This window comes from Sinohyriopsis cumingii, chromosome 3, assembly GCF_028554795.1.
Source record: "Sinohyriopsis cumingii isolate HCF-2022 chromosome 3, ASM2855479v2, whole genome shotgun sequence".
In the NCBI taxonomy this organism is placed as follows: domain Eukaryota; kingdom Metazoa; phylum Mollusca; class Bivalvia; order Unionida; family Unionidae; genus Sinohyriopsis; species Sinohyriopsis cumingii.
The window spans coordinates 112,049,812-112,121,900 of NC_142963.1; the positions used below are offsets into that span (position 1 = coordinate 112,049,812).

Genomic DNA, 72,089 nt, shown 5'->3' on the forward strand with positions numbered 1-72,089 from the left:
GTTGTCCCTTTACTGGTCAGGGTATGTGAAGGTCTACACCTATAAAAATAATAACCTAAAATGTTACTTTTGTAGAATCACGAAAGACATGGATGGTGTTAATATTTCCGACTCAAACTGCAGCCCAAGTAGTCTTCTCCCTTTTCTCGATGTCCATAGCAATATTTGTAACAAGACATAGGTTTAACGACATGAATTTTTGAGGGAGAGCTTTCGAGGATGCATATTCTGTTAGTGTGACAGTGTGTAAGCGATTGTGGAAACAAATGGAGAACAAGAGTGCATGGATATCTGAGAGCACATAAACTATCAGGCTGAGCTTGTTTTGTAGATTTTTGATAGTTTACCCATTCTCACAGCACGTGCTCTGACGAAAAGGAAGAAAAGTAATAACAAATACACCACTTGGTGAATTCAAGTTTAGCGTTCAACTGGTTAAGCTCAAGTCAGTAATTTATTTTTGATAAGAGTATTATTTGTTAATCAGGACAAACTATTGATATGATAAGCCTTATCGTTCAAAATCGATATGCTGGAGCGATGGTAAGGTGAAAAAGAGTAATTATAAGTGCGCTGGAGAAGGCGAACTGCAGAGATCGAAAGGTAAACTAAGGTAATCACAGGGTAAGCTGGTGTAATGGAAGGGTGAGCTTGTAAAAAATCGTAGGGTGAGCTGATGTAATCTTAGGGTGAGAGGAAGTAATCATGTGGTGAGCTGGAGTAATAGTTGGGTGATTAATGGTAGAGTGAGCTAGAGTATTCTAAGGAGAGCTTCATCGGATCGTACGATGAGTAATCATAAGGTGAGGAGGAGCAATCTTAATGAAAGCTGGAGAGATCAAAACAAACTTGAAAATGTGTTCCCTAGATAGAACAAATGGATAAATAATAACCAAATGCCATAGCTTTGGGTAGTTTGTTTTACTTTATTAAAAAGTACAGAGAGATTTGGTAAAGTTATGGACTGGTCAAAAAGTAAAAATGTAGAAAATTTTCATTTTAGCACCTATAATTTACATTTTATTATGATGAAGCCTTCTGAGATGATGGTGGTAGTTCACCTTGATAGACTTAATCAATGCCTATTACAAATGGAAAACTATGACCAAAAATGTGATTTTCTGCAGAACGTATTTAGACCGGTTTTATTCAAGTACTAATGCTATTAATGCTGTCCAGATATGTGCCCTTCTTAGCTGTCATTTCCAATATTGAATATTTTCATGATAAATTACTATATCCAGAAAAAGATAAAAGAAAAGAAAAACAGGTGCATATTTGTCATTTCGTGCATTTGTCATCATCTGTAATCCATTTTCTGTACAGACATGAAACGTTTATTACATGAACACAAGCCGAGGGTTACGTTACCAGCCTAATAATTTGGTTTGTGGTAACGTTTTCTGCTGGTCTTGTCGAGTGTGGAAAAACAGTATATAAAAGATTTATGTTGGTGCAAAAGAGAAGCAAGTTTCCGAAACACATTGCAGTAATAAAATAAATGGACTTCAAGTTCAAGACACCGGCCATTACGGACCTTACACTTGTCCAGTAGTTCACTTTAACGTGTTAAACTGGTTATCTCACCGTAAACATTTTAACAGAAAATATTAATTTAACTGGACATTTTTAAAACTGGACTCTGAAATGTGACTAATGAATCAATGAAAGTTTCCAAACCACAGCATGATTTAAAAAGTTTGGCAGAATTAACTAAACTGGCAATGTGGATGGCAACATATCGCTGCGGTTTTTTGTTCCAAAATGGCATTTGATAGACAAAACATGAAAGAGCTATAGAAATCAGAATGTAAGTATTTCGTTGACTTACAAAAGAGAAAATATTTGTCTGAATGTTAAATACTTTTGCCGGTGATGTTGCTTTTAAATCAAATAACGAGTACGTGTATTTCAAAACATTAACATTGGTCTGCAACATTTCAGATGTCCACCACGGTATGACTTTACATACTAAAGTAGAAACAAATACTTGATAGGTAATGGGAGCTTACAAACCAAATCTAAATATATGGCAGGTACTGTCGAATGCTGGATAATATTGCCAGCTAGTAAAAGGAAGTTTAATGCCTGACGGATGAAAGCATTTCAAGATGGGTTCAAAGAATAAGCTCATACGTAATCTGTATTTCAAAATCATCTCGGGTATTAATTTTAACATTGTGCGACATCATCTGGCAATGTGGTACAGTATATGGAGCTACTAATTCTAGTACATCAAGGTTACTACAGGGGTAAAAATATTATATTATTCAGGCAATACATAACAGGTTTGAAAGTGAAACTATACCTTGCCATCGGAGGTGTCGCTATAGTTTATACCGGGTGACATAATAATGAATGAGAGTTGTATAATTGTATACAACAAGTAAAAGAAATTCAGTAAGTCGTTTAAACTTCAGTTAAAGCTGATCCTTTGAGACTGAGAAAACAATTTGCAAAAAGATCGAAATACAAAATTTTACACACACAAACACAAGCAAGCAAGACAACAAGACAACAAGCCAACATTAGAGTGTATGTATAAAGATATAGTGAGTAACAATCATATAGAGAAGTTGGACTGTGATAGCCATCCTCTAAACTTTGATCATTTTAAGCAATAAATGGCCTGAAATAGGTGGCACTGTGGCTAGTACAGCGTGTGGAGCAGACTAAAACTTCTCAAGTCTAGTATGGAGAGAGAGCAACTGGTGTTACTCTCATAGCAATTGCTGTAGCAACTGCTGATATTGCTAATTCAATTTCTTTGAACAGATGTTGAAGCTTGTCACCTAATGGTAATTTTTAACTATCTCTTGAATTGATGTTTCCAATTCTTTCTCTTAAACTGCTCTCTCTAACAGTGTGATACGTTCATCTGATTAGGCTCATTTACTTGGAACATTTTTCCAGTATTTTTTGTTATTGGTAAAACAGTCATTTTGATTGCGTCGTTACGTTAATGAAGCGTTTCTTTAGCTCTTCAGTCTGTTTTAAGTTTAAAGATTAAATTTTATAAATTGTATTTTGGATTTTGACAACTTGTGAATCATTTCAATTTCCCATGAATTATCTTTCCTCTGCTGTATTAAATGATCTTTTCTCTGCATTTTCCTCAAGTAATAGGATTGGTGTTTTAATTCCAACTTTGCGCATCATTTTCTCTTTGACTCCAAGACAATTTAATATATCCCGAAATTAATCTGTTTTGTTGGAAGTAGGGAATATTGGATGTTGTCTCTAATTTTCATATGTCTCCTATGGACGTTGATGTACTAGAGGGAGACACCAGTTTATCACTACACTGACTTACACAGTTATAAATATGTGTTCTGAAAGTAGCCTAAAATGTAATTTATATAGCGTAACTAAAGATATGACGTCACACAAAATGGCGTTTAAATGTCCGAATCAAATCGCAGAATGTGTCTCTCTCACCTCTCTCTAAAGACCATTGAAACCACAACTTGTTTTTGCCAGTATCTTGCAGAAATATTGTGCTTTTATCCAATTAACCTGTAAAAAAAACTTTTAAAGCGATGCGGAGTTACATTTTCCCGTTTTCTATCGAATGCAAAAGATGTCTTCCCTGAAAGAGGTTAAACTGTAAATATATAAAATACTTGTACTGACAGACCTTTCAGTGGAATTTGGAATTTACCTACCATTTATGAGCCAAATTTCACTGAAAACGAACTCAATGACAACCCAAAATATACTGTCCCAGAGTCAAATGATATGTTCAGGCAGTATTGTTGTTACTGGTGTCAGTTGGGGAGAAGTTCACTACCGATTGTATATTGTGATTTACTGTGACAGAGACTATTCAAAGAAAACAATTTTATACAAATGTTATTTCTTTTATGCTAGTACGTGAATTAGTGGAAAATAGTAAAGATAATTATGTTATTACTTGTATTTTCTGTGAGAACTTACATAACGCACAGCAGTACATAATCCATTAACAGATAACATTATCACGCGTTCGAATAATAATGGGGTATCAAAAATGGATAAACTTTGACTTTTTTGCGCAGTGAATAACGTTCCCTCATAATTAATGCAACCATCAAGTTTCATGAGAGTCCTTGGAAGAATTAATAGAAATGAGCTTAAATTCAACAACTAAACGAAACTACAAGTAAACAAATTTCAAAATCATAAACCATATAAAACCTTATTGAAGTTGACTTACAAAAGGCGATTTTTCTAATTATCAGTCCCAAATAAAGGGCCACGCTGTCGCCCCGGATCCCTCCGATGTCCGGGGACCAGAGTGTTTATGTATTCCCCAGTCGATGTTACAGCATGTCCATTTCCAACTAACTTCGGAAGACGGCTGAATCTATTCGGTACAATAATAGGTAGCGCTACATCTCCTGTAATACGAAATGCTTCACAGCTGGGGCCTGTAAATAAAGATGTTCTGCCGGGAAAGGAATATAGAGAACCTGGTAGGCCATCTCTATCGCCAATTCCGGTTTCAAAAACATCATATCAAATTATAACCTTGGTTATTGACTGAAAACTCCGGTCACAGAAAGTTTTGGACGTTCTTAATTTGGCAAGCATTTCATATTGCATTCCCTTTTTGGCTGACCTTGTATTCCTTCTGAGGTTTTTATCCATTTCATTTTGTCCTAACGTTTGAATTTTCTTCTTCAAAATGAAATCAAAAGTTATATACGAACGAGTTTGAAATGAACCTACCTGGAACAGAAATGGTAATTATATTAAATCATTCTTTCTACAGAATTCCTTCCCAAATTATAAGGCAACTAATGTAATTTTGTAATGAAAGCCCACGTGGGGAGGTCTGAGCACACTGTCAGCTGAGATTAAATTTATAGAGACATCGTTGAACTAGTGTGCTGATGGTAGAGTTCTTTACATACTTTGTGGTATTTTGATTCTTTCTTTATATTTATTTTTCTCATTTACTTGTCCCTTAACTGTGCTTTTATTTCGAGTGCGTGATGTTACCATTTACCATCATTTTAATAATCATTTATAAATACACGTTTGTTTAACTTTGTTGCTGTCGTTGCTGTGTTTGCTTATTTTGGGTCTTCAACAATGTTAATCTGACAATTGGTATTACAATGTATGCATCATTTCCTCTCTATTTTTCTTCCAATAGTTCACAATATATTTTGTTCTTAAAATGTACACTGCCACTGTCTGTCTGATAATGGACCATTGTAAGTTTCCAGTGCTTTGCGCACGTATGGGAACTGTCTAATCGGCAGAGAAATGTTTCAGTTCTATTGCAATTGCCAATGCTGATGCGAAGAGTATAATCAATGATATATGTCAACCGCATCTACGCCAGTTGGCCATTTATCAGCTTTACATAACATTATCTCATAAATCTATTGTACGCTGAATATCTACAAGTTCTAAAATGACGACTGCATTCGAGGTCACGTGACGGTTACTAATTAAGCCCAAACCTTAACACGTGAATAAAACTATCAAGTGCTTCATAAAATAAAAACACGTCATATTTTTAGACGTTTCAAATGGACAGCTGAGTTTGATACTAAAATACATCCTACTACTCAGATAAATCGTGTAAGAAAAAGGGGTTAATTCTTCTTCTGAAAAGTCACAACACAAACTTATAAAAAATTCTTTGAACAGGATAAAAAACGAAGCATCAATACATTGTGAACAACTGAAACAGTTTTCAGATCTGATAGAGATTTTCACTGAGCATAAAATAAATCCAAGTCTATCGGTTTCAAGAGACAATGTGAACATGTTTTCATGTTTGGATTAAATTAAAGTGTGGACAAATTTTGGGTGATACAAACCGACATTTAATAGAATAGAAATGTTAATTTGACTATTTGAAACATCCTCAAAGATAAACTGGAATCTTTCAAGAACGATGCTGATTTACAGATAGTATTCGGCGATGTAAACACAGAGATAAGCAGCATCAACCCACATATCACGATGATGAAAACTGTGCAGTATGAAGATGAATTTAATTACATATTCGATGTAGAGAAATACGCAAAATTTGTTTTCGGCTACATTTTAACGGCACAGCTGCAGCTATCATCACATTTACCCTGTCAATATACAATTAAAAGCAGATATTTAATTTGTGGGGGGAAAAAGATTAGGTTCAAAACAACACATGGAGTCTCCGTGTATAAAGTAGGTACTTCTGAATCAACTATGGGAATTTTTACATTGGACATCAATCTGATATTGTACATAACTCTGAAAATAATGTTGCAATTCTTCAAAAGAAAAGTACCAGCTGTAGTTGTATGTTCTGTCGGCGGGTTGTCCATGACATATGACACTTGATCAAGCCGAAAGTACACTCTTTGTATGTTTGTGCCTTTTAAGTGGTGGACGTCTTATACTATGGACTTAACGTAATAGACATTAGACTGTGCTGAATTGAATTAATGGTTATCTGAACAATCTGCATACGCATTGCACAAACAAGCTAAAAAAAAGAATTCCCTACCAAGGGCATATGTTACTTAATGTATTACTATTGGCAACCAGACTAGATTGGCATATAAGCTTATCAAATATGCAAAGCTGGATGCATACTGATGTATTCGTCAAACGGCTCATTGCCTCATTGTGTACAAACTAAAACAGAAAAATGACACAATTTACGTCCATAGAAACATCTTTATATTGATAAATCATGACAGATATTGCTCGATTAGGGAAAGTGTTTTACAACATGAAAACCACAGCTTTGCCGGGCTGGGTTAAACATCGAGTACTTTTCAATTTCAAGCTAGAAAAGTAACGTAGCACAAAAAAATCGATCGTGGATGTATTTCACTCAAAGCGAAACGAGAAAATGGGATGACTTTTTACTAAAGATAATTTGAAGATACAATACAAATCATAATGCATGAATAACTCCAGTTGAAGCGAGCTAGAAAAACTAAAACCTTATTCAACTTTACATTATCGAATATAATGTATATGCATAAAATTGACAGGATATTGTCTACAATGCATAATATAAGGTGATGCAAATACATTTGAAGGAAGCCAATGAACATTATAGAACCTAAAATACTATAAGATGGTTTACTAGATTCCGAAGAAATGAACATTAACAACATTCGGTAATATAAATTTTGTCTGTGATCTTCTGAACAAGATCAAAGGCTGTAGACGTTCATGCAGTCAAAAGGACATTTCACCGTCTCTCAGATTTCATTCAAAACACGCTTAGGAACGGGTTGGACAACTACACAATCAAGTCTGTGTTGGTCTTTGACGAAAGTCTCGCATAAAACCTTTTTAGAAGATCTATAAAAACCAAAAATCACAAAGAATTGCCAAAACATTGATTTGGGACAAATTTTCCCACCATGAATTAGGAGACAGTAAACCTTTTGTAGTGTACGAAATACAAATTTTGAAGATATATTTATCGCTGACATCCAGTAGTATTTGAAAGTGAGCCATAAAAATAAACGGAGAAGTACTGTTGCCAGGGAAATTGGGCTCTAACAACAGTTTGATAATATCACATATATCAAAGAGAAAAGATGGTGGACGAAAAATAGGGACGATATACTATTCAATACGTGTTGCAGAGACTGCGTTAACAAACAAGATTAATACGGTATTACGATGAGATTAAATTAAAAATTAGAGAGCAAGAGATCGAAATCAGCAGAGAATTGCATACCATTGTGGAAAAGCAGTGTACTGAAGACCAATGGATGTGCACAAGACAAGCCAGTTTCTGAAACACGTTGCAGAACTAAACTATATGGACCTTAGGTTTTAAAAAATAACCTGTGCAACCCCTTACACATAGCAAATTAATTCAATGACACAAAACAATGTTAAACATCTTTACCCAGTGAAATTGCATTTAAATTAAATAACGACAATATTAATTTGAAAAGAGTAAGTTTTGGCTGCAACACTTCAGATATCCCTACATTATTATTTCAAATACCTCAAGGTAGAAAAAACACTTTAGAACATTATAGTAAAATTTCAGCAACACTTACCAGATTCTAAAGTGAAACTAGACTGCTGTTAGAGGCGACGGTATATATTTACCGGATAAAATGATAATGTAAATTAAGAAAATGTTTCGCATGATTGGCTAAACCGGCAAGCTGCAAAAAACTGGAAGCTCTTTCAAACTTCAGTAAAACCACATCTTTAAATACTCACACAACAAACGTTTTAAAACCAATCTGTAAGAGTTATGCACACATACACACAGAAGCAACCAAACAAAAAAAACAATAGAGAACAAACATGAAGAATAAAGTGGGCAGCAATTCTTTAGAGAAATAAGACTATGATGGCGATCTTATACATTTTTCAAGCCTGATTTAGTCACTTGAAACAATAAATGGCCTGAAAGAGGTGGAGCTTGGGTCCGTAGGGTGTGCTCTTACGATTCTGTTTTTGTATATAATATAAAAGAGCAAAAACCAACAAATTTTGAAAAATTCAACAAATAATTTATTTTCTCGACTTCAAACTGAAAATTTAAAAAAGAACTTCAGAACTGAATATCAAATTTCAGAAAATAATTTTTTGAATAAATAATTTCAGCCCAAATCAAATACTGAACACATCAATAACACTGACTGCTGCTAGAGATGTTTTTGCAGGAATAAAAAATAATTTTTCAAGTAAACAAGATACATTCTAGAAGATTATGTTACTAAACTTATAATATAGAATGTGGTAATCATAGGGTAGGCTAAATATTTTTTATGGGGGAATTCCAATAACCATAACACAGACAATAATAAATATGTTTACTTTTATTGATAATAATCCTGATACTTAACTGACCCTCATGGAGAGAATGTTAGCTGTGTATTATTTGTTTACAAAATAAAAATATAAGTATCTCTAGTCAGGAACAACATGAACTTGATTTAGGGTAAGGTCAAATCCAAAATACAATTATCCATCGCATATAATAACTTATTAAAACTAACAAGAATGCAAAAATTAGTTATACATAAAATCTCATCTCATAAGGAAAGAAAGATTCATGTCATAAGCTTTTTAACTGTTAGTCAATATACACGTAATTAAAAATTATGTACGATGCAATCTTGTGATTGACACATATTATACTTGAAGCAATATAATTCTTCAATACACGTGAAAGTGTATCTGCAATTAGATTATCTTCTCCCTTGATTCTCTAGTGTCAGTATTTTATTCCTGCAACATCAAACTCCACCTAAATAGTCTTTGATGTGTGTTTTCCATCTTGCTTAGGAAAGTAATGTAGTTGCGATCAGTGGATACAATAATAGAAGAAGGAGCTGAACTATTATACACTACAAAGTGTTGCATAGCCAATATCAAAGTCAAACATTCCTTCTCGATTGTGGAATAATTTCTTGGGTGCTTGCTTAACTTCTTAGAAAATTAGCACACTGGATGATCTGTAACAATTTTGTCTTTCTGAATCAACACTGCACCAACACCGACATCTCTTGCATCAAGAGACAGTTTCAAAGATTGTGTGAAATTTGGAGCAGAAAGAACTAGTTCACTCTTAAGTATGGCCTTTAACTTATCAAAAGCCTCCTGACATTTGTTCAGACCAATGAAACTTGGTTTTCTTGCTAAACAAATTAGTAAAATGCTCACCAGTTATGTAAAATTGAAGCCAAATTTCCGATAATATCCAATCACACCCCAAAATCGCATCAATTGCTTTTTCCTGATATGTACAGGGAATTTGAGAATGTCTTGATCTGGCACCTATTGGTTTACCTTATCCGTGTTCTACGATATGTCCTAGAAATGTAACACAAGCACGGCAAAACACCTTAATTGTCAAATGTATTATCTGGTTTCTGTACAAGAATACATGGTGAACTTTTATCGGTTTTATGAAATCGTTCTCCTCAAATACTGATTTTTTTTTTCAAACAATCCTGTTTTATAGGGTCATAATGTACGAGTGCTGTTTCACGTATGTGGAATCAACAATTCCATCGTCATGATAGATTTTAGTTGTTTGTGTTGGCACATCTGGAAATAAGTGCTCATGTTCACGTAGTAGCAATCTTAGTTCATTTTTCTTGTTGCTGCAGATGTGAAAGTTACTGGTCCAGATTATTCATTATCCCTGAATTCAGAAGATTGGTTACACAAAGTCACTACATCGCTGATAAGATTGTGGACAGATTTGGAAAGGCCAAATGGTCTTGATAATTTATCAAAGATTTTACCATGGTTATAGTTTTAATATACCTCAAAGGAATTGCCTCTGGGAATCTTGTGGACGCACACACTGTGGTCAACAAGTATTGGCTACCTGACTTGGTCTTAGGTATGGCACCGACACAGTCTACAATTTATCTGCCAAATGGTTCGTCAATTGAAGGAATATGCTGCAAACGAGTCTAATGTATCTTCTGATTGGGTTTTGCTACTGTTTGACAGGTACTTCTGTGGCTCAATGTTGCTAATATCCCTCTGAAATAAACAAGAGATCTCAGGATATTGTTCCTGTTCGACAACAAATGATAGTCGTTTGTGACCCTGATTATAATAAAGTGAGTGAGTAGTAAAATGAGCAACACCGTGATTAATACCTTTTGATTGATTCATACCAGGAGTAAAAGTGACATAATAAAAAACCTAGTAAATGCATGTGTCAGCTAAATAAAAATTTACTGAACAACTTCATTGATTTGACACAGGTGTAGTTACTGCACAAGCTGGTTCTAAATCAGACATTTCGTTTTCAATAGGAGCGACATTTTGATCCAAACAAAGCTTGTCAGTTACAAGTGTATTAATCACAACCTTATCTCCTTAACTGCTTAGACCTCCGTCTCTTTTCTGCAGCTTCATATAATTTGAACATGTGGAACGCGTCGAATGCTTTAATGAAAATATGAATGGATATGTAGAGGTGCGCCCATTATAATGGATTGTCAATGGTTGTTTTCGCATTAAATTAAGCAACTTGTAGATTTGACCTGGCATGAAGGACATTGTCTCTGATTGGTAAAAATGAAAAATGAAGTGAAACCCCTGAGATACCTGTCCTTGCAGAAAGGACGATGACTCTGATAGGTAAAAAGCAAAGAAACGAATTGGATCCTATTGTATTCTGTACTATAATGGGGAACGCTTTTAAAAGAAATTACAAGAACTGGTGAGGTATGGACACAAAAAGTCAGAGTCTGATGAGTTTTTAAATTATTTCAATAAAAACCCAGAAACTGGTGACTAAATTAAAATTGATAACTTTCTCAGTAACTGGTGAATGATTTCAACGGAGTGGACTTTTTGTAGAAACTGGTGGGGTTGGGGAATCATTTTAATAAAACGACAAAGTCCAACTTTATATTTTAAATAAAACGTCGTCTATCCTTCTCTTAAAAAATGACAAAGTCCTACTTTTACTAAATTCACTATGACTTGGAGAAAATACAACCATTTTATCAGGGTCTATAAGTAATGTGTTGCAGAAACAGGTGAGTGATTTCAAAAGAGGTAGCTTTTACCAACTTTTTATTGATTTGTATGATAAATGATTTCTTAATGGTGACAGGGATATTTGTTTTGCCTCTTTGACATGTGCCTTGATATTGCGACAATCGGGGTATAATTCATACGTAAAAGTCAGTAAATTAATTCAGTCTAAACATTTAGACTGACCAATATGACGAATCCGAAACTAAAAGTTCAACTTCACATATTCAAACATTCCGCTGGAAATGACATTCGTTAGAACATTTTTATTGCGTTAGAAAAACTTGAGGACGAGATACAGACTTTAATTAAATATTAAAATAGAACTTTATAAAGCACGGTGTTATGGTTGCAATAGTAAATAAAGCACTTACGCACAAGCAAATGAATTAATTTAATAATTTCGAAATACAATATTTTCTATCGTAGCAATGAGATCATTGAATACTTTTTAAGTTTCTGAAGTAAACATTTATTACTATATGACGTCACCTTTGCTGATCTGCTGTACTAAGTGTTAGTGTTTGCCTTTCTATTGTACCTTGGCTACTTCATTCGTATACATGGTGTTTCATTCGGCCTTGTGTTTTTTATTTGCCATTGTCTCAGGAGGTTCCCATGTCATGTATTTATCACAAATCATCTCCTCCCTAGTGTCGCTATGACTTTAAAGATTGCTTGAAAGCGTTGATAGCAACATATTTGTTTCTTATTGTTTTTGAAAGTTAAAGCTATCAACTTGTGCTTTTCATCTGTGGGAAACCTAAAGGATCATCGTTTCCTTATACATTGTTCTCGTCACCGTTCTTTTTTTACTAAAATGGTGTTTCGTTTGCTGAAAATATTTTAAAGGTGCTCTTCTGAGATTGTTTCAAACAAAGTGGATGCAACTAAATACGTCGTCTCAGTATTTTTCAAAGCTTTCTTACTTGTGTCTTTTCTATGATCTTAATACAACTAGCAAGGGAAAACACTCATGCAGACATAACCTATATAGTACAGTTTAGCTCGCCTGACCTTTTATGCAATTTTGCAGTACCACAATTTTAACATTTATCTTGGTAGAAAGATTTCATTTAAATCAACTAGATCGTTATATATGCCACATTTGTTCCAAGTACAAGGCTCACTTGCTTGTTTTTGGTTGGTGGGCAACATCATTGTCTATCCAATTACTTTGGCAACCATTTTTCTATCCTGCTTTTAATCTATTTTGATGTGCTTCTTCAGTTGTTGGTAAATGGTTTTATGTGTTACATCTTTCTTAGTAATATTTGCAGAACTATGTTTGAAGAATTTTCTCTAATCCATTTTTCTCAATAGTAAGATTTCAATAGTAGGTTGTGTTTCACTACGGGGACTCTGTCCATGTAATAAGGTCTACCCATGTGATGCTTTGAGGCTTAATGCAGTATATTTGTTTTGTTTCTATGCGGTTGTTAGTAAGTGTTTAAATGTTGTTCTCATGTCTAGTATAGGGTTAATGATTTTATTGCACTTGAATTATTCCGTTAATTACCTTTAGCTGTATTTGTTTGTGACACAAAGCGAGGCTATTTTGATAGAATTGAAATACTTCGATATACTATTTGGTCTAAATATCGAAAACAAAGATCCTGCCGCAGGAGCGATAGGTTGTGTGTCTTTTGTAAAGAATTGTATTTATATTTGTAAGTATCAGTCAATCTGATTCAGTTACATCATTTGGTTTAAAGTTGAGAAAACTGGTATTTATTTTATGGTCGTATATGTTCCTCCAACAGGTAATAGATTTTCACTAAAGATGAAACTGACATTTTCACGTCCGAAATTACTAACAGATGTACAACAAATGTTTATAATGAAAGACTTAATGGATACATAGCTTTACATAAATGATTATTTGCAATCGGATGATTACCTTCTCACTTTTATTTGTTTTGTTGCAGATTAGGCTCAGTTTTTCAATGAGAGCACTAAATTTCTCAGTGAATATAAATTGCTAAGAAACAAGTAACACTTGTAAGGGAAATTTAAATTGTTTGTAAAATACTGAGGGACATAAGACGAAATAACAATCTTATTATATTAAATGAAAATTTTGGCGACAATATTTTAGAATCAACAACTTTCAAAATACTTCTGCTATTGAATATTATATTGTCTCTGTCGTGGCTCTGATATATGTTAATAATTTCAGCATACAATAACTTGACCAGCTTTATACAGACGGTCACTAATTGTTAATTATTAGCTCTAGTTTTCGCCCCAAAACTAAACATCTTGTACTTAATGATAATAAAACATCATCACAAGACCAAGGTGTTAAAAGAACAAAAGGATGGTTATACTAAAAGTATCGATACCGGTAAACTTCAAGGGATATTAAATAAGCCCCGGGAAGTAGAGAATATTATTGAATACATAGATAATATATCTGTTGTTGACTAAACTAGCTTCCAATATTAGCTATGCAGCACGACTTTGCCGCTTTGCAACCGAAAACGATGCAATTCGTGTGTCTATGGATCTCATCCTTGCACTCACCAATCGATCGGGACACCACAATCTCGTCGACAATATCAAATCAAAGGAGAATACAAATTTCCAGTGCTTTTTCCTAGTCATTGTGATTTTACCAGCAGCTTTCATACACTAAAACGGAAATGACAAGTCTATCTCGAACGAACTGTAATGTATATTTATATTTTTATAACTCTTGGTTCATGATTGTGTCTAAATTGTGTGTAGTTTTAATTAATGACTAGAACTTTTGATGATTATCTATAGTCGGGATATTAGATAGTAAACATTTTACACTGATACATAATTCTGTTTGAGCATTATAAGAGTATAGATTGCGTAGGATATATAATAGTTGTTGACGTAGGTGTTTACGGTTATTAATAATAATAATATTAGAAGTAAATATGTTGACAAGTTTGGGGTTGAATCCCATTGAACAGGTCGGTCAGGTGGGTTCTTAGAAGAATTAAATAACTTTCCATTGCATGTGTTCGTTCAGGTGGATTCTTTTACGATGCGGAATATGTGCACGTAGGAGTAGCAACTAATGCGTTTCCACCTCTTATGCTTGTATATATGTGAGTGAAGCTAAACAATTTTAGTCAGACATTTTTGTTGTAACATCAGTCTTCAGAGATATTTGATGGGCTTTTTTATTTTTGAGAGGAACGTTTGTTTATATTATTCATTTGTACTACAAAGTGCTCATTGAACCAAATTGTTATTCTGAAAATATTGTGAATTATTTAAAGCAGTTTAGGACTATGCCATTTTGACACATCAGGACTGTTGGCATTTGAGGACCTGAAATTCATTCGGAACATTCTATTCTTTGGACATGGATAAAACTTTTAAGAATTATTTTGGATTCAACTGTAATACTTGTAAACATGTATATTATGTAATTAAAGTTTTACAAAACTTGTCGGTTTTTCTTCCTTCTGTCACTTATTTTATGATGATAGAGTCGTAACAAAACCCACTCATAACTGAGAGAGCCGGATTTGTCTACTTGGGTGACGGAGGTGAAGTATAATTTATCATTTGTGGTGTGATATCCACCAATCAGATTATAATTATTCAGCTTCCCCTGAACATTCCAGATAATATCCGTTCTGTCACTATCTTTCATTGCATCCTGTACGTCTTTTCATCACTTGCATCTGAATGCTATAAAAAGGCAGATTAATTTGAAAATGTTCCCATATTCAGACAAACTGCTAGCATATAAGACTTGCCATGCCACAATTCATGTCACTGTGTCACACCAAATTCAGTGATATGAAGACAACATGTATATGTTAGTAACTACATTTCCTGGATTCGATTACCTGCAAATTTGTCAAAGTGGATTCAAAGATGGGAGAGCGAAAACTTTTCTGTGCATGAAAGTCTCAATGTGTTAAAGGTGGAACAATTACTGATGAATGCAGCCTCTCTGCCTCGCGTAGTAATGACATTTGTCGCATTGTATCTACTCTTCATAATTACCGTGAACTGTCCATATCTAGTTGGATGTTTCAATATATTTAGGAATGGAGGGATGCACGTGCCTGGAACAGTCTTGGAGTCGACGCTTGGAAACAACAGGTATCTGGCTATTTCAAAATAGTTGTTTGTGACAGATGAAACAAATTTTACATAAAGTTTGTTTTTCCCTCCCTGAAAAATTTAACACATGTAAAATATCTTGTGTTCCTTGTGATTGCTTCAGAATTTTCCGAACTAATCTAGGGTTAAGTCTACATCATTCTTTCTTAGTGATTGACGAAAGGTCAGCTCGTCAAAGTTGATAGCCACTGCGATATTGTTACTTTGAACATGTTATTTCTGGTCCGTGCGGTTCAGGTAAACCCGAATTTCAAAAATGTATGATGGTAAGGAAATCATTTTTTGTTTCGAGAATGCTCCAAAACATATCATGTAGTGTGGCAATCCATATTCCACGTTACTCAGGTAAAGTCAAGGATAATCCATTTTATTTCTGTAAGGAATTCCTCACAAAGACGATGGGATAGTGTAAGACCCTACTCAAATGCATCTCGTAATTTTCATTGAAATGTTAGACGAAGACGAAGAAGAAATTCAACGTTCTTTACACGAAAATGACATCATCGCAATGTCAATATTATTTTCGTTACTTAAAATTTATTTCAACAAGGTAAAGCGTATTGCACCATCGCTCTCAATGCTGTCACAAAATCCAAGAGATAATTTTTTCAAGTTTAAGTGTTCACAAAAAATTAAGAACAATCTGACTGAATTATGCTTATGACGATGCCACTCTATTGCTACATGGGTGTATATTGATCAGGTTAAAACCTACCACTGCAGATCATTTTACATTTTGTACAGACTTGTTGCACCATTCACTTCTCTCAGTAATCAGGATGACACCCTTTTCATCCCATCCTTCCTCCTAAGTGATTTGCGCGAGGTATGCCATCAGTCGCTAAAAGATGCATAAGTGTATTCGAATTTGCTTCATACCATGCTCAAAGAGGTGTTACAATGGTTTACCTTGACAACACGTCAGTTACTACAAGCAATATTCACATTCCCATCAAGCACGACGTTATTGTTTTAAAAAAAACATCGGGTAGCTTTGAATAAACTGACTGATCTAAGAAAAACCAGAATAATTTTTTTTTTAAATTATCTTGTAACCATATTGGAGTAAATCTCTGGAAGGTACCATTTTTCCTTGATCGCTAATACCAATGTTGAAAAAAATCAAAACCTAAACAGACAGCCAGACAAAAAATAGTGGTAGTGACTTCGCACTCTAAATCTAGCTTTTCTATAAAATATGGAAACTAAAATGGAAATTAATCCCTTCTAGAAAGAGGTAGTGCAGTTAAAATGCATACATATTTACGAATCTCTCGATCTGAGACCGCCCCCCTCCCCGTCCTACTACTCATCAGTTATTGATGATTCCAGTAAACCTGATCAAGAAAGATTTTCTTCATCTCATGATAAAATGGAAACCCATCTCTTAAAGGACATCTACTTCTCCATCCACGTATCCTACTACTATTCTTGCTCCTGCTTCAGCTAAACTATAGCATCTCCTAAGAAAAAGGTGCAAAAGAGAACAACCATGTTAAAAAGTAGCCTGTTGTGATAGCCTTTTTATCCAGTGCTGTGTATCGTTAAGATGGTTCGTCGTTACTAGAACACGTGGAGACAAATCGCAGTTTAAAAGAACAATAAAATATGGGTTGGGTATTCTTCAGTTCAATTTCTCATAACAAAGATGTCTTCATCTCAAAGCTCACACCATCTTCGACATCCAAAAATGTCTTCCAAAACAGGAACAAAAAAGTGAAACCGGTTCATTCACAAACACACAAATAAATCATCGATACGGACTTTTACTCTGTGTTTGAACTTATTGATGGGAATGATTTTCTTTACTATGATACAGAAACAGTCATCAGGACAACAAGGTCATCTTCTTTGCCAAATGGTAAAAATGACAAGTCACGTGAACTAAAAGAACAAAGCGCTCATTGAACGCCTATGATCTTTACTTTCCATGATGATTGGTCTGTTGGTAGGTTCGACGATAGGATTTCGTTTACAAAATGAAAATGATCTACCTTTCTGGAAGAACACCAAGCATGTCCTCTCGGATCTTTTGGAAGGACAATAATCTTCGTTACTCACAATTAGTATATTTTACTCCATCGTTGGTACAAACAACGTATACAGCACTTACTTCCTAATCCTATTATCAAAGAGGTGTCACACGTACAAAAAGAAAGCTACAATAATTTCATGAAAAGAAAAGAAATGCAAAAAGCAGCAGTTGAGAAAACGAGGGAACCCATTTAGAAAGACTTAAACACCTTCTGCTCAGAATAAAAGAGAATTACCCTCAGGCAAGACCTATCGAGAGGCGGCATATACTTCTAGGCTCTCTTTCTCTGTCATCTTGTGAAATAACTTGGATCAAGAGTGGCATTGCTGTCCAATCCGGCTAGGAGAGTCTAGCTGCAGTGGATATCAGCAAGATCTTTTATCCATTTTAATAACTAAAGGCCACACAGTTCCCTTAGAAGTATAAGTACTCCTCAATCAAATCAAATTTCTGTATGTATTTCTTTTGCAAATAAAATCTAAACCCTCACTTCACGCTTATTTCTTGCGTGTTATAGTGTGTTTCTGCACGTCTAAGAACTCCTATTATAAAGGGATTATAAAAGGGAAAGACAGTGATGTTTTAAGGGTAAGTATTGAAATTATTGTTTTGTGTATAAAGAATGCCATCTTAATTCTTTAACATCATACGCTTTGTGTGATAGTATATCAGTGTGCTTGTTCATATAGTGCATGTATATTACTAATATCTTCTTGGGTTAAAAACTGTTGGCTTTGATAAAGAAACGGCGTATTGGTTAGTAAGTACGGGTGTTGGTCAATAGGTAAATTGTTATTGGTGAGTGAAATCGTGTATTATTTGGTATATGTGGTTGCTCGTCATTACATAATGGTAGTAGTCATTAAATGTGGGTGTTGGTCAGTGTAGTGGTGTATGTTTTACACGTTACATTTCCCATTAACGTCATACAGACCCATCATGTTAAGCCTATACACATGTTTAACATTAACTCCCCCCTGTCAATATACAGGTCCATTTTCTTAACACAAACATTAATGCCAATATTTACATGGCCCATATGTCGTCCAAATAATCGATAATACTGCTTCTTCACAAATACTTTATAATTTGTTTTTAACTTTTGGTTCTTTAGCTGTGTCGAACTGTCAGTACAAGCTACCACTGGATAAAAATAACAACAAAAATCATATAAATAATGCAACATCTACATTAATCCCGATATTTACTTTAGAATTAGGTTTTCACGGTTCCTGTTACTTTAACTGAGCTAAATTACAGAAAAGACTTGAAGTTTTCGATGATGTCTGCAGCATAAATGTGCGTTGTTCTCCAGACGAAAGGAAGATTGCTTCATATCTGGGTCACTCCAATTTAGGCAAATAACTCCAGCTGCATTGAAAAGGATTTGGATAGGAACCAGGTTTGCCTGTAAATATACACCAACATATTATTTTTTAGATGATCGAGGGTATGCTAATTAGTCGTGTTGTAAGGGGTCCAGTATTTCATGTCAGTCCCACTTTAAAGATTTGGAATTCCTACTCCAGAAATCATACATTGACGTTGTTCCTTATATTTCTGGTTTACATGTTTATTTTCAAATGCAGTATAAAAAGAATTAAGTTAATAACACCCTATGTCTGCTTATGAAATGTCATCTCACTGACACCAGGACATGGTCATCATCTTGACAACAGTACAAGGTCGTGATCTTGACAACAGTACAAGGTCGTGATCTTTTGAGCTTTTAATTCACCAATCAAATTTCAATTTTCATACTGACGAAAGTTTAAAACGAAATTAGGAACCCATCGTAACTAGCGATGACTCTCAGTAACTAACAATAAAATGCTTTATTTAACAGTGAATTGCAAAGCTCAGCAGAACATTAACTGTACTATATGCCTGTCAGATCTCCGTTTCGTTGGAGATCTAGACTTTAATTGGATTAGACGAACATTTAAACTACCGTTAAGTCATATTTAGCATATTTTCTAATCGATTTTATAAAAAGAACACTAATTTCAATAATTAAAAAAAAATGAGAACAAAAGTTAAAGTATTTTTTTAACTGGTTGAACCTTTTTCAGCTATGATGTAACATCCTACGAGCATTAATTCTCAAATATTTGGCTGGAAGGAGATATGAGAGAAGAGTTTTAAGTGGAAAATGGTGTCCTTGTTGTACAAATCAATATATGGTGATTACAGTAGAATTAACAGATTTAAATCCAGAATTACCTTTATTCTGATGGATCCTCTTTTAGCACAAAAGTGTACATGTGTTAGGATTCAGGTGTGAAATGTACTCTAACGAAATAGCCACGGCATAAAATGTTAGTGGGTAAGGTTATTTCCACGCTTTATCGAACTAAATCTTAAGGAAATAAACGGCTTAGTCGGTATGAAATGTAAGCTACGAAAAGCCATGTAGAGTTGAGCTTTATGCCACTTATCCAACATAATATGTTAAAAAAATCTCACAGCAAGCCACAAACGATCATGTATAATGTATAGGAAGGTTCTCCTAACATTCAGCAAGCGTATACTTTTTCGGGGGGGGGGGGAGGGGAGCATGGATGCTTCCTTTTGTTCGAGATTGCATGTAATCTTGTTATAGGTACTTCAGTAAGAAAACCCAAAAGCAATATATGATAAAGGGAAATAAAAATAGGTGTATATATCCTTCTTTTCTTATGTCGGTTATTATCGTATCCTATTATACCCAACACTGGTGAGCACTGTACCCCCAGTAGCAGTGCTCGGCTGCTATGATTGAATCTGATGATGATAAAGCACCGTGGGTCGACTTGGCCAATATAACAACCTTACATTTTTCCACAATGTGGGAGAAAACCTGACTAAAGATTGCTGAACGTTCTGTTCAGTATCAAAGTTTTCATAGAAACCTTGGAAAATAACTTCGTGTCCACTTTTAGACCTGCATTAGCTTCGCAGTTAAATCTTTGTTACACATGTACATTAGGTCATAGTAAGCAACAGGTAAGTTTTTACACTGATCCCTTTCCCGACAAAATGTGCTATAGTATGACATTTATTGAGTTATAGAGTATGTCAGCGAGACAGACAATCCAGCTGTGGCAGTAAGTCAACATTCAGACTGTTATATCCTTACAAGAACTTGACCTCTGTGTAGTGACGGATACATTCTTGCTGGATCAAAATTAAGTAACACCAACACGCTTTTAACGTCACCACATAATGAGTGCTTCAAGTGAATTGCTTCTATGCAGACCACTATGCGGATGCACAGTTTAAACCGGTTCTAATTTATTTGTCATTTGCACAGAATATCTTCTACCTTCATGACAAACCTAACAAACCAAAATTGTACAAAACCTTAAATAAATTAAATATTCAAACAGGGACTGTAAGTCGTTACTTGGCCCAAAGGTAAAACTTATGTCCAGTTTAAAAAGAACCAAACTCTTGAAAATTACGTATTATCTCTACATCAAAGGACATATTTACCTTCGCTCAAATATTTAACTAGTAATCACAGATGCCTGTTAGAGACAGCGAGGTGGGAAAATATCCCACATCATTGTGGAAAGTACAATCTTCGTCAGATAAATGATATTGATGATAAATACAACTAATAGTTCATCTAATAATTTCTAGTGAAATATCTCATATTTTGAAACCATATATTTATATTACATCAAAGGATTTGAAATTTAAAGAACTGCTTTTAACGGATAACAATATAACTATTTTACAGTTATTAAAACTTTTGAGACCCATAATGAAGATATATTCACAGTTAATATCATAACAATATCCATATTGTATGAGCTAAGAGCACTTTGTTTACCTACAAACGTTATTTGTTTGAGTTTATTATGTTAACGATCAGTCTTCATTTAAAGTCTACTAATGCGTTTTGTAGTGGCGACATTTTCTGCCCAGATATGCCTGAAGCCTGTTTTGTCTATTATCCGGTTGATTTTGTTGAAAAAGAAGAAATCAGTAAATCAGTACATAATAGAACAAAAGGTTTGTTCAGTTCATTAGGCATCCAGTCTTTGATGCATAACATTATAAACATAACACGATAAACAGTGTATAATATAAAAAGCGTCTCAAAGAGTATAGCAAAATACATTTGTTACGTGTTGATATTCAGTGTATAATATAAAACGCGTCTTAAAGAGTGTAGTAAAATACACTTGTTATGTGTTGATATTGATACTCAGTAGCTCATTTCTTACTTTATAAGCATAATAAAAAAACTTCTGAAACATTTGTAATAAGGCTTATTTTATGAGTGGACATCGACATTGCAAATTTATCTAATGAAGGGTTGATATAATTAATACATCCCGTTGAGATATTTCCGTCTCAGATCGATATAAGAAAGACATATACTTCAAAATGATATTCATCTTCTACACACTTGATATTCTCTTCAAGACATAATTTACAAACCCTTTGATCTCGTTCAGTTTCAGCGTGTCTTCCTCGTTAAATCATTAAATCATATTTAGCAAATGTAAATGCTTTTCTGAAAAAAAATGTAGACCTAATGTTAAATATTTTTCAGTATCCAATACCGTCTTGTACTGACTATAATAAACATATTTGGTTGAATCGCAAATTATGTTTGACCAGACCTGTAGCGAGGAAACAAATAGACATTGTCTGGACACAGTTAGAAAGATGCTTTTGTCATCAATTTCTTGAGCTGGCCATGCACAACCAAAATCCTAAGATATATATATATATATATATATATATATATATATATATATATATATATATATATATATATATATATATATATATATATATATATATATATATATATCCTGTTATTGTTAAGCGATAGTTTTACATGGGAGATAATATCTGCTTTTCAATGTGGCTTTGAATAAAAAATAGCTTAAATAATAGATTGGTCATTAATGAACTAGAAACCGTCAATCATTTCATTTTATTTATTGTATTCAGGCTCTAAATAGAAAATAACATATCAGTAGCGTCAATGCTATAAAAACGTATTCTTCCCCATCGATACTGTAAGGACAACTGCCACGGTCAGACCAGATCTATAGAAATACAACACTCTTAATCGTGAAGTAATTAACACGGTTCTTGAAATAAAACTGAAGTATATATTACCGCCACACAAATCAGTTGTGTTGTTTAGAAAGAATTATTTCGGTTTTCGTGTTGGTGTATGTATTTATAAGCTTCGATTATCAAGTGAATATCTTTTTCAACCTTAAAATCTGAGTAGAACGTTAACCGTTTCAAATAATACCTATTCGCTTTCTAAAATTAAGGAATAAAGGTGCTATACTGTAACCTTTATTCAAATAAGTTTAAATGGACAAGAGATTCACAAAGCACGCAATATCAGCAACGTTGTATACATATAATGCAAATAAAAGCTATGTAAAGATTCGGCAGGTTTTCTTTGTAAGATAGAGTCATTTGAAAGCCCATCATCTACTGGAAGCCTATCGATTTGTTCAGCACCGGAGATAAGGCAATTTTCCCAAATAATGTTATGACGAATCCACTAGGCTGGGGACATTTTGGGTTGTTTGCGTCACAGTCTCGTTCAACGGATTTGCATTTTTACAGCAGCATTCCTGTGCTGTTTCTTTTTCATTGTACCAAAGGTCCAGCTTGAATATATATTTGAATATATATATATATATATATATATATATATATATATATATATATATATATATATATATATATATATATATATATATATATATATATATATATATATATATATATATATATATATATATTAAAGGCGTCTTTACGTATTTTCACTTGCACACTCTCATAGCCACAGAATCGCATTTATCATGTATGTACCTGTGTGAAAAGACCAGCACCCAGCTATCATTTGAAACTTTGAGCACATCTTTACATTTCTTTTTTAAATGTATACAAAAACAAGATCTAAAGGGCTGTTACAGTTGTAAACATCAAAAGAAGACCCGCTTTATGTTGTAATTATTGAAAACACCTGTATAATATTGTAATGAGCTCGAACTATTTTACAAGTATGAAACACCACATATATACATTACGAAAACCTATACGATGCCTTGTAGTGTGGCCACCTAGGAAAATAATAAAATGGTGGTTGCAAAGCACACACCCTGCCAAAAGAGGAAAATCAGGACTCGTATTCGTCTATTGCGGTTATTAACGTATATTTAGTGGGATGAGACGATTTCAACGAAAAAAAAGTAACAACTTGCTCTGTTTCCTAAAGAGGACGGAGTTATTTAACTTCGACTGTATTTTGGGGGTTTAGAAAAGCAAGTTGTATGTCGCCTTTTACGACGTCTGATTGTTTGTGAGTGGGACTTTACAACCCGTATTTAATCTTTCCAAGTTCAGCAAATATAAATTATTAGTCAGTAAATCAAAAAGTGAATCGGTTTAATTGTCAGTTTTCCAACCCTAATTTTGACTGATCGTATCACGCTTACTGCTGAAACCATTGTGCACACGTAATTGAGTACCATCTTAGTATATAAAACTACCCGTATGACCATGCAGAACAAAATGCGTTTGTATTTGAAATAAAAACGTTTCCAAGTAAAATAAATTAAAACAGTACAGATAACGTATCATAAAGCATGACACTACTCTCGTGTTTGCAATAATAATAACAATAATAAGGCTAACATGTTTAAAGCATCGATCAAAATATCATATATGCCCAAAACTATATACTAAACCACGATAAAGCATGACACATGGACTCATGCGTGCCCCAGAACTACATACTGACACATCATAAAGTATGACACAAGACGAACGCTCTGGTGGCCTAGTGGTTAGATCGTCCGCCTCGGATGCGTGAGGTCGTGGGTTCGATCCACGGTCGAATCATACGAAAGACTTACAACAATGGTACTAACAGCTGCCTCGCTTGGCGCTCAGTATTAAGAGGTTAGTGTTAGGACTGGTCGGCCTGGTGTCAGGACAATGTGATTGGGTGGGACATCATGTTACATCTCTGCGGCATGATGCCCCAGAACTACATACTGAAACATCATAAAGTATGACACAAGACGACCGCTCCGGTGGCCTAGTGGTTAGAGCGTCCGCCTCTGTTGCGGGAGGTCGTGGGTTCGATCCCCGGTCGAATCATACCAAAGACTTACAAACATGATACTAACAGCTGCCTCGCTTGGCGCTCAGCATTAAGAGGTTAGTGTTAGGACTGGTTGGCCTGGTGTAAGGATAATGTGACTGGGTGAGACACCATGATACACGTCTGCGGCATGATGCCCCAGTGCTAGACATCACTATAAACTGTCACACTACAGACATCGTAGCGATATGACTGAAAACGTGTTAAAGCTACGTTAAAATTTAAATCACACACACACAAATTGTATGAAGTGCTCGAATAATTTTTTGATCTGTATTAAAATTACTAGAACATAAACGATCATGCAAACAACAGAAGAAAACAATAAATATACTGCCAGAAGTGGATCATGTCGTTAAATTAAAAAAATATTATCAAATGCAGATAAAGGTTCGTTTTGTTCTATGTGTAATTTTGGGAATATTGAGTTAGTAATCCCTTGAAAGAAGAACACCAGTGCTATAAACGAGGACTCCAATTCACCACCATGAGTTTCCTTCTCCCTCTATTCAGCCAAGCGTTACACAGGACAAGACTGCATAATTAGATTTTATGAATATCTGGATTAATTAAAGAAACTGTTTATGAGGAATAAAGTCTAATCAGTTCCACCAATATATATCCTCTCTATGAAAGATGATTTCAATTTCAAATGAAGTTATCGATGAAATTGATGAAGTTCAAGGAGATACCAGCACAATTAAGAGATAATGATGACTAAAGTGGAAAATGTAGAGGTGGTGCAAATTTCAAGTGTAATTTAATTTATAATATTTTGAATATATTCTACTAAATATTCGTAACTTATTTTAATGCGATTCATATCTGATTATCAAGACATCGGTAGGAAAGGCGTTCAAGATCAGAAACTATCAACAATATGTAAATGATGAAAACTATGTCACATAACGGATGGATTTTAAAGTTGACAAGTTTGAACAAAAGCAACGATAAAGAATGTTTTGTTAAAAGAGCAATAACATATGTAGATACAAACTGATTCATGTATCGATCACTATAAAAACTCATTGCACATCTAAGCGATGACAAATCCACATTGACATTTAAAACAAAAATGAGGACGTGGGATCCTCATGTTTCAGAAAAAATATATATTTATGCAAATATGTTGATTCATTTTAAAGATTTAATGAAACTGAATTGCCACCAATAGAAAGCTTTGTGTCAAACCTTAATGGATCACGTTTTACTATATAGGCTTCTTACGTAGTGGGCAATGTTATGAAATATTTCAATTCATTGGTATCTTCACGATTATTACGTAAAGAAGATACTTTAGTACTTACCGATATTTCTTAAGAATTTACATTTATGATATATCAAAGTCAAAGTCATATATTATGTAACTAGGGGTAAACACTCTATGGAGCTGACAAAGTACTGGACTATGCGCGTTAGTAACCTTAAATCGGCAGACGAAGAGAACATGAAACTAATGCAAGAAAATGTAATGTGTTCGAGTGATAATAATCAATTTGACTAAGCTTTATATATAGCTTTATAAGTATCAGCACATTATAAGATTATCCTTTATCACCGTCAAAACGGATTCCTCATGAGAATGATTTATCTAAAGCAAGGAAGAAATTAATAAAAGACAAAAGAAAACCAAATATTTAGGAGCTAAATTATGATGCACGTTAGTAATCGAGTGAAGATATGTTATTTATTACTGTAATATGACTTCGTATGAACAGTTAGCAATAATGACAAGAAAGACACATATAGTGGTTATTTTTTTATCAATAGTTATAGTTAAAATATCATACATAAAGCCGACAAATCTTCGAGGAAAAGCGTAACCACTGATTTTAAACAACATAAATCTGTCTTCAGAAAACGGATGAAAAATTTACCAAAATAGAAGAAATTTAAAAAGGTGTACTATGAAACGGAATATTTTAAACTTGAAATGGATATTTAATTTCCAAGAAGAACAATAATAAAAAACGACATAGCATTAGTTACTTTAAAGAACAAGAAAAAAGTTCGACTAACCAATTTATGGCGGTTTTACAGTGCTTAAAGTTAGTAAATTACTTATATACAAAATTTATCAGTAGGACTCTAGAACCGACACTAGAGGTAAAATATGTTTACAAAGGGATCATGAAAGATGTTGTTATAAAGAATGGAAACTTAGATACGTATAACGATCAACTATAAATCAACAGCAGATGAATTTAATTTATATCCTACCATTACAAGAGATACAATATCGCGAATAATATGGTTGCTCTTTCACTTTAGGATGATAATTGCTGTATGCTGTACAGTATTTATACTTTGCGAAATGGAGCTTCTCTTACGTAGCAAATGAATCTCGACAAAAAGAGTTTCTTTCTACCATCTTGTCATCTAACAGATATTCCAGCCACAATAAATGTTTATTTCTCTTGTTTTCCTTCACATTTTCAAATATTGTTTATTTTCAACCATTTTTATAATTTCTATTAAAAATGTTCTCCATTCACATTTTATCTTTTGAGTCAAGAATTGTACAAATCAAGCATTTTCAAATATGACAGAATCATAATTTTGTACAATTATCCCTATAGATTTACCATGATATTAACTATTGAATGTTAACTTTGTTCGATTAGTTGTTTCTGTTATACATTATTTAAGATTTACACATTTATCTATAGAAACAAACTGTTAGCCATGTATGCATTAATAAATAATTCTAACCAATTGTCTAATTTACCATAAGTATCTATTAGAAATATCTTGTTGTCCTTGAAAAGCCATTATCAGTCATAAGAGTCGGGGAAATAATGAGATTAAAATCCAAAATATTTTTATATTATGTTTCAATGGCATTTTATTCAAACTTTGTATTTCCTCAATTTGCAGAAACATATATAATTACATTAAAAGTTGTTGTTTTTTTAATTTTTAAAAATTTTTGCTCGTTAAAGTGTTCCAAGTTTTTCGCCGAGCTCTACTCTGCGTGGATATTTTAACCTTGGTGAACTTACATCCTCGGTTGATTTTAGAAATCTTATTATTTTCTTTAATTTTATTTTCACAACCTTCCTTTTAACTTGTGTTTAACATTCGAACTTTACTTTCCATGTATGAAATAAGATGTGAAACCTATAAATCATTTTTCAAATTAGTGCGTACTTGTTTCTGATACATACCAATCAGATATTCCGCGGCCCGGTGTTTCTATCTATACTGCCAAGCTAACTTAATTTTGACAACATTTCATATACTTTGCCTAATATATGTTCACTGAATCATCAAAATAAACTTTTCAAGTTTAAATATTTAAGCGCTATGGGGTTTGTACGTGAAATAGTCCTTCAGTGTAATATATTTTCATCCCGTCAAATCGACTTTTTGTATTAACTTGTATGGCACGGATTGCTAATTTAATGTGTTAAACTGAGTTACGGGACGAAAACAACGTGCGGTGCTTGTTATTATTATTAATCTTTTTAAATTTGATCTGCTGAATTTACTTACGTAAAATGGGCAATGACGAATACGTTTACTAACATTCTTTTGTTTACAGTTTTCGAAAATAATGAAGTACGGGATAAAACGCATACATTCAGAACGCACTTTCAGTTCTCATTGTACATTTTGTGGAGGTGACAAGTTGATCTGTGATTGTTTGTAAGAGTCATTTAGTTAAGAATATTTAAATATCTATATGCTAGTAGATTTGCACTTAAAGAAGATGTCAATCTTGAATTATAGTTTAGAATTTATTCATAAGTTCCAAGGTTGAGTGATATTTTAGCTAAGTAAATATCATGTGATCTGATTTCAGAACATGAATTCTTGAAAAGATGAAGATGACCTAATTGATGATTAGTCAGTGTTAAAGTACTTGATCTTATTTACAGAAGAATCTAAATGTGACGTTCCCTGCATTATGTCTTAGTTATCTATAAGAGATGAAATAAGGATAGTTAAGTATTCCTAGTTTTAATATCTGTCTTGCAAAGATTCTTATTCGTGTTTAATTGAGATGATTCATTTATTTGATTGAGCCATTATTTGGAATTACTAAGTAATAGAACTTTTCAGATTATTGGTGATTATAACTATTTTGTAATTACTGTGAATTCATTTAAGGACATTTTTGGATGAATACGTCGTTATTTGTCAGTGCTATTAGTACATCAGTGCTAAACAGTGAGCTTCATTCGGAATACCATTTGGATTCATTCGGATCGCACAATACGTTGGAACTTGATAGAATATTTAGGACTATTTGGGATTTCATTCAAAATACTTGGAGGTATTTTAATTTTTCACTTTATATTTTAAGGAAGCAAATTTTTGTTTTCACTTTTATAAAATATGATGGCTTCGCACTTCTTTGTTGCTTGGTTTAAGACTATATAATCAATAGTGAATCAGGAATGATCAAAGTTAGGGGTTATTACGGCCCCAATTCTTCGAGTCGCATCACTCGTGCCATTGGCTGGATCTGCAATCATGCCGCATCGTTCCGGAATTTACCCTTGGTTTTTCGGTTATTAATTTGAAAAATCACGACTTCCAGATATAGAATGATATGTGTTGATTTCCATATTTATAAATTCACGGCTACAATTTGAAATTCAAAGTCTCAAAAAGTGACCACGGACGTAAGGCTATTTCAATGTCTGATGTTTGATGACGAGCCACCTAAGGCGTTTACTAACTTTTTTATACCAAGGGCTTGGGTTTTTATAATATAAAAAAATATGACGACCGGTGATCTAGGATTGTTATTAACGTTTTCTAGGGTAGAGTCCTACGGCTATTCACACTATTTAGGGTGGAAAAAGCCAGTTACTAGTGACCTAAGTTTTTTCATAAAAATGTTGTCTTATAGGCCTAGACCTATCAATAATATCTGACGTTTGAGTGCTAGTAATCTAAAAAAATTTACAAATAATGTGTGTGGACGGTTATATAGTGGTCTTGGTGTTCTTTTTGCTTTTTGTTTTCTGAAAGAGTTTAAAGTGTTTAAAAATGAGTAAAGCAGAATAAGTGGCCAATAATCTAGGATCTTTCAAACTGGTGGTATTTTGAAAATATCTGTTCTTATGGCCATCTCCTTTCATATTTTAGGAAGAAAATGTATTATCGTTTGAACATAACGACATCAAAAATGTCGTATAATGTTTTCTAATTTCATGGTGTTTGTTTTTGTAATCATATCATTTTTTGTTTTTTATCTTATAGGTGTTGTCTACTGTTGTAAAGCGCTTAGAGCTTCTAAAGATTAGGCGCTATACAAAGTCCTCATTATTATTATTATTATTATTATTATTATTATTATTATTATTATTATTATTATATACGCGTAATGCAGTGCCCGGATGTATGCCCACGGCACATTCTAGGTGAGTGTGAATAATTTAATAAAATTTGTTAATCAAATAGATCATTATTGATATGATATTAGATTTTAATATTTCATCACTAAATAGCTTATGGTACATTTCATAGTATAATCTATGTCGTACATAGACATCATGCCGCGGTAGTCATAGACATCATGCCGCGGTAGTCATAGACATCATGCCGAGGTAGTCATAGACATCATGCCGAGGTAGTCATATCTGCCGCGAAAACGACTTGTATTTGTTCGACAAAATAGCTGTTTTTTTATCGATTTGTCACTTGTCATTAGTATAAGTGTTTTTTCTTTCATTTAATTTAGTTAAATTCAGTATTTAATTTATAATTTATTATACATTTCAATGAGACGAGTCATATTCGTAAGTGCAGTATCATATCCGCCGATATGACTCACTTTTGCTATCTCGGTCAATAGTTCACATGACCCAGCTCATTTTTAGTTTTCTTTTCAAATCTCTTGGATCAGTTAGCTACGGGCGCCCTTAAGAATTTTAAAGCTAATCAACCAATCTTTAAATTTTTTAATAGTTTACTTTATGCAAGGGGATTTGTGCTACCTCAGTTGGTAAGCGTTCGACTATCGATCAAATGGATTTAATACACTACCAGGTAGAGCGGGCCAGTTGCCTCTGTGCTTCCTTGGGAAAGGGACTTACCTCGCATTTCATCGGCGTGATATTACCCATGATGAAACAGTGTTGTATATAATCTAACCAACCAATCATTTTTATATAACACGTCAAATTAAATCGTTTTCATTTAAATTTGGCAAATTTGTATGTCACTTATCTAACTCAATATTTACTATTTGTTAATTTGAGGAAACGTAACATTTGCGATCATATAACCGCTCTTGTATGCCATCAAATCTGAAATATTGATCAGTAGCCCCTATCTTGACTTACACATCTGGGAATCATTGTCCGAAAAATAGCCTAAACTGTGAATTTTGTGGTACAACTAAAGACATGACGTCACAATAATGGCGTCAAAATGAGTGACTCGAACTGCAGCCTAAGTGGTCCTCTCCCTTATCTCCAAAAACCATAGCCACCACAAACTGATTTTACCAGTATCTTGCGGAATGTGCCTGCTTTTGCTGCATCTCTTTGTGTTTAATATGACAGCATTTGTAAAATGACTTATGTTTAATGAAACGATTGTTTGATGGAGAGCAATGATACAAGTCGTTCGAGCATGCATTATTAAATGTCAGTGTGACATTGAAAGATCATTTAAAATAAGGTAAAAGCTATTCAATGCGGGAATATTCAACCGGAATAACGTAAGAAATATCCTACTACAACAGTGATTCTCAAACTGTGTGCAGCGGCACACTTGTGTGCCGCGTGAGATTTTGCAGGTGTGCCGCGTGAAATTTGCTGGTGTGCCGTGGGAGTTTTGAAAAAAATATTTATAATTGCTAGCGTTTTGAAACCTTGAACATATCGAAAAATTAAATGGTAAATCAATGTCGCAAAAGTTAAAAAAGTAACATATATAAAAACGCAATCTCTGTCAGTCTGTCATTCATTGGTTCCTTTCGTAACGCGAGACTTGTTCGAGATCTCGGAAGAACTCGATCGCTCTAATTATAATAATAGTCTAATAATAAATACATGCAGCCCATTATACAATGTTCTCGAATTTTCAGAGCTAAAGTAATAAATACACGAAGTCATTTGATGAAATGTTGTCGCTGTGGCAAAGAAAGGTCTCGAAGGGAGTCCTCGACTGCTTTTCTACTTCCAACAAATCTCATTCAAACAAGAAAATCATCCCCTAAATTCTGGACATACTGAAAGACCTACCATCGGCACTGCAGCATTACTTCCCATCACATGCAAGCGATGAATATGGATGGGTGATCAGTCCATTTGGAAACAATGAAACTACAAATCTTACAACCATAGAAGAAGAACAGCTCATTGATTTAAAAAACGATACATTTTTTCAGTCAACATTTCCCAAATAGAGCCTGGATGAGCTTTGGATCTCAATCAAGAAGTCATATCCTGCAATCAGTTCAAAAGTAATCAAAGTAATTCTGCCATTTGTGTCGTCGTGGTTTTACTGAAATCAAATCGAAAGAGAGAGAGAGAGACTTTGGAGCCTCGCTTCAACCTGATTTGTTCTCGAAAGCAGGCACATCCTTCACATTAAATTTAAAATTAAATATATATGTAAAAATAAATAAGTACTTCACCACACAAATTGTTAAATCTTTTCAGGTGTACCGTGATGTTTTTTTAGATCTTTTTGGTGTGCCGCAAGACAAAAAAGTTTGAGAAACACTGTACTACAATCTGTGATACTGTTTATGAGTGACAGATGACATTATCAAGCGGAATTACGTAAGAAATATCCTACTACAATCTGGTATACTCTTTAGCTATTCAATACGTTGCAGCATAAAATCAAAAGAAAACTTGCCTCCTTCGAGCGAATCAGGTGATGTTTGAGCCCGTGGGTGAAAAACTATATTCTTTTCACCAACTCGATGAAAACTATCTGTAATTCACCAAATGCAAGCACATATGCTCTTTATCAAGGTACATGCGGGAGTGTCATACAAAAGAACTCAGAGCAAAATATTCGAATAATAGTTCGGGTATATAAAATGGATAAATTGTGACTTATTTTTGGATAGTGAACAAGGGTCCATCAAAATAAATGCAACCATCAAGTTCCATGACATTCCATGGAAAAGCGTAATTGAAATGGAGTTAAATTTAACGACTAAAAGTAATTACTTGCAAAACAAAAATAAAACTAATAAAACAAGCTTTTCTAGATATCTAACATTAATAAAACTTGACTTACAGAAAGGTCATTTTAATGTTCTAGTCCAAACGGACCTCTCCGACGTCTAGGGCGAGGTGCCAGTGTGTTGATGTATTCTCCAGACGATGTAACAGCATCTCCGTTACCACCCAACTCTGGAAGACGGTTGAATCGGTTGGGCACAATTGGAGGTAACGCTGCATCTCCTGTAATACGAAATACTTCACCTTTTGGGCCTCTAAATGGAGAAATTTTGCCAGGAATTAAATATGGGGAAACTGTTGGGTCATCTCTATCGGACACAGTTCCAGAGGAAACGCCAAGTCCGGCAGTCAAAACATTTGTAAACTGAAAAGGCTCATCATGGCCGATCCCTTCATTAGGTCCCAATAATTCGGGGTCAAGAACATTTTGTAACTGTACAGGAGAATTATGACCGATTCCTTCATTCGGTCCCAATAATTCGGAGTCATCTGTGGGAATATTTCGAAGAGATATTCTTGAGGCTGTAGTAGACTGTAAAGGGACGGATTGTAGTTGCTGACGGAAACGTACTCGAGTAGCACCATTCATACGATTCAAAGATGTACGAAGTCCCAGGTTACTCAAAGAATATCCGGTCTGTAAATGGTTTCTCGGCTGTAGCCCAGTTTGGTCCAGGAATGTCCTACTGTCGCCTGGAATCCACTGAGCCTGAATTGCGACTATTAATACAGTCAGCAAAAACGTGGAGGCTTCAGCGAAAGACATTTTGACTTCTTCAGTGCGGGAAGCGTTAGCAGCGACACGTGAAATCCTCTGACAACCTGGCCGCATTCCGGGTTACTTTAAATGATCGACGATCAAAAGAAAAAAAAACAAAGCTGCCAGATATTTCCTCTATGGTTGAGTGATTAAATATTTCAATCAAACAAACTGAAACAATAAATGGCTTATAATAGGTGTTGTTGGTGTTGTTGTGGTCAGTCGAATTCGTAGAGAAGTCGCTATTGCTAAATCAGTTTCTTTAAACAACAGTTGAAGCCTGTCACCTAATTTTAATTTTTATCTCACTTTTAAATTGATATTTACAGTTGTTTCTCTCAAACGTTTCTTTACCTGTATGGTACATCCATCTATTTGAGCCCGTTTACTTAGAACACTTATCAATTAATTTGTTCTTTTTTCTTCTTTATTTTTCCTTTCTTTTTTTGGGTGAAACGGCCTTTTTCTTTGGCTCTTTTAATTTACTGGTGTCTTACTTTTATTCTTCAGTCTGTTGATATATTGTTAATTATAAAGATCGAGTTTCCTAAGCTCTATTTTAAATTGGACACCTTATGTAGCATTGAAACGTTTATGTTGGGGTGTAGGGTCAGAGTCAAATCCCTATCGAAAGTTGGAATTTGCCGACACCATTTGGTGTCGGTATTGGGTAGCCTCTTACTAGCTGGCCTAGCAAACTTTAACGAACTTTCACCGAGATATACCTGCATGAAATCGAGAGGAACATGATTTCTTTTCTCAGATATTGCGAGTAGAGCATTTGTTATATCTTTAATCCAATGACAGACTAGCCTAAACAATAGCGTTGATGAAATTCGACCTGGAAATCGCCATTTGCATTCTGAATCACATGACTACACAAATATCGCGACCTACATGTCAATGACATCAGAATTCAAATAGTCACGTGATATAAAGAAAAAATAATTTCTAATGTTGCTGCAGGAAAAAAATCGAACATATAAATCAAAGTCACGTACTATTTACAGAAAAATGAAAGAACATAAACTTCTAAAAATATTTATTCTGAAAACAACGACCAGGAATCTGTAAATGTTGCAGCAACTTGGAAAAAATCATACTGAACAAGTGGAGAGCACAGGTCAATGCGGTAGTCACGTGACACCAACGAAATATATTGCCGACACGTACTTAGAACTTGATGAAACTGGGGTTTTCGACCTAGCTGCGATACCGACAGGTTTCTAGTCGTTGTTCGCAGAATAAATATGTTGGGAATTAAGTGTACATTATATTTATGCACAAGTATTACGTGACTTTTAATTAATATTTTCGAATTCTATGTACATCAACTTTGGAAATGGTATGTTGATATCACTCTGTAGTTACATCTCGTCTGTCAGCGGATTAAAGACATAGCGAATGCTATATTCGCTATTTTTGAGAAAGAAAAAAAAATATTTCTATCGATTTCATGCAGGTATATCTTGATTTAGTTTGCAAGGCCGGCTAATATGTGACTACCCTATGCCGACACCAAATGGTATCGGCGAATTCCACCTTTTCGATAGGGAATTGACTCTGACCCTACACCCCAACATAAATGCCCAAATATAAAAAAGGGTGTCAAGGGTTAGAGGAAACTCGGACTACTGTTGTAAATGATCTTTTCCCCTGTAAGTGGAAGCTCTCTACTTTGATTATTTTGTGGTAATCATCGATCATAGCTGCTGCTTTTCTTGCCTCCTGGTCCAATGGTTCATGTATGTATATTTTGTGCATCTATTATTCCATTTCTCAGTTAATCGCATTGGTTTTCTGATTGACGGATCAATCAGATATTATGACGGGAACGACGATGATGACCAGTTGCCTTAGAATATATATATATATATATATATATATATATATATATATATATATATATATATATATATATATATATATATATATATATATATATATATATATATATATATATATATATATATATATATATATATATATATATATATATATCTTCCTATTTGTCTCTGTAGCCTGCCTGATAACACTTTTAAGTCGCAGCTGTTAGTTATTGTTCAACATTTTGCTTTTAAACAAAGTTCAAACATATTATGCAACCAGAATCTGTTAATAGTGTCTCCAACTGCATTTATTTTGTAACTGTTTGATAGGTTTTTGTCAAGTATTTCATTTTCAAACTCATATTCATAAAACACTTGCAAGGTTTACGTGATCATCAATTCTTGTTCGATGTCGCCAAATTTATTATCTCGTTTTCTTCTAACCAATAAATTATTCTTTTATGAAACTTTTACTACTTTCAGAGAACTTTTGAAGAAAATGGATGAATCGCATTTACAAAGTCATTGGAATTTATCAATGCATTTTAGATTCTACTAGTATGTAACTAATAAATTAAAGAGTACATACAGGAAGTGAAATAGCAGTAGCTATTCCAACATGCATAGAGTTAATCTCGAACATAGTGGCTAAAACCAAGTTGGAAGACATGGACGATAACAGAATAAAAAATGATGTGTTAAATATTTGACGATCCCAGACCTGCAAAAAATCTGTCTGTCTGTGTGTGTGTGTGATATTTAGATTTTTAACGTAGGTTTAACATTTTTTCAGTCATATTGTTACGACGTCTGCACTGTTGCAGTTCATAGTGATATCTAGCACTGGGACATCATGCCGCAGACATGTAGCATCATGTCACGCCCAGTCACATTATCTTGACACCAGGCCGACCAGTCCTAACACTAACCTCTTAATGCTGAGCGCCTAGCAAGGCAACTGTTAGTACCATTTTATAAGTCTTTGGTATTACTTGACCCGCGACCTCTCGCATCCAAGGCGGACGCTCTAATCACTAGGCCACCGGAGCGGTGCAAAAACCTCCAAATCATTTTCAGATGTCATAACTTGCAATGCATTCATCACGAAATTATTCCTTTATAAAAAGTAGACAACTTGCACAATGATTTGAAGTATATCTATGTAACAACCAACGAAATTAAATATTTCACTAGATTAAGGTCATGTAAGGCAATCTTGCCTCTATCCATGTTGAGTGGTAGCTTGTTAACGTATAAACACGTATATTTCAACAAAACAACAGATGGTAATGTGGGTATAGAAGATTTTGAAGAAAATTGATTGGCAAATATGTGTACTGGTACAGTACTCGTGACTTGTTCCAATAGCTGCAGGAACATTTATTTACCATTCCATGATGCTTTTCAGGGAAACTGGGATTACAATGTTGCCACAAATCTCGGCAATGACGTAATTGGCCATCTTCAATGCTTAAGCTTTTTGTGTTGAGATAAATATGTATTCGCTCGAAGGCATTCTCGCATTCGTCGATCTGTTTTAGCTGTACATCATTTAATTTGCACTTGATAGATGGAAACGCCTCCAATACCGTTCAGGATCATAAAAATCACACCAGGGACAAAATATGGCCAAATGTTTATCTAATTCATCTTCATTGACGTCGTCAAAGTCAGCGAAGGTTAATCACCAACAACAAAAATCAACCAATGGTACTGGTGTTTCAACGTTATTTCTCATTTAATGTTGTCTCATAAAGCTGACCAAGTTCTACATAAGTTTATAATTATCCTGATGTTTATGAAAGTGATGATGATGGTTAGTATGGTCCATATGTAAAGCCAGAACTTGGAAAACAATAACAATGCGAACTGAATTCTTGTTTACCAACTTTACTTTTAGATAAACACTTCAATTATGAATATGCATTCTCTAAAATGGTGATTGTTTTTGTATTGCATGATGATTACAGGTTATTATAGGTTGTTTCAAAATAATAAAAAGCAAAGATTTCAACGTAAGATAAATAGATTTCTCTTAGCAAGCAAGATTAGATGTATCATGGATTACAAGACTGTTACCGATCTGCACACCACGATCGTCGAAGTGGAATGGCTTTATTCCTAAGGTCCAAATTTACAATAGCGACCTCTAAGACAAAACAGCATGTATGTATTCATCCTCGTCTGCTGTCTGGCCTGCGACCGTTAAAAGAAGACTGCATTAGGACAACTATACCGGGACCCTGGGGAAGCTGCTAACTACGACAATGGTCGGTTTAAAATCGAGCTCGCTCTCACCTGATTACTCGTGCTCTTTCATCTTTGACGACACTGCGCTAGCCATTTACACAGATTATGTCTGCATTACACTTTCAGCCCATGACGTCCACCAATGCATACAAAGAGCTGGATTTTGCTTAGGGCCTAAGGGCCTGTGCTGTCATGTGACACTGTCCGCCTGTGCTTTGATGTTGGTTGCCATTCTCCAGTGAATGCATTAGACTAATATTCTTTTTGTCTGAATCTGTTATAGATCCAATTCCACTTATTGTTGAGAAGTGGCAGTGGCTGCAAATGTTCGATGGGCGGAATGGATCTAAGTTGCTTGGTCACATAAGCAGATTCTTAGGAGAATTAGGCTGAAGAAATGAGCGACTACATGGTAGAACTACTCGGGGAATGGCTTCATATCAATTCACAACCAAGAGAGTGGTGCCAAATGGGCTATGGCTGCCAGTATGCAGTTGCTAGCAGGCAAGACATTTGACCACGACACCTAGAGCAACTGGCAGATTGCCTACCACTGCTATCAGAACTCGACTAATATTAAAATACACTCCTACAAAATGCAATGCATAAGTCTAAGACAAGAGCGAAATTTACATAGATGGTGTCTACTGAGAGTGGACCTTGCTGCAGTGAAAGAGCCGTGTCATCAAGCCTATTGAGTTCGCAGCTATTTCCGATCCTCCGGGTACACAGCAAGCTGACGAGGTTTTCTTCTTTTCTTCGACGAACTGATGCAACTCACGCTTTAGGAAAACTTGATCCACATATAATAGGGACAAGATAGAAGAAAGACACATGAGGAACTGATGCCTTGAGCGTCCTCTTTGCCTCGCGTATGATCGTCGTCCTGGGAAGGACCACCAAATATGACAAAAACTTTGATGTTCATCAACGGGCCTCATTGTCAGGCTCCGCATGCTCATCATACATTAGTTTGTTCTTCCAAAAGTTTCTAGTTTTATTTGCTTTACGCAGAGTGGTCTGCATATGTGAACTATTGACAGCATTCTGTCCAATCGTGTCTGCTGATGACGAATGATTTCAAATAGAGCGAATTACGAGAAAACATCTACGAAATCATAAAGTTTTATATCGAAGCGTCTTGTTCAAACATTTCGATATATTATGCAATCTGATCTTTGTACTCTCAAAACCGGAATTATGCTTTGTTCCTGACGGTTTTATTTTAGTCTAGTCATATACTGGTCGACATTTCTTAGTTCCTCGTTACTTATGCATAGTTTACCAGCAGCCGCGTAGATTGTGTTCTGATTTGCTATCCATTGTTAATATAGTATCCGCTTCATTATTGGTTAATATAACACAAGGCTAACATCTTAGCATGGTGTTTACCAGAGCACAGTTGTTCGTCTGGTCAGTTTCAAGAAGAAATGTGGCTTATACCTGTCTTATTGTTGTTATATGAGTTCTTGAGTTATTGTCCAGGAAACCCCCATCGTCGTCAAAATATAACTTGTCATCCTCGTAATCGGTTTTCGGCTTTCTCCTCCTATTATTACAATCCATTTTATGATAGTTATCTTATTGATAGAATTAAGCACCTTATCTCTGAGGTCATTTCCGGTCTGTTATATTTCCAGTCCCCTTCATCATGGTTGGCGGGGCATAGGTCTTGGTAATAATACATACTTAGCCTTTGTATCTAAATTTAAAAAAAAAATGTTATTTAGTACTATCATACCTACCGGTTCATTTTGCTTGCATATGATATTTGCTTCTTTCGCTGATCATGCAAAAGCCAAGTATGTTTTGACTCAGAGGGAAGTTCCCGAGAGTCTGCATGTTGTACGCATGTATTTCGTCCAGAAAGCCTTCAAAGTTGCATTAAAAGAGACTTACCCATTTTAACATCTCCCGAAGGTCCTTGAGAAATCGAACTGTACTTCTACACGAGCATCCATATGCTTAGTTTTGCACTACGGCTAGGAAAGGTGAGCTCATACAGCAGGTAATTACTTTATGTCAGCGGTTTATTATCTGAACAGTCATTAATAATATATACTGTCGACATATAATCGAACATGCTGTAGAACAACTGTGAAGCCTCTTGCCGAGATTGATGATAGGCACATACACGTCCCGATAATAGCCTACATGGAAATCTGCAGATGACTGCAGAGTGTCACTTCAGATCACATATGCAACATTTTAGTAAAGTCTTTGCTGATGTAGAGGCACGTGAAAAACAAACCCACCATCTCTGCCTTTAATTTAGATGGTTATCTCCTAACTGACGTTCCCACTCTACTTCCGTTGATGTCATCATCGTTGGAACGCATGTCCAGCTCAACAGCGTACATGATTCTGAGATATGTTCCGACCGTAATGTCGGTCAGATGCAAGTCTTTCCAGACATACCAACCACAGGGTCATGATGTTTGTCACCAGTAAAGGGTTTTAGCTGACCTGGTTCCTCTGTTAACAGGGTCAAAGCTTAGACTGCACAACTGGTTAGGAATACCTTCTGTCCTAGGCAAATCCTTCAGCGGGTTCTTCAAACATTATACAAGGTAAACTTCATGTTCCTCGCGGTGAATTGAAATTGACGGTCCAAAATATCTGGCCCTTGTCAAGTCGTCAATCGTCTGTAACAAAGCACGCTTTCGTGAAAGATGGTCAGCCTACCTCCGGATTCTGCGTAGCCTTGTAAAATTCCAGATAGGTCTTATCGATGATGTAGCTGGCGTTACGAATTCCCTTTGCCTCGATTTCGCCCGAGTGGTCCTAGAGGACGATATCATGTTCAAGCCAATTGCCAAGGCCAGGCTTTTAGTACGAAATGTGTGCCTCAAAATTCTTGAGTCACACTCCCTACTACAAGACTGGCCCTGACGACAGACTTGTATCAGGGAATATGTGACCCAAGGGTTTCGAAGTCCAAAGCAATATATGTTCTCCACGTCGCCACCGCCACTTCCTACGCTCATTGTCTATGTCTTGGTCGGCCAAAACCTGGCGCAATGGAATCATCTTCCATATGTTAGAATAGCAGCCGTGGACATCATAATGGTCGATAAACAACTCTTTGTTTTCTTTACCATCTCGCAAAGTTTTATGACGGTCCTGTTTTGGTGCTAGGGTAATGTAATCATGGAGGACACTGGTTTATTGGATTGATGGTAACGACAAGCGACTTGCTGGTACCTTTCTGAAGGATTCCCGTATATATTAAGCTTGTGTCCGTGCTGGGATGTCATTTTATTGGGAGCATTTCCAACGCGCTGAAACTGTATGTTCAACAGTGCTTCACAAATGGAACAAAATACAGTAAAATGAACGTATTTGACATAGTTTTGATCCCTACGATAATGCAACGTCTGGTAAGGCAGACATCAACATCACGTCCAAGCAGACAGACCATGGCACGTTCACTTAAGTTGACGGTGCTGGCCTTCTGAATTATTTAGCTACCGTTACCGCGGGATTCTTACGTCCCTACTGGCTGTTCATTTCTGAGCCAATGTTATTAGAAAAATAGCTGACACAGAATAAGACTTCTGCTTTCTCATTATCGCATGTCATCAAAATGGGGAGATAGTTGGCTGTTTTGAAGTTTCAAATACCATGGAAAGGTGAACGAGTTCAGGTCCACATTGGATCGATACGGTTCCATAGAATATCAAGATGAAATAGTTTCGACTTTTATATTTAAGAGCCTCGCTCTTTCTGCACGTGAAAGATTTAACCCCCAAGTAATAAGTTATTGCCAAACCAAGTAGTCGAGATAATTGTTAATTGAATTAACCTACATACAGAAATAAGATAGTATGTGCATAGCTGTGTTTAACGCCCAGAATGCACCAGTTTGAATTCTGGCATCACAATAATTTTGTGTTAAGTAGCTATTACATAAAGTGCACAGTACGAAATTTGGCATCATCTCTTTTCAGGCATCTATGTTGTCTACTCTTTAAATCATTGTGGTCTGATAATTTGAAGAATTTATTACAGATGGATTACTTACTCATTATAGTGTTAATTCTGAGAAATAGTTGTTGACAATACAATGGTATTTTCCATTCCATCTAATAGAATAGAGCTATCAACATGCATATCGTGTTTTCTAATGTAGTTAATTCCATGTACATTTACGGAGATGTCACATTCAAGTTTGTCTGATACACGTTGATGCAAGATGGCATCCAGTGACGATATCGTACAGATTCACCAGCAAAAAGAAAACATCTATCAACTGCATTTTTCACACTGAGGCAAGCCTTCATATTTTTCACCCATGCAGGTGAATCTATACGTGAGCTACCTCTATTTGATCAATGCCCCAATTCTATCTAGTCACACATCAACACTATGATTTCGTATATTTCCTGTTCAGCTGTGGTATGTACTGTTACGAATCAATGCTCTTAAACAAAGGAACAGAAAAGACTGAAAACCAACAAGTTTTGTAAAATTCAATACATGATTTATTTCCCTAGTATACAAAGTGAAAAATTCAACAAGGACTAAATTTATTGCGAACTAAATCCGAAATAATCCTTGAATTTTCCAACAAAAGTGGTTAAAGTTTCAGAACAAACTTTAATGCAATTCTAAAAGAAATAATCCAACGCTAGAAATGATAATGTGCCTGTGTGTTTGTGATATGAAAACAGTCTTTTGTTGAATCGCAATGATACAATCCAAGACTATATCTTTATTTGAATTTCGGTATAAATCTAGGTCTTAATTTCCAAGAATGTTATTTATAGCACTATGTATTTCCAGAAACGAATAATCTGAATTAAATAATTTAAATAAATAAATTCAAGCCTAAATAAAATACTGAGCTTCAACAATAATGCAAATGCTTCTGTTACATCATACAACAGGGTTGATTTCTAGAAGAACAAAAATATTTAGTCCTCTACAATTAACATTTTCAAAAAAATAACTATTACCTAATCGAACATTTCATTCTGGAAGGTCCTAAATTTATAAAAGATAAAATCCTAGTTATAATTAGAAGGTCTGTTTATTCAATTAAAATTTCAAATTTAGTCAATAACAGGTACACCCGGCATTATATTGGGAATAAGCATGTTTATAGACTGAGATTGAGATAAACTTGTTGGTTACGAAACCAAAACCAATTAGTCAGGTCATGTAGAAAGTTAACTTGATTCTGGACAGGTCAAGTCCAAATCACACACGTCGATTGGATAAAATCACATGTTTTCAGCTAGTGCACTTATGGACTGTTGTCATATGAAACAGGACCATTCATCGAAAAGTTTCACGTTACTTATTGGAAAGTTGTCTACTCTAACGTGTTTCCATCGTCTTTGTAATACTGGACGAGAGTTCTTGACAATGCAATGCCTTTTTTTATTATTAATAAATGATATACTGTCTAAAATAAATTACCGTCACGCAGCATAACAAGATAGCCACCAACGTATATCCACCAAGATATGTATTTGGTTAGTTCTGACTTTCCTAAATTCGTTAAGGCGTTTTTCTTTGGATGGTAACGCTAGATAAAAACCTAGATAACAAACTCAATTTGCTATTTTATGTGATCTCAAACATTCACCACCCCCAACAGCAAATTCACATTGCGGTGGCTAATGCATTTGAGATAAGGGAAAGGAACACTTTGAGTGTAGTTTGAGTCGAACATTTTAACGCCATTTTATGACATCACAAATTTCGTGTTGCTGCAGAAAGTTATTCATCCTAAATGTTTAAGTCAACTGTAGTACATTCCTAAATGTGTAAGTCAATCGCACTATATTTTCAGATTTGTTGACGTTCAAAGATGAATGTACAAACGTACCTTTTATGCTTTACATATTTGAAATTTTTTTTACATAACGTTAGATACGTCACATACAAATTGTCAGATCGAAATTAAGGAGATTTTATTTTGATGTGTTGCATAAATCTGGCTTGCAGGTTGGTTTGATTATTACTTTTGCATTATGGGCTAAATCATGCCGAGTAAATGCGCCCCAAGTGCCTTTCCCAATGATCGACATAGACAGCAGACCCGCCCTGGCTTGAGACAATAAAACCACTGACTCTCTGATTACGTGACTGGCGATTTACTAACTGAGCTACCAATGCCCTCTTGGCATAAAGTAAAGAAATGAATATTTGTTTTTACTATAAATTGCTCAAGACGAACCTAGCTAACTGATCCAAGAGATTTAAAATGATAGACAAACGTTTACTAGTATATACATCAACCAAGAGCAAGCTTTTTCCATATCATTTGGTGCATGTTCGTGTTTGATGAATGATGAAACATGACGATTTCTTATAGTTGACGGTCGACTGTGTGATTGATGACCAACAAAGAAGTATATTGAGACGAATGATCATGCCCAGGGAAGTTCCAGCTGTAAGTAATTATTAATTAGAAAAACGTTGCAATAGTCAGCAGAGAGTTCAAAGACTATTGCTAAATAATGATTTATCACGCGCAATAAATTATTACTTCGTTCCTTTAACTACGCTGTTTATTAATAACCTGTATCTATGCATACAGTGAACAAATTTAGTTCAATACAAGTTAACGAATTTGCCATAACCTGCTCATTGCAGGAAGAACGAAGAAAACAACATAAACAGTTCAGATCTAAATAAAATCCACGAAGCAGATTCAAACGCAACATAAGTTCTATTATGTAGATAATTCAGGAAATCAGGAATATCTGGAAATAAATATTTGAATATGAGAAAAAAGTTAAAAATCCCGAATACTATAAAGTCCAGGTGAAAGCATTTTGTTAAATGTTTTCAGCCCTTAGAAGTTTCGGATTAATTTTAAGACTAACAAATCCTTGTATAATTTAGGATAAGCAGAATTATACATAGATGTGTACTTATTTACATCTATATGTTAGGATGCTGGGCTAACAGTGCCGATGTCATTTTTGACATTTTCTCCTCAGAGAAATAACATGCATGGACTTGGAGAGAAAAGTATTAAGTTACCCAATAATCATCACTCCATACCGAAAATTATTTGGGACAAGTGAACTATTGACTTTTGTCAGGATCCTAAAATTTTTATGTAGTACTAAATCACAACGAGCTAACGTAGATTATCAAGTTTTGTGTGGTCATGCTCGATGATATAAGTTTGGAACTCGGTATATCCAAAAGCTAAATCTGGAACTGATTCCCTAACAGCAATCATCATATTCTTCAACATCTGATGAAAATTTTCCAAAGCCCCTTGACTTTCAGAGTAATGTACAAAAGAATTAAACTGCTGGATGATCATTCATGCATAACTTGTTGGAAATTTCCAGACATAAAATTTGACTATTGATCAAATCGGATACATTTGGGAAGGAAAACAATTTTTTTAAAAATTATTAAAGCTTTTACTATAGTGTTAGGTTCCATATTCCTCATAGTATTTACCTCTGGAAATCTTGGACATACACATTATGGTCAACAATTATTTGTTGTCTGGCTTGTTATAAGGTAAGGGACAGTCACTCTACCATTATTCTGCTAAATGGTTCTTCAGATGTAGGAATAGGTTACATATTCCTCATAGTATTTACCTCTGGAAATATTGGACATACACATTATGGTTAACAATTATTGTTTGGCTGGCTTGGTGTAAGGTAAGGGACAGAGGCACTCTACCATTATTCTGCCAAATGGTTCTTCAGATGTAGGAATAGGTTGCATATGAGCCTCTTTCCGTATCGTCTGATTGGGTTTTCCTACCATTTGACAAATGTGACAAGTTCTATAGTATTTGGAAACATAATTATTTAATTTTCGGCCAATACAAATTATTTAAGATCTTGTGATAAGTCTTAACAAATACTAAATGACCAGCCAATACAGTTTCTTGGGCTCAAATAAGAATTTCTTGTCAACATAACTTTGAAATCATTCGTCACAAGCGAGTGCTTCATGTCTTCATTTCTCATTTTTCACAAAGTAACAAACTGGTACCTGTGTGCTTTCAATGTCACTAATATCCCTCCGAAACAAACATGTGATCTCGAGATCTTGTCCATGTTCGACAATGAGTGATTGCTATTTGTCACTCTGATTAGAATAGAGAGAATGAGTAGTAAAAAGGATCACTGTAATCAATACCTCTTGACTGATCCATACCAGGAACGAACGTGATCTCCTCAAAAGAATGATCAATACAACCGTCAAATAAAGAAATAATTTCCTAATCATTGCCCTTATAACTGCACAAATCAAGGATTTCATTTTCAATAGAATAAGCTTTTTGATCCAAACAAGGCTTGTCGGCTACAGGTGGATTAATCACAACCTTATCTCTGTCTAGGTCTTTACCTAGTAATAAATGAACATCCTCAAATGGTAAAAGGTCACACAGTTCCGGCAGCCACGGGTACTGATACTAAAGCTGGTACCAAATTGATACATTAGAGAGGAACATTGACAAACCTTATGTTAAAAAGCTAAGTTACAATAAGATACTAAGGATATGGGTCATTTTCCCATTGAACTCATAAACAAGTTCTCTTTATAGAACCCTCTAACGTCAAAAAACCATGTTAACATGTTTACAAATATTATTTTTTAGTTCAGCTCACAATCATAGACAAAAGTAGAGGAATATAATAAGTTGTTTACAATAGACCTGTACAAACTACAATCGTGGACAAAAGTTAAGTTTTCTCTGGATAAATGTACCTGGTTTTAAAAAAATATGGAGAAAAAAAACATAAAAATTATATAAAATTTAGTATATAAATTTTCATCACTAGACAATAATAAATGCAGTCATATGGTTCCACTTTTGCAAGCCGTGAATTGTTAATCAAACATGTAAGTGCTCTAATTCACAAGATACCGGTTCTCATTTTACGACATACGGGTTTCCGCTTTTACGACGTACAGGCTCCTACCGAAGCATGATGTTCATATCTCTACCCAGAAAGTGCATTATACAACATTTTAGTAAACAATCTATGAATACCTGTTTTTTAAATCCAATTTAATTTAAAATTGATATGGCCTGTGTGAAAAACGTCTAAAGCTTAGACAACAGACAACTTATTCCTAAACTTACAACGAATTCAGCCAACCATTTACTGATGAAGGGGGCGAGACAGGATTTGATAATATTGTACCCAGGTCATTTTCAACTATATGGCACAGGTAACTAATTCAAATCCTACAGGAGCCCAGAGTTTCTCAAACTGTGGGACGACGAAAACTCCTGATAGGCGAGCTACATTCAGGAGGTCCACGATAAATTTGCAATAGTTACCTAATGGTAAAATCAACATTAGGAAGGATCCTAAAATTGTCAGCCAAGATCCTCAGCAACGCTCAACTGGTCAGCAAACAAACTTCATAGAACCATTACTATATACCATAATGTTAACACTGACCATATTATTATGCCTTTGTTGTTGGATCAGTAAATCACGCTTGAATCGACTAACCTATTCAAGACAAAACTTTAAAACTAAGAAAATTATCTTGTAGGTGTCCACGATATAAATCCTGGTCATGAGATCTCACCTTTTACATCCAGTAGAACCTGTGCGGCGACAGCAATAAAATCGTATCGATGTTAGGTTGAACCCCAAAAATGGATACAATTTAGCCATCAGCGACCTTCATTCTTTTAAATTCGGTGTTTAGTAAAATACCATACTAGTAATGGAAAATATTATCCAGTTGAAGTAGATACATACATAGATCGCACTAGATACTATAAGCTATGCCTCAGTATAATCAGCATGCCGTCGAGTTTCCAATAGCAATTGATAAGATTGAACGCAAAACCCCAGATCTTTCGGTAAATATCTATGGTTCACTGTATTATATCCCATACACATCTCCGCAGAAAAACATCGATACGATGTTGAGGTCTTACTAATGTCTGATGAAGAAAAAATTAATTGTTCTAGATTAATGAGATTTCCCGCATGTAATATAATACTAGCAATCACAATAAGTGAAAGCATGTCTGTCTCCACTGTTATGTGTTTTATTTAATTTATATCTGATACATTTTATATTTATTTTAATTTTATTGTTTGTTTGCTAGCTTCATTTTTATATTCTGTTACTGCTATTATGATATAATCCTATTTACGTGATTTGGAATATTTTTCCAGAAATTAGTTTGACCTTGACTGTTCATTTGTAAACTCTTAAAGCTGGCCTAATTCCCGAACTTAACTCAAAATTAGTAAGAGTCGTTTGAACAAGCCCTTTGTTTAATTTATTTTTACTGAGGGAATAATAGGGGTGAGATCGAGGTTGTATTGGATACGTGACCCTCGACTTCTAAATAGTTTTTAGTGAAGTAAACAACTTTTTTATTTTATTCCTAGAGGAAAATGATTGATTTTTGTCAAGGCCACGTTGTGAGTACGTAAAGCAAACATGATCACGTGATCCTTCCCCGGGCATCTGTTTTGTGCAATTTTCAGGTGTTATAACAATGTTTATTTAGAATTTGGTCAGTCTGGACTTAAAACACTTGATTTCAAGTTGTTTCCTTCTGTTGTAGCCAGTTTTGGAGTTATATGTTATTTTTTCTTCCGATTAATTGGATTTTAAAAGATTAGTTCGTTTCTCTGGAAATATTTGAATGCTCATACAGAATTCTTGAACAAAGACATTTCTTAAAAATTTAATTAGGATTTCCAACACCGTAGTGTTATTTCTTGTGTTTCTACAAGGAACTGTTGACGACAGCACTGTACAGGATACAGCATACGTCATCGTCTTCCATCATGGAGTAATCATCGGGACTTGAACTTGAATTCGTTAGAACATTTCATTACTAGGACTTCTAAAATTGTATTCGTGGATTGTTCTAGGATAATTATTTGATTTGATTCTTAAAACCATAAGATCTTATTTTTCATTTTTCATTTTTACAGTAGTTTTAGAGGGAAATAAATTAGTTGTTAAATTTGTCAAAGCTTGTTGTTTTCACTCTTTCTTCTGTTACTGTTTATTCGAACATAAACACGTATCATAAGACCACATTTATTCCACAGCTGATGTGCTGAGATACAACAAATCTAATCGTGCTGGTATTAGCACCAAGTCCCACCTGCTAGTCATTACTAAAGATGGTGGAAACATTTTACGCTTTGAAAACTTCCATCGATCAACTCCCCAGTGTCTGGGTTTCCCTCTGTCATCTTTTTGAATACCCGCCATTATAGTCTCAAGGAAGAAATACAGGAGCGCTGAACTCTCAAGGATGATGATTGAACTGTTGTAACAAGTTGAACGACAATGCATTGATGCAGCGAATTGAGACAGACGATGTCGAATAGATTAATGAAGAAATCGATGACCTGGAAATACATTATGGACATAGAAGAGGTGACATAAACGGGTATTCTTCAAGAGTTTCAGCGTGTCTGTTATAACTAGCGTAGACGTTTGTGCTCGAGAGTCAGTAAAGCCTATTATTCTTCAGTGTTAATTGGGGGAATACAGACACTCGACCCCTTTTACATGATTAAGTCAGTTGTCCGGAAGGCTTATAAGCTCCTTCATACCCTTCTGAAATCATCGCCTGGTTGTTTTCTCCTTATCAGTGAACATTAGCGACAGGTGATCACTTCTGCAACATCGTCAACACGGTTGGGGTCTGTTTCCGCGTGATTTAAGTCAATGTGTGTGAAATCAATATCAAGTACCCAACATCTACGACCGCAAGTCTTTATATTTAAATGATGTGCAGGTTTTAGTACCAAGATTATGTTACTGTGGTACCACTAACTGGATATATCTCGTTATACTAATTACATGCCATGGATAAGGGTGGTGTCATTGGGTGTGGATACATTGATATAAGAAAGGCTAAATCTCCCAGGCCCAGCAGAAAGGCTAGGTATATTCCTAAGGTCCCGTCTGCTATTCAGTAAGTTGTCTTATCTGTTACTCCCGAAGGCCAAGACACAGAGTCCGTAAGCTCGGCCCTGTGTGATTGTTTAAATAATGCAATTGCTTCTGGTATAGATGCTATGCTGCCCGCTTCCGAGGACACTGTCCTGGGCTAGGGTCTTCCCATGCGTGAAATTATGATACCAAATAAAAACATGCAGACCATACAAGGAGCACCGGTAGCTCGGGCAAAAATAGTGTTGCTTAAAAGGGATAAGGAATCGCTATCGGTTAGTTTTGTTACCTCGCAAAATGAAGAGAAGCAAGAGCAGGCAGATGCTCGTCTTGCCCGTAAGTCTTCAGAGGGTGAGTCGCTGGAAGAGTGGTGCGCATTTTAGATGTTTGACTAAAAAGTCACCTGGTTACTCTCTGCGAGTCATTGGAACCTCTGCTATATGCCTCGTACTGAAAGATTACCAACCCTCCTTCGTGAGCAAGGTGTCACTATTTCCTATCTTCTTAAGGCGCTTGTCACTATTACCTTCACTACCACCCTTTGCGGAGGCACTACTTTTCGTTTACACCGCCGCCACCATCTCAGCCCACGCCAAGAAGAAGTGGAGATCGCAAGCGGAGTAAAAAGTTCAGACAAAGTTGACGAATATGTTAAGCACATTAGGAGAAACGGTTGCAGATGCAACATCGCTGCCTGTGATTCTTGGCACCATTGTTTCCCATTGTTTCGAACTGTGGATAACGTAGAAGGATTGCTAACTGGAAACCTGTTGGTGCTCCTGGTGGCCGTCGATGTCGCTTTCATCGTGCTGTTCGTAAGAAGTTTAATAAGATGTAAACCCTATTGTTATTTCTGAACAACGCATAAGGCGGCTAAGGATGTTGGTATCATTGGGTTGTTTTCGCAGTGGTTTATTCCCACGTCTCGAAGAGCCTGTGCGGGCAACGGTCAGTTGTTTCCTAACTAAGCACTGGTTTAGTCCTTCCTTAAGCGTTCAATGGAGCGTCTACTCCAGGTATGTAAATTAAACACTTCTTTTATTTGATGAGAAAGGTATTGTTTAGATAAAATCATATAATGTAAATTGATGTTTTCTTCCACGACACATACATTATCATTGTCGTTTGCTACAGTCTGACGGGTATAATTCATTAACTTCAGCTTGTATTTTGTTCTACTCCATTTATTTAAAATAATTTTTAAACTGATATTCTTTGTTTCTCAATATTAACCTGTTAATTATTATTTGAAGATTTTGAATTAAACTATTTTCCAATTTAAAAAAATATAATAATCCCCGAGTACAGAGATACAATTCAACAGTGATATTCCCTTACGGTGCATATGTTACTAAACCATAGCTCCAGGAAATTTCTTGTCAACCCCTAATCACCAAAGGTCTCTAATAAAAGCTGACTGTCTTTTGATTCTTTTCATTCCCTTATTATCAGAGGTCCCTCACAAAAGCTGACTTTCTTTTGATTCTTGTCATTCTATATCATCAGATGTCTCTCACAAAAGCTGACTGTCTTTTGATTCTTGTCATTGCCTATCATCAGAAGTCTCTCACAAAAGCTGACTGTCTTTGATTCTTTTCATTCCCTATCATCAGAGGTCTCTCACAGAAGCTGACTGTCTTTTGATTCTTGTCATTCCCTATCATCAAAGGTCTCTCACAAAAGCTGACTGTCTTTTGATTCTTGTCATTCCCTATCATCAAATGTCTCTCACAAAAGCTGACTGTCTTTTGATTCTTTTCATTCCCTATCATTCTTTTGATTCTTGTCATTCTATATCATCAGATGTCTCTCACAAAAGCTGACTGTCTTTGATTCTTTTCATTCCCTATCATCAGAAGTCTCTCACAAAAGCTGACTGTCTTTTGATTCTTCTCTTTCCCTATCATCAGAAATCTCTCACAAAAGCTGACTGTCTTTTGATTCTTTTCATTCCCTATCATCAGAAGTCTCTCACAAAAGCTGACTGTCTTTTGATTCTTCTCTTTCCCTATCATCAGAAATCTCTCACAAAAGCTGACTGTCTTTTGATTCTTTTCATTCCCTATCATCAGAAATCTCTCACAAAAGCTGACTGTCTTTTGATTCTTCTCTTTCCCTATCATCAGAAATCTCTCACAAAAGCTGACTGTCTTTTGATTCTTTTCATTCCCTATCATCAGAAATCTCTCACAAAAGCTGACTGTCTTTTGATTCTTTTCATTCCCTATCATCAGAAGTCTCTCACAAAAGCTGACTGTCTTTTGATTCTTCTCTTTCCCTATCATCAGAAGTCTCTCACAAAAGCTGACTGTCTGTTGATCTCGCTGAGTTTGAGCAACTGCTGCATCCATCAGTTGTTTTAAGTGTGAACACGTTTTCATACCGAATGATATCATCTGGCTGAACATAAAATCAGTCATGTGTGTCACAAGTATAGGTAATGTTTCGATGCCAATGAAAGGAACTGCTGAATTGATAGAAACTTCGACACATGTGACAGATTAAGTGATGATGTACTGTACATGATGGATTAAAAGGAAGGATTTAATAATCTTGTGTGAAACGTTTTATTTAGTAGTTTTTTTGTGTTGCTAAATAGCTACATTAAATACATTTATGTTCATATCATACTACTATACTAATTAATAATAATAATAATAATAATAATAATAATAATAATAATGATAATAATAAATGTAAAATAATAATAACGATACTACTACTAATAATAATGATAATGTTATTCAATGCATAGTACAATCAATTTTCATGAACCAAGTCTGGGAGTTTAACCTTCCTTTAGAAGTCACCTATCTATAAAGGTTTGGTCATTTCCCATATATATATATATATATATATATATATATATATATATATATATATATATATATATATATATATATATATATATATATATATATATATATATTGACACGTTGCCTGCCTACGATTACGTAAGTCAAGTACAAAGGAACTGGTTAGAAGCCATGTATATGTGTTAGACCCCGCAGCTATAGTGGTCCTGTTCGTAATTGTTATGAGAGTGAGCTTTGTTGGGTGTCAAAAATCACATGTCGACGTTGAAAGCTTTGTTCAAAAACAAAGGACCATTATTGGCGTCGTAAATCTCATCACGTTGACAGACGGCTGGAGCATTGTCTGTTAAGTTGAATAGAACAGGGTAGAATCGATATCCAATCGGAATTGTGGTCACCATTTCAATCCGAATTTAATTTAGTTAAGTAATTTAGGCTAGAAACTTCAGCAATTGTCAAAACATCGGGCTGAAAAGTTAAAGCAATAACTCAGGGAAAGCCACTCGTGAATTGGCTGGAAAACTTAGGAAAGTCTGAGGAAAGACAACGCTTTGTAAAGGAAGCTTTTAGGGGACAGACTTCCGGTGTGGTTTAGTCCCGAGTCTCTAGGAGAGAGACGGAATAGAGACTGTTGGAGAAGTCGATTGTGAATCGAAGGCTAGTCGGAGAGCAGAGTCAATAAGGAGGAGGAAAATGAGTCGAGGAGGAGGAATTGGAGAAGGAGCAGTCTAGGAGAAGGTGTTCGGAGTGAAGTCGGAAGGAGAGAATAAATTGGCGGGATAGGAGAGATACAGATAAGTAGCAAACAAGGACAGGTTGAAAAGCGCTCTCACACTATAAATCAAAGGATGCAATAGGCTATCGCTTGGTCGAGAGGAAGAAGAGTGATTGGGAAATTATTATCATTTGAATATTGAATTGTATTAAATTGTTATTCTTCTGAATTTCACCTTTTGTGTTCTCAGTAATTTAACTGTCGGCATTGCTGACTGGGGGCTCGGAGCCTTACCTCTCTCTCTCTATCACTAATTTTACTCCTAAAAATCTAGCCCGGGGTGGGACTTCTATGGTAATTTAATAATATATTGGGAGGACCCCTCCCAATGCCACCAAACGCAACATATATATATATATATATATATATATATATATATATATATATATATATATATATATATATATATATATATATATATATATATATATATCATAATTAATCTTCCGAGTGATCACTTAGTATGGTATCTTCTTTCTTTAAAGTTGGTTTATTTTTACTTAGATAACTCCTCTCTACCAGAAAACATAAGTATTTTGTTGCTCTCCCCTTCCACTAAATATTTACCTTTTATCTCAATATTTCTTCTTTACCTGCTTGGTCTGACTTTCGATACAGCTGTTCGACCCTTATTTCCGAGTCACACATCCAGATTCGAACTACTTTGCTGTCTTCTTTGACGTTACCGCGTATATATTTTTCGACGCAATGACTCGAACTTTATAAATCACTGTTCGTCTTGAATTCGTTTATACATTAAAGCTAAAAGCATTTATAAAGCGTAAAAAGGGATAATTAATAGATACAACACTGCATTCATCTTTTGTACATAGTCGGGAAAAATGATTTGTTTAAAGTGGCTTATATGAACACGTCTATTTAGTTTGGTATGTTCCCTAATATCCTACGTAGCTGCTACATGTACACTAACAAACACCAAAAAGAAACTCACAACCTTCGCTGCATTGCGCCTGCAGATAATAGTTCTTGTAAATCCAGAGATATACACATTCACGCTCTCATTATTTTTAAGACAAGCAGAATCAATAACATTTCTGATTTATTCTTTCTCTAGATGCATGTATATATAATGTTATTTTGCTGTAGACAGTTCTATCATTCATTCCTCTTACGCATTTCTGTCTCTCTGTGGAAATCCCTTCTGTCTAATTTTGAACGCTTCTTCGTCTAGCCTCTTTCTTGTCTCCATTTTACTTGGAAGGTCCGTCACAATACTCATACGAGAACTCTTCAATTTCAATCAACGACATAGTACTGCCTCGCGATCCTCCCGAAACACATACTGTAAAAATCTAGTTATAGTATGTCATCACATAGGTTGCTTATAAAGTTGTACACATTTTCTTCATTATTTTCATATATGCATGAAAAAGGAGTCTATATTTCCTTTCTCAAATAAGAACATTTTACATCTTTAATTGATTTTTCTATTCAGGTTTCGTATTTTTCAAGCTTTTGCACCTCAAGATCCTTTATTCTCCAATCTTGAAATTCAGCAATCTGTCCTAATTCACGAACTCTATTTACTAATGATTTCACTGCACTCTTCGTTTCACTCACTTCACTTGGCAAACAAGAGAGTTCTCTTCTCCAAGCACTAAATGAATTTGCAAACTTAGCTTCAATCTCATCAAACTTACTCAAAAACATCTGACATTATCGCAGCTCCAATGACAGATTGTGATTGTGCTCTTCTAAGCTAGTCATTCACAGGAATGTCTTGCTTTTTGAGGAAATAGTCATATTTTCGACACAGGACATCTCTGATACAAAGTGGAACTCAAATGTGTTAGTCCTCAACACACGTACTAGACGTCTTGAAGAAGCGTTGTAATCCTATATTGTTCATCGTCTGAAAGCATTCTTTGTAGTTTTACAACATTGTAGGTAGAAGTCGTGACATCTTCTGAGTCATGGGTAGTTGATAAATGTCTGACCATTTGAACATTTTCAAAAAGAAATCATTCTTCTCACAGTATTCAAATACCAGTAGTTAAAACATATATGCCGTAAATGAGGTAACTGTTGTTTTAGTTTAATTTGCATCTGTATGATTTCTTTTTAAATACGGTCTTTCAGCTCAAGATGCAAATGTTCTCTTCTTAAATATCATGGAGACCATCTGGTATTTTCTAGCAAAAGTGAGTCTTTATACTTCCATTCATGGACCTTCACACCATAACTGAAACACTGTACTTGTTCTCTTTATCCCGGGTAGACATTTCCGGCTTTGGCTAACAATATCTTACTTGACACTCCATCCAGATCTTTCGGCCATTGTTCGAACGAATTGAATCGACTTTTAAATTCATAATAGCCCGGTACAGCTACAACGAAGGTGTAGGTTTCTTTCATTTGTACATCTCAATGTAATGGTGGTATTCAGTGGTTTGCGAATACATGGTTGAGATCTGTAGATATGTACACTCACGACATTACTTGTACCAGTAAAGAAGGAAGGCTATGTACATCTATTTCACTCTTACTGGAACGGCATCGCTTTATTTTTTAATAGTAATATAGGAACTGGAAGAAGAATTGCTGATATTAGCGTCACTCTAGTCGCAAGGCACAGCTTCGTAATCGAACTTGAAATCGGCAGTGAACACCTCACTCATCCTCTAGACTGATCAGCGTTTGTATTCACAAAAAAGTGTTGGGTTGGAACTCTCACCTTTATTATACTCGAGCTCGGCGCGTCCGTAAAGTAAAACGTTGTGGTACACAATTTGATACATATTTTTGCTAAAGGTCGTTTGACGATTTGGTGCTTTTGTAATCCAGCAATTTTGTGTACATGCAGTGGTTAAACGCAAGAGTCTAGATATTGTCCGGATTTTAATGATTCTTTCGAGACGTCAAATTTCTTTACTTGGCTTGCTAGTTGAGTGTCAGTCCTTTGACTTTGCATTTGGTATGAATTTTAACTGTTGGTCTAGGCATTGGGACTTGTAACTGTCAGTTCCAACACTAGCAAAAATGATGATAGTGTCTTCTAGATGCTCGTCCTTCCATGCACTTACACGATCGCCTTCTTTATGAGGTCGGTTTTGTAAACACAGATGTTGGTGTCAGTGTATAGGTCTAAATCTCCCAAAAGTTCTAAGGCATCGTAAAGTATTAAATTAGGATTTGCCGTCACATACACTCCAGTAGTGACATTCCCAAACGCGTTGGGAGGTACAAACTCTGTTGCTTCTTTATAATTCACTGTGATCAAATCTCTACGTGTTTCATGGGTTTTCTTTTGTCCTCTGCCAGTTACAAGTAGCGACTATGATCTGCCAAGTTGAACCAGTTTCCCCAAAATCAATGTAACATGAATTTGGCAAACGATCATCTTCCATCGTCCTTTTCCACCTGTTTCAAAGTAATGCAGTCGACGGATCGGTATCTTTCTTTTATTTCTCTTTAGTATATGGCGTCTGACATGTAGAACATAGCCAGTAGCTTCTTGTTTCAGTTTGAGAAATTCGTCAGCATAGCCTGAGAAAATAGTTTTATTGGAGTTCTCGTCCCTTTGGTATTGTTCTGTGATGGAAAAGTAGGAATTTTCGTCTAATTTAAATAGTTGATACTGCGTTTGGAACTGCCAATTCTGTCCACCAAAAACATATTCTACATCGGTCATGTTCAACTCGTTATTGGTTTATATGTTGAATTTTATCAATGCCTTTAGACGGTGTCACTTCTTCCGGTGTACTAAACTCGATCCAATGTCTCTAACAAGAAGTCCCACATATCTATCATGAAACCTGCTGCTTTCTCAGGTGGTGCTTCAAATTTGAATTCTTTAAATTTTACCGTGGTTCTAAATTTTCTGGATGTCAGTTTTTGTGTATCTCGAATTTGATAATAATCTTAGGGACCTACTGAATGCCATTGCCTTTTGATTGATTTGGACTCTCTTGATCTTGTGATAAAAGTTAAGGGTGTTGTTTCAGACTCACTCATGTCATCATTTTCAAAATCACTAGCTTGTACATGGGCTAATACTTTGGCTTTTTCTTCTGGTTTCTTCTCAGCAAGGTGTGATCGTTCCATGATCTTGAAACCAAACTTTGATTTGACTGTTTTACACACTTGCTCCCTGCATGTAGATAGTCCTTCTCGTGCTAAATACGTATATTATTCATTCAGCTTTCAGTTTGTGAAGAAGAAATTGAAGAGTCAATACAAATTGTCCTTTTGGTCAGAGACGTACAGAGAGTGATTCAAAAGAGTACTTCAGATAAAATTACCAACTAGTCCTCGTGAGATAAAAGTCAAAATGCATTCTATATCTGACAAGAGAAAAAAAGGGTGTTGGGTTCAAGAATGTTCACAACATCAAAGCAAACATAAGACAGGAGAAAAGAGAGACAAATGTAAAGACAGGTGTTTTCATTGTCAGGAGAAATGTCATTGGTTTTCAGAATGTCCTAAGGAAAAGGAGAACAAGAAGAAGAAATGAGATGCGGAGAGTTCTTTAAGAACAGAACAGAAGAAGAGACCGTAAAAAAGGAGACAGACAGTCAAATAAAGAAAAAGGAAAATTGACTGTTGTGATGAACTATATTTTTTTATTGCGATTCAAAGGAAGATACACCAAAGAAACCTTAAGTGTATCTTTGTCTTGATTCTTTATACTAAGATAATTAAATGCACACTCATACTACACACCATTAAATTACGTGAAAGGGATCTTAGGTTTAATTTAATCTGGCAGCCATTGGATATTATATCTTTTCTAAGAGATATAGATGACCCTGAAATGGACCATTGGGTGTTTGTTTCAACAAAATGTGGACTTGATATCATTAACTTTAACGGCCTCAATTTGTATGATATAGTATAGTAGGGTGCCCATAAACACTCTCTAACCTTCCTTGTGTGATATTATGTTTGTATGTTTGTGTAAAAGTATATAAATACTCTTACACTTTATGCTAGATGGTAGATTTTGTGCTTGGATAACAGATCAAAAGTTTAACATTAAGTTCTCTCATGTCCACAATTCACCTATAAACAAAATGTTCCCTATAATGTCAGTTTGAATATATGGCCTATATACTTATTTTTTGTCCCACAAGTGTCTTCCGCATGTTAAACCAATAGTGCCAATATAATTATGATATGTGCCCCGATATCTCATACAACTATTTTCTAATGCTGGAAGATGCAAGAACTCCTAGGTTACTGACAGGATCTACTGTCAGTAGCTAGTTACCTGTCTGTAGCTTGCACTGACCCAACACCATTAGATGGAATTCTTTGCGTCTGAATTTCACCATTAATACATTAAATAAAAGTAACGAAACCCAGCAAAAGCCACTGTTACTTCCACCGTGTGAGAAACACTAGCATGGAGATGTGAAATCCTTTGATAGCGTAGCCATTAATTGAAGTTTACTTCAAAGATTGATGATCCAAAAGAAAACCTAAGACAAGGGTTGTCTGAAAACAAACAACAAATATAAGGGCTTTCTGGCTATTTCATCAAACCAGATAATTTCACAGTTCAGTGCTCACGCTATTTTATTTCACTTCCGGAGATATACTGCAGATTACCAGTATCTGCTCTGTGATGCGAACCTGTAGAAAATAAATTATTATCCATCTTTCCGTGTTCTGTATCACCCAATATGTGTACAATCGAGATTAAACTACAAATCACAACTGCTTATTTCACTTCGTAAAAGGTAATATGTGTTGGAGTCATATCAAGTGCACCTAACTAAAGGCGACATTTTTATTTAAGATCAAGACTAGAAGTCACGAAATGTTAAGATTGTGGCATCATTATTTAATGGAATCCACACTCCAATATAACAGCAACCATACACGTGTTAGTAGTGAACAGGTAAACTGATTTTGATTTGCATAATGAATGTCAATTAAGCATGCAAATGAATTTATGAAAGGTCGCTTCCATTCACATTTAGCACTCTAATTTTAATCCTTAAATTTACCAATGCAGATGCGATGTGACTCGATGACACAGACGCAATTGTCTATTCCTTACATATCATATGGAAATATCACCGTAATTATTTATTCTAGGGAAATTGTGAATGTTCTAATTTTAACCAAAGCAAGCACATTTTGCTGATAGATGCAATTTTTATGACTGTTTTTCAGTCTAGTCCTGAAATAGAGACATCCATTCCATTTTTTCCGAAAGTTAAAACGTTTTTCTACAGGATGAAATTAAACTTAAATATGTGTACGCTTTTTGAAAGCACTTACCATATGCATAAATGGCCGTAACAACAAATGATTTCATAAGTTACTGCAACGTGAGAAAATAATTGCATGTTTAATTGCATTTTGTTTTGTTTTTTTAAATTTAAATTTAAGGAATGATTTTGCACAAACTAGAAATAGCTGCGCAAGGGTACTATAGCATGGGATTCTGAGAGAGATGACACGCCATAGATTGAATTAGGGAGAAATTTACATGGTCTCCATTGTGCTCCATGTTGTTTGGAGAAATTGGGTGTTACATAATATTATTTTAATATAAATTTGCTTAGGTCAAGAAATAAATTGTCTGTTTCGTGCCTTTTATATTTATTTACACACCAACTCATAATCACACCCGAGCTTCGTATACATGAATATTGCTTAACCTGTACTTTTGACGCTGTTACAGCACGTCACGCACTCGTAATCCACTCCAACAGTCAACGTGACACAGGTGCTCATAAAAAATGACATATAATGACATGATTTTCAGACATTAACTTGTCCAGACAAGCTGTAAATTTAAAGTTTTATATTGCTGTATTTTAAGATTGTAAGATGCTCCATATGGAAAGCGAATTATCGAATCCCCAAGTTCATTCTCTCAACCACCAGCTGCCTGTCAAATGTTTTGTTTTTTCTTCCCAATTCTAATGGATTGCTACTCACGCTCAAAATGAACTGTGAGTGATTTATTATGAAATGACGTCTGGATGCGATGCCTGCTTGACTAGATAGTAATGTGGTAAGCTGATGATCGGTAGCCTAGGCCAGTTTTACGGTTGTATAGGTACCAATTCAAATTGTTATAACCGCATTATATTTCACCCAATTTTCTTAACATGTTTGCTATGTATCTAATAAATACACCCCAATAAAGCAGTATGTTTATGAAAAACAAATCCTTAATTTTTATAAAATATTATGCAAGAGTGGTTATTTCTGACTTGGAGATGCGTTAAACCCAATACGAACTGCTACTAAAGGGGCTGTTAATAGATATACGAGGGGTTATGTGCCATGGTTTTTAGTTTTAAAAAATATCCTCCAGCTCAGAATACTTTAAAACCAATCAGCTTAAAGGCTATCGGTCATGGGAATCGGTTTAAGGGGGGGGGGGATGACCAAATATCACGTCCAGTTCATAAAAAGTGAAAAGTTATAAATTATTAACATAAAAATAAATGTGCAGGTGCAATCTATTTTAGGGAAAGGCATTAATCTGAGCTAAACTAGGGACTGTGATATCGAATCTTCCGCGCAATAGATCACGGCATTGAGATAGTACCGAGCTATTGCATTGTAATTATCGTATTGCATTAACACAGCAAGATGCAACGAGTGTAACCTTTTACATATACATTGGGCATTGCGTACAATACATGTGACAAATAGCACGGTGCCATGTAGTGGCTGCTGCCATAATGGTCTTTTTTCAAGTCAACTTGGTATATGACTGAAAATCAAACTACTCGCATACCCGTAACCCGATGACTATCAAACTTTCCATATTGAAAGCACCGCTATGATCGACGCTGTTGATAGCAAAGAAAATTCTTAAACATTCCTGAAATACATACTATACAATAACGTATTTGTTTCTTTTTACATTTGATAATATTCCTCTTTTCTTTCGCCTCTTGTAACTCTGCAAATATTATTCCGCCAAAGTTTTATATCTTCGGGTATTATCGGTCTTTCGTTCGTACTATCCGTTTAAAGCTAATGAAAAGTATTTGACTTTAGCTAATTATCCTAAAAGAAACTTTATATATATATATATATATATATATATATATATATATATATATATATATATATATATATATATATATATATATATATATATATATATATATATATATAGTGAATTTGCTTGTAAGTGTGAGAACTACTGTAGTTGCAGTGTGTTTCCACTGATGTGTGAGAAGACACTTCCCGCAAATGAAGAATGGTTCAAGTTAAGAAAAAGACAAATTTAAAAAAAATTACAAGCTGATTAAGATTGGTGCATGCGCAATTTCATGCTTTAGAAGAGGATATGTCGTACCGATCTGTTGGATGTTAATATTTTCACTAATCGTTGATGTTAAACTAAGTATGGAGCAACAAGCTTAGTGACGTTGAATATGGTGTATATATGTATATATCCATATGGCTTTCTGCAGCGGATTCTACGGTGTGTCGAATAGGCCATGTGTAGGAAATGTGTAGGAAATGACGTTAATTTGTAAAATTAGTTGTTTATATATTAGTGGTGATTTAGTGACATATTTCTGCATTTGTGATAAATAGTTGTTATTGTTTTGTGTGTGACATTTCAACACTGGGTACTTTGGGGGGAGGGGTCACGTTACACGGTGTAGTCATTTGCAAAGACATGGGATGATTGGGTGCTTTACATAGCAGAATACGAAGATGCGGTTCAGTTTGGTAGGTCTGTAGAAATGGGAAATATTAGACCAAGTGTTATATTTGTTATATTTTGCTTTGAACCCATTACAAGAATACCAAGAGTGTTGTAAGATATTTAAACTCAAGACACATTAATTAATAAGTATAGAAAACTAAATTACAAATTCTTGAGAATAGCTGTACAGTATGTACAGAAGATATGGGAGAACGGAACATAAAAATATTCCATACTATTCTTTATGGGGTTCATCATAATGATTGTTACTGAAAATGTGTCATTATTATTAGCAAAGTACATGTACAATCGTGGTTTTGTCGTCATCATCAAATGCTGCATATGACCAATACAGGCCTTCCTATCTATTTTAGGAACTACTGTCCAGGTTGTTCAAAGCAAACTAAAAGCCATTTTATCTGCAAACTGTAGGTGTAGAAGAAAAAAAAAACAGTTCATATTCAATTTCTCCAATTTTTATTCAAAATCTACTTCTCCTGGTAACTAAATGATTTATTCATAAGTGTCAGTGGCTTTTTATTTTCACTATATTCAGACTCCACATTGCTAAACACTACATCAAGGTTTATAGATAAGAAGGTATGGAATTCTTCTTATTAGAGGTTATTCCTTCGCGCACTCACTGTTAAATGTTGCGGAATACTTAACTGGAAAAAAATGGGACATTACGATTACCACCATTTTTATCCATTTCTTCACACTCAGACTATTATCCTTTACCCACCCGTTAATAGTCCTTAAAGCAAGAAAACTCACTCAAGTAGAATCGTTATCTGTTTAAAGTCCATATTTTTCAATAAATAATTTGTTAATTTAGATCAATATTGATTCTAGTCGAATGATGATGAGCGTTTTAAAAATTTTGTCATTGATATAGGCCAGTTCTTAATGACTATTTTTTACCCGATCGTCTCACCATGGGAAGATAAAATCATAATTGTAAACGCTAGCTTAAATAGTTTTAAGTAACAATGGTCGGCGAAGGAAGAACGATGTAATTTTGGGGAAATATAATTAATGGTCTTTGAAAATACAATTACTACACCCTTTGATCACATAAAATACAATTACTACATCCTTTAATCACGTAAAATACAATTACTACACCCTTTGATTATGTAACAATTACTGCGCCCTTTGATCACGTAAAGTACAATTACTACACCCTCTGATCACGTAAAATAAAATTACTGCACCCTCTGATCACGTAAACGAAATTTTGCAAAGTAAAATCAGTTGTACGGTCTATAGGATGTATGCATGACAATTTCATCAATGGTAGCAAGTTATCGCGAAGCAGTTCTTTATAGACTGTTCAAATATTTGCTGACAACCCCTTGGAATAATCTTGAAGAACACATCCAATCAAAGTAATAATAGTTTGTTTGTTTGTTTGTTTTTTATTTTCAAACACTATGGACCATGGATACAAAGCACTTAAATCGTTTGTTGCTCTTTATTGGCTTTATTATGTAATAATATTTCAAATTTAATTGACAAATGGTCAAAAACAACAGAGTACATCGGTAATGTGCATCGCCAGCCAGACCATACGTTTTGGGTTAGTTATATCTTGTACACTGTCGTAAGCGGTAATCGTTGATACATCTGCATTATATGATTGATGATATGTCGATTGACAACAGTTGTCACAACACAGACAGTGAAGAATGCAACTGCAAGCCTGACCAGTGGGGCTGACAAAACGCTTGCATAACCAGGTCAACGACACACTCGGGCGTTGTGACCAATTGTTGGATAATATCCGATATATTGTTTATTAATATCATTGGAAGGAAAGACATAGCATCGTGGATGAAGTGCAAAAAAAAAAAACCACAACAGGGCATCAATCGTTGTTTCTATTTATCAGTGTCATCGTCTGTTGCCAGCCATTGATGAGTATACACGTATGGGACATGATTGACCATGCATATAGTTCTATGTCGCATAAGATCCTTGTCAATCTGATTGGTTCCCCCAAAGAAAAACAGTTTGCAAACATTGGCATAACAAGTCGATCAGTATAATTATCGAATGACAGTGACCAGCCTCAATCGAGTGACCCCTTATAATTTTATATCAGTTGTACTGACAAGATTGCTCAAGCAAACACGTACCGGTTTGGGCAGAAACTTTGTCAGCAATGGAGAAAACATCACATTGGCCGTGGCAGTTAGTTGTATCATCCATAAATTGACTGGTTTGCCGTTGACACATCGATATTCAATATTATTTCCATAAGAATACCTACAAATAATTCATTGTGGTTTTGATCGGCCAATCACATATATAGTCCCAGAACTATAATTGTGACCATGCCGAAAAAGTTTCCGAATATTGTTTTACCCGCACGTGTTATCATCCCTGTAAATTCTCGGGTAAGCATATCTTTGGAACGTTTTTTACTAAATCACATCCTCAGATGAGTGTGATTTGAGCATACCTTGGATTTTGTCACTAAACACCGCAAACTCACATATCGTGCTATTTTTTATAGTAGCCATTTAACAGGGCAAATACGATACATACTCATGTAACGTGATGTTACTCTCATACATCGTTCTGCCACAAATCAATCTTGTGTTTGTGTTTTCTGTCGCATTTACAATGATACTTGGAAAGTCCTTTACAAAGCTGGTTAATAATCACATCCATCTTATCTGAGTAATTATTATTGTAGTTATTAAAGTTTACGTGTTTTACAACATTATCCAATTGCCGCGCCGATCCGGACTTCGTTACTTTGATAAATTTCATATCAGCAGAGGCTGAAAAAAAATGTAGTTCAATGACATGGTTGGGATAGATGTTGTCAAATGATATACATCAATGTAGCGTGTCAGAATTTGTGTAATATATTTGATAAATGCAACAGCGCTATCGCGCATTTGATTTCTCTCGGCTGTTATTTGGTTCGTCAGCTGATGTTCAACAATGACACTTTTGGCAAGTGACAAAACTGATAATTGTGCCATTATATTCTCGCGAATGTTCGTTGCGTATAAATCGTGCCAAAAGTTGACCAACATATGTGTAGATTATTTAGTCATTGCCCCAGGTGAAAACAGAAGACCTAGTTGTTGTGATGTTACGAATCAATGCTTGATTTGCAAAAATAACTCTGACTTTTGAATCGAAAATAAGCATGTGCTGAAGACAAGCACGCACAGGTCTGTGTAGGCAACCCAGCATCAATGGCGAAAACCTCTGAATAACTTCCGTGGTTAAGCAAGTGGAAAATAAACTCAGAAGAGATCAGACCACTAAATGATATGTCCGCGCACCACCTTTAATGGGGTGTTGTTTCCAATATTTACTGGATAATAATCCGTATATTTCCTTTTTTATTACCCTCAAACGACGCATAATGTACTGCTTCCGTTTTCAATGGAATAAATTAATTTTGGTGTATGCCCACAGCAATCATTAACAATATGCAGCTCAAAATATTGATTGACCGCAATGATCCATTTTTGTATCGCCTTATCTCGTATGATCACGTTTTAGATGACCTTTACTGTGAGAGTTTACTTTGTATGCAGCATTGGCATAAATAATGTCTACTTGTAATAATCATTAGTCGAAATAATCTTATCGGTATTGTTAAAATGATATCCATGTTCAGTTCTTGGGAATGATATTTGTCGGCAACGATCCCACTGATTCAATTATTAATGTCACAAAACAATAATTCAGAAACACGTTTGAAAATTCTTTATTCAGTGGCGTCTCGTGTTTGTGATAATCAGATTGTTCTGATATCAACAGTATTGTCTAATTCTGGTACATCAAATGTTCCTTTGGCTGTACTATGGACACCAAGCAATTAATCTCTCAAAGCAACATTTCGTCCCGTAAACGTTCCAATTTATATATCAAACAGAACATCTTCTTTATGTAGCATCATTCCTTCAAACACACCATTTTCCTTTCCGTACAATGCATTGCCTGCTGGCAATAAAGATCTTACCGCTGATGGGTATCTCACTATTGTTGCGCTATCGGATATTGAAAGTGAATTCGAGCGTTAAACTCAAGGCGAATTCGATTGTTAAACTCAAATAACTCGCATTGATGAAAATCCTTCATACTATTAATCAATGTATCATTATTTCTGATAACTGTCTTGTTAATTTGTTCTTGAAGCTGTAAAACGGTCGACATTTTTGACATACATTCCATTAGATTGTAAATAACAAATAAAAATCTGGTCCTATTTCTGTCCAAACCGGTGGATTTTACTTACCAAATGGATCGTTTTTACTTGCCAAACTAATCGTTTTTACTTGCCAAACTAATCGTTTGAAATGAGCAACAAATCATAAGTCTGAAATTATCCATGGGATGAAGAATGAGTCAGAACTCGAATACTGGTGAGACAAAAGAGTGTTAATGGTCGCTCGTAATAGTGGTATGAATATCTCTGAGGTAAATATGGGTTGTCAAGCATTAAAGAATGCTATTGCAGGTCTGGTCATTTTGTTATGAACTCGAACATCGAGACCTTTGTATACATGAGAGCATGTTACAAATGTTACTGGAATTGTGGCATAAATAACCTAGTAGCTGTGTGATCTGACAAAGGATGATGAAACGATGGTAGCAAATTCCTTCTAGAAGTATATCAGTGTTCGGTTGTCATCAGAGCATTGTTAATGTATAATGCAAACAAATAACGACTGGTACAAAATTCATTCCAGTAATGATGCAACCATTAAATTTGCCATTAATTTTAGCTGATCAGACCACAATTAGGTTTCGCAAGTATCAAATATGTATTGTGCAAAGTAACCAGTAACGGATACACAAACTTCTGGTAATCGCGGATCGACAAATTCGTCATAATAACTACATAGTATGCTGCCAGTGGGATTACCAAACTGCTCATTATCTGATTTTACAAAAACAGTCCTTGGAATATTTCTGCACATGATGTTCATATTTCCAAGAACAAATGATTTCCTGTTCCAGAAAACCATCCATTTAATGTATACTTGCCGTGATTTTTGTGCTTAATGTATCACGATTGATTGTGAAATGTCAGTGCAAATTTAGATTGTACTCGAACATTGCATCACCAAGCGTATGCTGCACCGTAGCATCAAACTCGAGTTGATGTTGCTGAATTGTCTCCACAATAACATTTAGAGTACATTCGGATGGAAGTAGTCGAGGATGTGGCGGTCAAATACGTGGCAGTGTTTGGCACGGTTGATACTGTTCCTTTGTCATTTTGTGGTACTCAAAGAAACAATAAAATCGACAATGCCGTAGTTGACTAGAATTATATGTTAATATATTGGCAATAAAATATTTCTTTGGCAGTTGTTGAAGCACGGGGTTTAGATCGACAAGATCTCCGGAGTCAGTATTTCGGGATGATTCGCCTTGCGGTACAACACATGCGTGTCGAAAAGAACATAGACGCACAATTCCAATCTATATTAGTACAAAGGTAGCTTACGAGGTCAGAACATTTATACATCGATATTTCAAACAGCACCTGCTTTGAATAATAACTAACAATTTGCCAATATTGTTTACGGTATCAAAAAGTTTAGTAATTGTATTATTTGTTACATATTTATTATTCCCCAAAACTATAAACGTATGCACTTGCCGATGTGGACTAAACTTATTTACACAATTTTATATTTGTATTGTCCTATAGCGCATACACTCCCGTGTGACGATCAGGGAAAATAATAAAGTCATGGGGTATTCAAAAAAGCTGACATATGTCAATACCAAAATCCTAAACCGCTCATTATCAGTCTACCATTCACTCACCTCTATTTATTGTCGTTGTGTAGTTCTTGTTGGTGTTACTATTGTTGCTGTTATTGTTATTGCAAAATAATTGGAGAGGAGATGAAATCTACGGTTGTCAGATTTTTTTTATCACAAAATCAGATGGAGCACTTGCTTTCCTGGTTTTCCATTTTATCATCGGAATTCAATGAGGTACAATACCAACAATTTTCTAAACAATATTTTTTGACCTCAAATCAAATCATTTTTCGTGTTTTAGTTTAGTACTGTTTTCTATGTTTGTTTTGTTTGCATTGGTTGTTTATGCTTGTAAATTACCTTCGATAAAGATTCGTTTCAAGTCGAAAGCAGTAAGCAGTTTAGTAGTTCCAATTCAAGTTAGATTATATCAAATGTTTGAGCTATCAACCCTAACCGCTTCTTAGGAACCTATGTCCACTTATCAATTTTTTCAACGGGAAATTGTTACGCACCTTCGTTCACGGATTCCGAGCTACCTAAACCTGATGAAAGGAATTATTTCTTTGGGAAAAAATAGGGACCGCTGCCTAGGACTGGGCAGAATAAATTAAGGCGTACACTTTAGAGCAATCAGACTTTAAAGTGATAACTCTAGTCGAAATTCTTTAATCTGAAAATCTCCTGAAAGAGGAAAGAGTCTCGACTCCGGGGAGGCCTAAAGAGAATAGTGCTTTCCTCGTTAAACAAGAAAGAGACCAGCTGTCCGTCTTGTAAAAAGAAAGACATGTTTTAGTGCTAGGACGCACAAGTTCTGAAAGAGAACAGCAATAAGGAACAGCTTTCTGGGAGAGAGACGGGACAGTCTGAAGACAGAAGTCCGAGGAAAAGAAGGACGAGGTCAGAATAAAAGGACCATTAAGTCCATGCAGGGACAAAGCATAGAGGTTAGGACGGATGAATTAAGAGACGTTGATATACAGTCAAACGGAAAGAAGATGATACACATCAGTCGTGGACATTGCGCTCTTTTCACCTCTCGTTATGATGATGAAATAAATCAAAATTGGACACACCTGTTAAATTCTACCGATATAATCTAACTTGAATTGGAATTGCCGCTATTAATTTGTTTTGATTAAATTTGCTATTTTCTTGTCAAAGGGGGATCGTATTGCTCTATTTCTTCCCAGTATCCCGGCTCAGTTCTCTGTTGAAATTCTATTCTTCTTGCACTCACGCCGGGCTATAATATCGAGGGAGGTCATCCTCAAGATAACGCTAGCCAAATCCAATTAACCACCCCTATATGTGTGTGTGTGTGCGTGTGTGTGTGTGTGTGTGTGCTTTACGTCTTTTGTGTGTGTGTGTGTCTGTGTGTCTGTGTGTGTGTGTCTCTGTGTGTGTGTGCTTTACGTCTTTGTTTGTAGCTTTGTTTCATTATGGGGAGTTAATGACAGGGCATAAATCTCACATACCGAGTAATCAGCCAGTTATAAAAAGCAAACATCTAAATGTATAGTTTTCACTAGACTTTAGGGTAACATGGGTTTAAAATTGACCCTTACAAAGACCTTAATAAAGAAATTCTCGGGATAGCGATCGTATCAATGTTTAGTAATGTGATATATTGGAATAATTCTTTGTATTGGGCGTTTGGATCGTGGTGTGTGATGCCTGGTGTGAAGTACCAATCAACGGCTATAACAGGCTTTCCGATGTGTCATACAAACGTGAAGCAAACAATGCCATGCAAGTGTGAAATTCGGGTCTCACGAAAGTCTGACTGTTTCGTAAGTCTATACATTTTTACAGCATTTGGGCGGTTTAGAACAATTCAGCTGACAACAACTGTTACTTCGATGTCCTTGGATGTACGGGTAGCCAGTCAGTATTTTAATATATGAAAGTTGTATTGTTTTGAAAAGAAAATCAGAGGAATATCGTGGATGTCCACCATTTTTAGTACATATAAGGAAATATTTTACGAATGAAGCTGAACTATTGCATTGCCAATATTGGCGAAAACCTCTCGAGACAGTATAAAAAATGTTTCCACTTCATGAATGAAATATTTCCTTACATCTACTCAAAAACTTAATTTTTCTTTTAATTATTGTCACCTAATTTCGGTTAGCAATCGACGCTAATCACAGACTGAGTTTTTCATCGTTATCAGGTATTGTTATGATTATGGTGACCGTTAAAATCGCTACTCAAGCAATTGTATTACCATAGATAATCAAAAGTAATAACGACAAGCGGTACATATATTAAGAAAAGGTTTTGATTACATATATTTTTTAAAAAAATGTTTAAGTAGTAATTTTGACTGCCAATTATGTCAGTGAAGATATGATTTCACTTCCATTTCATCTTTTCAAGATATGATTTGTTTTCAAGATAGAGTTGGTAGTGGCTCACGGATATGAAAGTAGCTAGTTCATGTTAAAACAATTAACGGTTTTAGTTGTCATTAGCACTAATCTGCCTCATTTGCAATGCACTCTGCATGATTATCACTGAAATGTGATGTGTGAATTTCAGCAGGAAGTATAGGAATAAAATATACAGATACCGTAGTTGCAATACTGCACAATAAGATACCAAGTCTCAAGTTTTCTCTGGAGAAAAACAGTCCAAATCTAGTGTTGCATTAAAATATATTTTGAATGCCATGAACTAAAAATATGGACGAGTGATACAAAGAAAAACTATTTGGATGTGAGGATTGTAATGAAGTGTTACCTGGCAGTCCTGCTATAAATAAGCATATCATTTTTGGAGAGAAATTACAAATCTGACAGGCATTGGCTGGTCGATTTGCCTGTTAGTGCGCAGGATAAGAGGTATATTATATATCAAGACATGAATTAATCTCTGCATCTTCGTACAGAATCTCATTATATATATATATATATATATATATATATATATATATATATATATATATATATATATATATATATATATATATATATATATATATATATATATATATATATATAAGACCTATATGAACATATCGTTATCAGTTATTAGTTTTAGTCTGACATCAAACCAGCACAATATGCATATTCCAGTGTGCTGAATTAGTGATCAGGGTCCATTTTATGAATATTTAGTCACGCGGGTCGGCATTCTTCACAAACATCGCATAAATGTAGTGTCTCTTTCTCATATCATATTAGTTTAAATTCAATTCTCAGTCGCACCTTTTGTGTATTGGCAACCATTTTGATAATTCAACATCTGATCAATTCCAATAAAAAAAATTACATTTTAAGTTGTTTTATCTCGATAAGTTTATCCAAATGATTAGTGCATTCATAGGGATATATTATGTACTTATATATTTTTTTATTTGCGTTGCTTCAAACTTTCATTTTGCTTCTAAGAATGTGTCATCATTTACAGTTTTACAGCTTGCTCTCAATGCTGACTTGCAAAACGAAAACCATCTATAACTTTTATTGTTCTTTTTACAAAAACACATTTTCGCTTTTCGTACTTATCAGGAACAAAATTTGGCATTATTGAGTATAATAGTGACTCTTGTCCATGGTCTTTATAGCCAGTACCTTTATCAGTTAATATCAATCATACTAAAACATAAACAGAAATATTGATTTAGAATATTTAAAATGTAAATTACAACCTCTACAGTTACCAGTTAGGTGGTCGTGATCTCTAATTTTAGTTTTCTGTCTTATAATTATTTTTCCACCAGAACTTATTTCTTTCACAGTGTGACAAGTTTCTTTGTCATTTCTTAACTAATGTTTCACAGTTTCTGAAAATAATTTAAATTTTGTTGACATTTCGCTATACAAGCATCTTAAACTTTCTAATACCTATTTTTAAAATGGTAAAGCGTCGGTTCATTATCTTTTCTAATTGACTTCATATGCAAGCAAAATCCTGATGGAAAACGTTTAGCTAATGTATCTGTCCGTGATTTGTTAAGGAACGTTTCAATAATTTTAGTAATTAGACACATTTGGGGTATTTTCATGGGTTTTTTTTTCTCTCTCTCCTTTTTGAGGTCAAAGAGCACAAAATAGCTGGAACAACTCGAGAGATTGACTCTGAGTACCAGGGACGGTTACCTTGATTCTGTTAGCCCCTTGATACATTTAGGGATGGTTCCCGCCATCAGCAAATAAAGCAAAGAACTTTTCGAGTTAAGATAAACTCAGTAATCTAACTACCTGTTTCTAATGTTTCTCAGTAATCTGACTACCTGTTTCTAATGTTTCTCTGTTATCCTACTACATGTTTTTTGTGTTTCTCAGTAACCCGGTTACATGTTTCTAGTGTTTCTCTGTAATCCGACTACATGTTTCTAGTGTTTCTCAGTAATCAGACTACATGTTTCTAGTGTTTCTCAGTAATCCGACTACATGTTTCTAGTGTTTCTCAGTT

At 35.0% G+C, this 72,089-nt stretch overlaps 1 protein-coding gene across 1 annotated transcript; it reads right to left on the reverse strand.

Moving 5' to 3' along the window:
- Positions 1-18,699: 18,699 nt before the first annotated feature.
- On the reverse strand, positions 18,700-34,172 carry LOC149803590 (uncharacterized). Its single transcript, XM_089951426.1, has 2 exons — positions 32,988-34,172; positions 18,700-19,040 (listed from the first exon to the last, which is right to left on the reverse strand). Exon 1 carries the CDS (start codon positions 33,762-33,764, stop codon positions 33,000-33,002), a length of 765 nt encoding a protein of 254 aa, XP_089807552.1. The 5' UTR covers positions 33,765-34,172; the 3' UTR covers positions 18,700-19,040; positions 32,988-32,999.
- Between the last annotated feature and the right edge of the window lie 37,917 nt (positions 34,173-72,089).

Coding starts and splice junctions, on each gene's coding strand:
- LOC149803590 (XM_089951426.1), bottom strand. CDS start 33,764: ATGCGGCCAGGTTGTCAGAGGATTTCACGTGTCGCTGCTAACGCTTCC.